At 32.6% G+C, this 72,089-nt stretch overlaps 3 protein-coding genes and 1 pseudogene across 3 annotated transcripts; 1 reads left to right on the forward strand and 3 right to left on the reverse strand.

The window, feature by feature from the left end:
• Positions 1-7,804: 7,804 nt before the first annotated feature.
• Positions 7,805-15,495, forward strand: LOC120085640 (transcription factor bHLH155-like). The gene is given in 15 exon segments (XM_039041739.1): positions 7,805-8,914; positions 9,485-9,655; positions 9,966-10,050; positions 10,186-10,227; positions 10,822-10,881; positions 12,157-12,270; positions 12,462-12,494; positions 12,623-12,991; positions 12,994-13,089; positions 13,091-13,166; positions 13,169-13,650; positions 13,755-13,856; positions 14,355-14,495; positions 14,666-14,791; positions 14,996-15,495. Coding segments are annotated over 15 exon segments (2,076 nt in total). The 5' UTR covers positions 7,805-8,816; the 3' UTR covers positions 15,077-15,495.
• A 62-nt stretch (positions 15,496-15,557) lies between these two features.
• Positions 15,558-33,157, reverse strand: LOC120084648 (annotated as a pseudogene).
• A 1,405-nt stretch (positions 33,158-34,562) lies between these two features.
• LOC120084650 lies at positions 34,563-35,033 on the reverse strand. The gene has a single exon (XM_039040459.1). The coding sequence runs from the start codon at positions 35,031-35,033 to the stop codon at positions 34,563-34,565; it is 471 nt and encodes a 156-aa protein (XP_038896387.1).
• A 2,414-nt stretch (positions 35,034-37,447) lies between these two features.
• Positions 37,448-38,332, reverse strand: LOC120084651. The gene has a single exon (XM_039040461.1). It carries the CDS (start codon positions 38,330-38,332, stop codon positions 37,448-37,450), a length of 885 nt encoding a protein of 294 aa, XP_038896389.1.
• Positions 38,333-72,089: the final 33,757 nt, after the last annotated feature.

Here is a 72,089-nt window from a genome sequence, read left to right on the forward strand (position 1 = left end):
GCTATAAATAAAAATAAGTAAGAATAACAGACATAAAATTAAACCTTCTATGGTAATAATCCCTAATTAGGTTTTTTTTCCCTCTTATCTTCAATTTAATTCCTTATATTTTAAGATTTTCAATTATAAACTCTTGTGTTGTCAATTGTTTCTTGTTTATTTGCATTCTAATTTTCCTAATTGTTGGAGGCTTAGATATTTGATTGCTCTACATGTGTTGTTACTTTGAAATTGTGTGTTTGGCACGCCTTTTAAAATTATCTAATAGATTATCAAATTTTCAATTTTATGTCTATTAGTTTCTTGAACTTAAGAGTCTAGCAATCAAGCCTCAGACTTACAATTTTGTCTAATATATAAGTCTTCGACTTTTCAATTGTGTGTGAGATATCTCATGAACTTTATCCACATCATTTAAAACATTTTTTTTTTTAAAAAAAAGAACCATATCAAAGAAATTCATGAAATCTATTGGACGCAAAATTCAATTTTATGTCTGATATATTTATTAAATTTTTTCATAAAATGTTTTGAATATGTCATGAAGCCATTAGACATAGAATTGAAAGTTCACACGAACCTCTTTGATACATTTTGAAAATTCAGAAACCTATAGGGTGTGTTTGGGGAGCTGGAATGTAATCAGGATAATTAGGAATCACATGAGTGTTGAAAAGTGTGAGTAATTGAAGACAGGAGGAAAATAAGATCGTGAAGCATGAAAACAATGAGAAAGAGAGTTAGACTGAAAATTGTCAGTACAAAATGAGTTTTGGATTACAATCAGACAAAAAACGCTCAATCCAAACATGGATTTTTTTTATTACATTACATTACAATCTCATCCTATTATGGGCCACCAAACACGCCCATATATTAGACAAAAGAAAAAAATAAAAGTTTAAGATAACTTATTAAATACTTTTTATAGTGTTTATTGACATATAAGACACAAACATGATAGTTCGTAGACTAAATTTTTAATGACCTTAAATCAACTCATTCTAACTAAAAAAAGAAAAAAAAAAAGATTATAATATAGCACATATATATTTAGTCCACATATCTTTATGTAATATCCAAATCCAATTGACATCTCAAACAAAATATTGACCATGGTCAAAATTGAGGAATAATTTAGCTATTAGATCATGCTACATAAGAAATAATTAATCCATCACTTTTTCTAAATATAAAAACAAGAAATAATCCATTAGAAAAGAGAATAGCATGATTAATGCAAAATTATATTGTTAAGGACTTAGGTAAACTCACTAAAATCACTTTGGACAAATTGAATCTTTTTTTAGTAATAAAGCAAACATTTTTTAGGCGCAATTGATTGTATTAGATTTTCATCACTGATCTTTGTTATCATTTCGTTTCTTTGTTTCTTTGTTCTATATATAAATATATAATCTTTGTTGTTGTGATGTCTGTATTTATTTCATTTTGAACTTCAAATTTATAATTGTTTTGTTTTAGTATCTTTTGTTTTTTTCCCAAAAGGGTAAGAGTGATTGATGTTTTTAATTTTCATTAATTTTTTCATATAACTTTGGATATAAATTTAAAATCACTCGCCTCCTTTTTTTATAACTATTTCGTTTTAGTTTTCTAAAATTTGAACATATTTTTTTTACATTTTCTTACTACGATTTGTATGTTATATAAGTATGAGAGTAGAATACTTAACCAAATCTCTAAGATGAAAACAAGCTTTTGAAATTTTTTTTTTTTTTAGTTTTCAAAATTTGATTTGATTTTTGAAAATATGAGTAAAAGATAGATAACAAAACAAGAAACTTAGAGATGATACGGATGTTTGTAAGCTTAATTTTCAAAAACTAAAAACAAAAAGTAATGATTATCAAACGGACTTTAGGTAAGATACTATATACAATTTATCAGATAGATGTTAGTGCTACATTATCTTCCATTGTTAATGTTTAGGTCTAGTCTCATAACTATTTTTATTCTTTTAGTTTTTTTTTTTAAGAATTTATTTGTTTTCTTACAACTTCTTTACATGGTTTTTTAAAATTTTTTTTCCCTCAAACTAAAAATTTAAATCTATAACCAAATTAAATAAATATTTAGAAACACTTTTTTTTTTTAATTTTCAAAAGTGGGGTTGCTTTTCTAAAACAATCATAAAAGTAGATTAAAAAAACCAGAATCTATAAATTTAACATTTTAAAAACTAAAAATCAAATAGTTATTAAACGAAATTTATATATTACGTTGTTTATTGATAAAAAAAATTAATGATAACTAAAAAATGGATCCTCAATATCCGTTTTAGATTGACATTATAATTAAATGTTTGAAATTTAGAGCCTAAACTAGAATAAAATATGAAAATATATAAATTAAACAACATTAAAAAAAATGAGGGATTTTAAAAAAATAGGAAAATAAGGAAAATTATTTATAAAAAAATAGAAAAATTTAATCATTTTAGATTTTTATAGTTTCTATCACTCATAAACAAACCTATTAATGATAGACTTCTATCAGTTGTCTATCTATTAATGATAGACTTTTATCAGTTTCTATCTTTGACTATCATTGCTTTTTTTTGTTATTTCTGTAAATAATTTGACATTTTTTCTATCCGTGAAAAAATTTTCTTAAAAAATCTGTTTGATTCAATGACTATTTGATTTTCAATATTTTTTTAAAAAAATTAAGTTTATGAATACTACTTCCAACCATAAATTTTCTAGTTTTAAACAAATATTGTTTAAAGATAATAAAGTGATTTTTTTATAAGAAATATGAAACCAAAATTGGAAATTTGGGAAGAGACTAACATAAATTTTAGAAACAGAAAACAAAAAACAAAAAAACTCATTTTAATTATTTCATGTTTAAAAGATCCTTTAACTTATTTAAAATTTTAATTTTTTTATAAACTTACCAAGCATAAAATCAAAGGATTATATAATAGATACAAAATTGAGAGTTTAAAGATTTATTAAATATCTTTACGTGCAAAAACTACTATTAATGTAGAAGTTTTTGTATTGTAAGAAACCTTTTGATAGTTAATGTGTATGACCATATGAAGATTTACATGTTATGAATGAACCCACTACCTTGAAAGCAAGAACGACACGACCTCGATGTTAAATCGTAAGAAGTTAGTTGCTCTCCAAGGTTTACACAACACTGAATCTCTGACGTGTACTCATCGGAGAATGAATTGAAATCAATTGAAAAATTGCTCAAATACGACTAACAAGAAACAGTAAGGATATGAAAATAGGGTCTTTTCTTGACACACTGGTGAAAGATTTATAAAAATTAATTTTAGTAAAAACGTTTAACGATAAAAAATACCCAAAGTCATTCTCAACATAATATTATAGCTTTCACATTATCTCAATCTTTATAGCCCGAAAATTTGATTGTAACACTTTTTATTTTTCATGACCAATTTGTGTATTTTGTAATAAACCACCAACAACAATGGAGTCGTTTAGTTGCAACAGTTTTGTAAGTTTCAACGTTTGATAGACTAAATTAAAAATTTGAATGCATGGTTTATTAGAGAAATTATTTCAAAAAAATATTTACAAAATATATCAAAATTTCTATCAGTGTCTATCGTCTATCAATGTCACAATAAACACTGATAGGAGTCTATTAATATCTATAATTGATAGTTCTAAAATATAACAAATATTTTGATTCATTTTTCTATTTTTGAAAACAACACTTATAATTAACTACTCTATAGTTCAAAACTCATGAACTATACATATATATACATAAATTAAAAAAATATATATAATGTTCACTTTTTCCCTTTTGCCTTTCTTAATAAAGGCATTCCTTTTCAACATTGTTTTGTTTTCTTCTTAATTATTCATAACCAAAGTAGATTTTCCTCTTTTCCTTATTATAATCACTTTCCCCTCAAATAGGCACCAACAAAATTTATATAAAAAAAAATATATGAAAGAGACAAAAAAAAAAGAGAAAAAGAGAGAGGAAAAAAAAATGATTGGAAATCAATGGCAATAATCCCAAAAGATCACCCCACTGTTAAAACACACATCATGGGATTCCCAAAATGATGTCTTGTTGGTGTGGTACAGGAAACATTGTTCAAATAAGTATGTTATTAGAACATTGAAGAAAAATATTTTTAAAAAAAAACCCTCAAAAGAAGAAAAAAAAAAAAAAAAAGCAAAAATCCCTTTAATTTCATACAAAATTTGATTATCTAATTCTCACACATTAACTTTAGAGCACTTTCATGATCAAATGACACTCATTATGGTATGTGCATGGCTTCTATGCTATGCTCCTAAATTTTAGTAATTTAAAGGTTATTAAAATAAATCAATTAATTAACACAAAGTTATTATTATTTTTTTAATTGTGGTTGAATTAGAATGTTTATACCTAATTGATGTGGATATATATATTCATTATCTAAATAAATTAAGCTTTAGGTTAGGTTTCTTGGAGCTTTTAAAATAATTACTTACGGGTTGTGATAATATTTAGTAAATTTTAACTTTAAGTTATGAAAGAGCTAATTATGATATTTCTAAATTAGTATCAGAATGGTGTGGTTTAGTTTTATGGACCAAAGTAAACTTATTATTTCAATTATTTTTATACTGATATTTAGTTATTTTCTGCTTTTAATATTTTCCATGTAAATATTTGCATAGTTAGCCCATTTCTAGAAACAAACAAAAGTTTTTGAAAAATATTGTTTTTAGTTTTTAAAATTTGACTTCAATTTTAGAAATAATCCTAAAATATAAACCACATGAGTTAAAAAATCAATGTGTGGTAATGATGTTTTATAGACTTAATTTTTCAAAAATTAAAACAAAAAACTAAGACTCTTTTTGGAAATAATTTGGTTTTGAAAATTGTGCTTGTTTTCTCATAGTTTCTTATTCATGGTTTTCACAGGTAAACATTTGAATTTTCAGGCAATTAACAAAACAAAATTTCGAAAACTGATTTTTTTTTTCTAATTTTCTAATTTTAATTTTGATTTTGAAAACACCTAAAATTTATACAAGAAAGTACATAAAACTAAGAGATGAAAGTAGTGTTTATAAGCTTAATTTTCAAAAAATAAAAAAAATTACATTATCAAACGAGCATAAACAATTTATTTTACCAAACAATGTAGGCAGTTAAAATTATCTCATAATTACTTTTTAAGCTTCGGTGGATAGAATTTTGTTTTTATAGTTAGCAAAGTGTTCATATTATGTTGTTGAGTTTGAGCATTTGTTTCTTGAGACATCCACGTATATGAAATTGAAAGATTCGAACCTAGTTAATAGTTTTCTTGCTACTCTAACATCTCGTCATAAATTTGTTATGAATATCTTTTTAATTTTTTTTATTTAGATTTAGATATTATGTTTTGAGTTTGAGCATTTGTTTTACTTATTTAATTTTGTATGTTTGAAAAAATTTATATTTAAATTTTTAGGATTTATTGATTAACTCAAAACACTACTAATTCAAGTATCTAGTAAAGTTTTATTAGATAGAATTAGAAGTTGAGGTTAAAATTTACAAGAAGACAAAACAAAATTTTCCTAAACATTCCATACTTAGTGTGGATTAACATTTCTTCTTATTATTATTATTGATTTTAACTATAGAAAAATTGAAAAAAATATTATTAAAATGGTTGAAAATATTTTCAAATATGACAAAAATTTTGCAGTCTATTGGTGATAGATACTGATAAACATCCATCAATGTCTTTTAGTGATAGATCATAGTGATTTATCAGTGTTTATTTGAGGTTAAAATTTACAAGAAGACAAAACAAAATTTTCCTAAACCATTCCATACTTAGTGTGGATTGGCTTTTTTTCTACTTATTATTATTGATTTTAACTATAAAAAAATTGTTAAAACTGTTGAAAATATTTTCAAATATAACAAATATTTTGCAGTCTATCAGTGATAGATATTGATAGACATCCATCAGAGTCTCTTAGTGATAGATGATAGTGATTTATTAGTGTTTATCATTGATAAATAGTGAGATTTTACTGTATTTATAAATATTTCAGTTCACTTTGTTATATTTGAAAACAACTAAAAAAATGATTTGAACACAACATGATAATGATCAAAATCTTAGTTTTATATAGCATAAAATTTGTTTTTTCCTCTGTTAAATATCTCACTTTTAGTCTTAAAAAAAACATTATGATAAATACAAACTCTCACATTCAAGATATTCACAACAATAACCATAAGAAAAAAGAGTAATATATAATCATTTAAAAAAAAATACAAAAGATGAAGTCCTTTAGAAAGAGAGAGAGAAAGAAAATGAATAAGGGAAGCAATGGGGTGTAATTGTGACAACTTTTATAACAATAAAATCATGGTTGAAAAGGACCTCAAAGGAGGGAAAGGTTTATGCCAAACATTCATGTGCCCTTTGTCCAACAAAAGGGCAAGCATTAGGAGAATAATGGCAAAATTTTTCTAAAAAAGAAAAAGGATCAAGGGAGCATTTTCCTTCCTTAGACATCATGTTGTTTGCCATTTTTTTGACACTTACCCACAAAGTGAATGTACCCAAAAATGAAAAAAAAAAAAAAAAAAACCTCTTCCTTATCTTGGCCACATTTTTTCTATGAGGTTAAATTAATAGTTTTTTTTTTTTTTTTTTTNCAAAGTGAATGTACCCAAAAATGAAAAAAAAAAAAAAAAAAAACCTCTTCCTTATCTTGGCCACATTTTTTCTATGAGGTTAAATTAATAGTTTTTTTTTTTTTTTTTTTTTTTAAAGTATCATATTCCAACTCACAAATCGTTTCGTCCTTAACACATCTATATATCGATTGAACTACGCTCGATTTGGCATTAGATTAATAATTTTTTCCTCTCAACTTTGAGGTTGTTTCTAATAAATTTATAGTATGACATGTATACCAAAAGTTTGAGGTAGAATTTCAAGATCTACTAAAAAATCGTCTTGTTCAACTAAGGGAGAAATTATGGATAATTAATTTTACTAATTATTAAGGATTGGTTGTGTAGGTTTTTGAATCAAGATCGAGCGGTTCATTAGGGGTAACCATCTTATAGCGACCTCATTCAATATTTCTTCTTATAGACACACCTTTAAAATTTGAGAAGCGAAAAATATAATTTGACGTCTCAGTATATATTTCTAAACCCCATCTATATATATAATTACTAATTTGAAATAATTAGATGTTTCAACTATTACTTTCTCTAAAGTTGAATGTCCAATTTTACACCTTCATATTTGATGAACTCAATAGAGAAAAAAGAAAAGAAGTTTACCTTCTATTTTGATCTTTTTGGATTGTTCCATTTTAGTCTCTACTTTCATTTTATTTGTAACAATTAATGGCATAACTTTAAATATGTGTATTGATATGTTAATATGAACATGGTTTTAAGCTAAATAAATTAGAGACAAACATTAGACAAATCGAATTAAGGTAGAAAAATAATACAATAACGACTAAAAGGATTGAATTTTTCAAAAAGTTTAAAAATAAAAACCGATAGATTCAAAATATAAGAACTTAGATGAAACAAATTTGAAAATTTTGACTATAAAATTACACCAACAATTTCCATTTCCGTTTTTGCCCTCCATTGCCATAGATATTAAGAAAATGCCCCCCACTAAAAAGGAATCATCAGCTAACATACGCCGGAAGAATAAAACTGGTGAAAACAGCGACTGAGCGGCTCCCAGTTCGCCGGCAATGCTAAAATGAGCCGTCCGATTGTATTAAAGAAGTTGGCTTTGAAGTTTTCCACCATCCGTTGTTTGTTGGGAATGTTTTTTCTGTTCTGTTCTGTTATTTTGCCCTCACAAATTGAGAAAAAGTGAACAAAATTCAACAGATACCTCAGAGCTCTCTCTTTTTCAACTTTTTTCCCTCTCTCTCTCTCTCTAGACTACTACTTCTTCCCAGTGTTGTGTGAAGAGGAGCAAAGTTAAGGGATCTCTGTGTGAAATTTTGAAGCCAAAATAAGAAAAAGAAAGAGACAATGCAAGGAAATGTAGATCAGGGCGTTGAATTTCTCTGTGATTCTCGTTGTTTCTTGCAGTCAAAAAGCTTCAAAATTGTTTCTCTCTGTAAAGGAGCTTGTTGAAATCCATCCCTTTTTCTCTTTTTTTCGCTTTTTGGGTTCTTGGGTTTTGTTTTTGAGCCTTGGAAACACTTCTTCTTACGACCCTTTTGTTGTTTGATTGTTTTCTTTTTGTTTTTATGACGATTTTATAAGTTTATCCATGTCGTCCGACATAAGCTAGGGTTTAATTTCACCCTTGTTCGAGTGATCTGTGGTGGGTTTGAGAGGAAAAGAGCTCTTTCTGGAGTGTTTGTTTGAGATTCTTCTTTACTTCTGCTGTTGTTTTTCTTTATGGATTGTTATACTTATACCAACTCTAATGGAGATCACTGTGTTAGAAGCTATGGTTTTGGTGATGGAATTTTGATTATATCATCTTATTTGTGTTGAATTTGTTGAAGAATTCGCGTATTTGAGTTGGGGGGTTTTTGGGGGTTGTTTGAGTTTAGGGGGATGGGAACTGATCGTCTGCTATTACCAACAGTTGGACCGCCAATAAAACGGCGAGCAGGGTTGAGGAGAAAGCAGGCTGGTAGAGGCTCATATAGGGGAAGCTAGGAAAATTGGGGATTTTCATTTTTCAAGCTGTTTAGAGTTTGGGGGTTTTTCAAGGTGGTTTTAGGAGCAAGCCCTATTTTGTAGGGTATTCATTTTAGGGGGCGTTAGACAAAATTCTTCAGTGAGAGATGGGTACTACTGACTTGCACCAAATACTCGAAAGCTTTTGTTGTAATTCGGAATGGAAGTATGCTGTCTTTTGGAAACTTAAACATCGAGCTCGGATGTAAGTCATTTTTCTTGTTTATTTTGTTGTGAAAGTTGGGGATTTGAATGATGAACTCTTTTGCCCTTTCTGCTTTACAAAGAAGATTTTAGGATGAAGGGAAAGAAAATATTTGTTTTGTTAATTCTGATTCCTGGATGGTTAAGACATTATTATAACTTCAACCAAAAGTTCAAAAGTTCAAATCTCTATGATCTCCCCCTCACGTAACATTGAATGACAAAAGAAAGGGGGAAACTTGATGGTTATTCAATTCAAGGATGACTAGGATTTCTCAGTAAAATTTTTTCAGTATGCTTTTCATTTTGTGGTTTAATTGCATTGGAGTATCCTGTCATTTCCTTTTCTTTATTTTCTCGATCAATGGAAGTTTGTATAATATTATTTGCTGTTATTGTGATTCTTGGATGGCTATTTCTAGTGCTTATTAGTCAGTAGATGATAGCTACATGCTGTCCAGCAATTCCCTTCCCTGGTTTTGATCTTTCTATTGGTATGCTGTTCCAGTCCAGGGCTTGTAATTGATATAAATCTTTGATCTGTTACCTTTTAAATTAATGTTGAATTCAGGGTGCTGACATGGGAGGATGGCTACTATGACAATTCTGAACAACATGAACCTCCAGAGGGCAAGTTTTACAGAAAAACGCTTGAGACGTTTCACGATGGACATTATTCACATGACCCTCTTGGATTAGCTGTTGCAAAGATGTCCTATCATGTATATTCTCTAGGAGAAGGGTAAATGTCTTATCATTTGACATATATTTATTTTATGACTAGGTCTAGCCAATTTTGGTTTAAACACCTTAGTCTTGGATATAATTCTATCATTTATCCTTAGTTCAAGTTTTCTTGAAGAGGAAAAGGAAACATAACGGACCATAACTTTCATTAATTAAATTGAAATTTTTTACTGCTATGACTTCAATCAGCCTGCTCTCGTATTATGGTTTAAAATTTGAGACTGTTGATTAAATCAGTTTCTCTGGGAATCTTTATAAATTTTTAATTGGCTTCACTTTGATGTAATTATAATTTTCTTTTGCAGGATTGTTGGACAAGTAGCAGTTACTGGAAAGCATCAATGGATTACTGCAGACGAGCAAACAATAAATTTCTCTTCAATACTTGAGGTGCTATACTTTCCTGTTCTGCAATAATTTAAGTTAATGACGTTTATCTTATCATTTCAGGTATATAATTAAATGCTTGTTTTTCGACTATTTGGGGTTGCGTTTCATTACTCATTTCCTGATTTTTTTTAATAGTACTGTGATGGTTGGCAAACACAATTTTCAGCTGGCATTAAGGTATGGCAGCCTTTCTTTTTGCTTTCTCACTCTCCCTCCCTCCCTCTCTCTCTCTCTCTCTCTCTCTCTCTAACACACACACATAGATGCATACACCCAGAAAACTAGGAAAAAATTATCACTTGATTGCCCACATATCTAGTGACTTGAGGGTGTAGTTACTGTTGTGCTATGGCACTTTGTAGGTCTTTTGAATCAAGAAAACATTTAGTTTTTCTCATTATCACATTTATCAATCTGAATCAGTATTTTTTTTTCACTTAATATCTGGTTTATTTTATCAGCAATAATGTATGGAGTCTGGATACTACATTCTAAATGCTTTATTTTTGATCTGATAAAGCTTTGAAAATCTACTTTGCCTAGTTTTTAAGCCAAAGAAAATCTACCTTGCCTAATTTGGTCAAAGGATAAAAAAATCTACTTCGAATAAACTAGGATGGGTTTGGTCATGGATTCAACTGTTCAGGTGCTGTTTTGATAAGAAGTCTGAGAAGAAATCCGGCTTATTCAAGCTTTCTTACTGTTAATCTCTTTTTTTTTTATATATATTTTTCTAACTGATTACTTTATTATTATTTATATGCTTTGTAGACTATTGTTGTAGTAGCAGTTGTTCCGCATGGGGTTTTACAGCTTGGATCTTTAGATAAAGTAAGAGCATCTTCCTTGCGGTAGATTGTGAAAGTTTGTGAATTATGATCCTTGCTGAACATCAACTTTTTGTTTTGGGATGCCGTATACATAATTGTTTTCAATACTAACTGTTTCTGAACTTGTTACATGTAATACTATTATAATAATAGGCCTCTCTGATATTATAATTTATTTTAATTTCTTGTAGCCTGACATTCCCTACAATTTGTTTTGTATTTGACTGTTAGGTTAGTAGCTTTGGTACCCATGTATTAAAAAATTGGTTTAAAACCTTTATGTTTTTCTATTTGTGAATTGGAACAGCAAAGATAGTCTGGGACCTATATTTTATTTCCATTGTTCGTATTTTTGAATGTTAATATCTATTATTTCAGTAACTTTTACCCGTGCTTTGAATAATGGGGTTAAAAATACACGTGATTTTTCTAGTTGTAAATTGGAGCAGCACTGGAGACCTCATTTTGTTTCATCACATTTTAGTACTTTCATTAAGTTGACAAATGAAGTATACTTGATAAATCTAAGGAGACTACTTATAGACAATTTTTTTGATAATGTTCTCTTGATTGCTTTTTCTTGGTGTAAAGCGAATTCCCTTTTTTCCTCTTATACACTTTCCTCTCTTTTGTCCAATTGGAGAAGTTTATTGTAACTCCTTTGGATTTGGGATCTCTCTTTCCCCCTCTTTTGTAATTTCACTCATCAATGTAATTGTTTCTTGTCTTAAAAAAATGTTGACAAATGAAGTATACTCGTGATGCTTTGGGTTTTTTGATGGGTGTCCTTTTGTTCTTCATCTTCACTAATGATTTTCTTTTTTATTCTGTTGACCTCAATTTATAAAGTTGTGTGCTTTTTAGATATTTTCAAATTTTAGGTTTATCTTCGATGCTCTGTATTGCTGATGGATTCTTCCTAGATCAGTCAACCTGTGCATTCTATTTGGGCTTCTTATATTAGAATTTTTTTTCTGTAATATTTTCCAGTTTTGATCTCATGTAACTGGAATACCAATTTCTAGCTCACTTTCTAGATTTAGGTTAGGATGGAGGATGGGCTCCTGTTACCCATTCACCCTTTTGTAACTACTACAGTTGTTTATAAAACTGCTTTATCTGAAAACAATTACTCAATCTACTTGGAGAGAGTACTTGGTTTAACTTGCATGGATCAGTGCAGAGATATTCCATAAATATTCTGTTCATTCCTTAGATATAAATGTTATCTAACTTTTGTTTATTGCATCCATTTTCATTTTATTATTGGAATTAGGTAACTGAGGATGTCAATCTTGTGGCTCGCATCAGAAATGTTTTTCTAACTCTCCAGGAGTCATCAGCAGGGCATATTAAGCCAATGCAGTCATGTAAAAGCTCAGGATACGTGGTAATTGTCTTTCTGTGTCTCTTATCTTTTCTCTCTTTTTTCTGTTGTTTAGACAATTAAAGAATTTGACGGCATATCAAAAAGATTGACATCCTAAAAAAAAAGGCAATTAAAGAATTTGTCTGTGTTGGTTTGATATGATAGGGTATGTACTAGTTACACTAATCATATCAAAATTTCCTTTTCTGTAGGCAGACATTCCATCTAGAAGCTTAGCAACACAGGTGAGTGAGTCCTGGTTGTTTTAACAACTTAGATACTTTTGAAAATTAGGCAGTATGGATATTTATTACCTAAATTTTCCTTCCTGTGATAAAACATGGGATTTTTCTTAAATCTACTTCCTGTACAGAAAAGTGAAGATGAAAATGTGAGCAAGAATGTGGGGATAGAGTTGTCAGGATCTGAGGGCATTGAATCTCTAAAAACAAAGCCAGATGCTATCAATGTGGAGAGTTTTAAATCACAAGTGAGATTGCTTGATGACAGGATATGTGGAGGGGAGCCTAGTGGGTGCAAAGATACGGCAGTTGGTTTGGAACAAAAAATCAGTGTACGACTGCAAAATTCTGCCATGGATATGGTTAATATATGTGGTAATTTACTTCCACCTGAAAAGATAATGACAAATGATGCATACTTCCCTATGAATCCTCATGCCTCTTCTGTATTTGTTGGAATTAATCACAATGGGACGTTTAGCCGAACCAATCCTACAGAAAATGTAACTTATCAATTTGTATTTGGACATCAGAAACTATTGATATGTATCCGTCAAACACATCATTGAAGTTCCCTGCTGGTTATGAGCTGCATGAAAGTACTTGGTCCTGCTTTTCTGAAAGATGCTCTTCTTATCTGACTGGCAAAAGAGTATGTTTTTGGTGGTAAAGCTTTTAGTTATCTGAGGGAATGAAGTGGCTAGCTCAGTTGACATCTGATTCACCGACAGAGCGTCTTCTAGAAGCTGTAGTCGCTGATGTTTGTCACAGTGGTTCTGATATTAAAAGTGACACATCTCTGTGCAAGTCTGGACAGTCTCTGTTAACGACTGAAAGAATTCCCGAACCTTCCACAAATGTTACAACATCTGCTTGTTCAGAAGGTTACTCTATGGGTCAAAGTCAAACATCTTTTATTGGAGAGGACATGCAGAACTCTTTAAGCTCATCAGGATTATGTGGAGTGATGTCACCAAAAGGGTTCTCATCGACTTATTCTGGCACTGGCAGTGAGCATTTGGATAAGTCTTTGGAACCGGCAAAGAATAGTAAAAGAAGGGCTAGACCTGGTGAGAGTTCTAGGCCTAGGCCAAGGGACAGACAATTGATCCAGGACCGAATCAAAGAACTTCGAGAGCTAGTACCAAATGGAGCAAAAGTAACTTCTGAGAAGCCATTCATCCATTTTTCCTTTTGGATGGAAATAAAATGTTCCATTACTTTTCGGCTTCATCCACTAAAAGTTTCTTGCTTGTATCACAGTGTAGTATTGATTCATTGCTGGAGCGCACAATCAAGCACATGTTATTCTTGCAAGGCATTACCAAGCATGCTGACAAGCTAACTAAATGCGCCAACATGAAGGTAAGTGGCTTACCTTCATGGCTTAGAAACCTAAGTGTAACAGGAAAGCTATTTATCATTTTTACATGATTAGAAAGCCTGTTCCATTTTATACCTTTTCCATTATCATGTCAAGTTTGCTTGAGCAGAAGCCAGTGGCATGCCTATAATATTATCCAAAGAATTATGATGAGTAATAACTATTATAAAAAATAACTCTTAGGGGGTGTTTGGGGCGCTACGTTGAGTTATGAAATATGGAGTTAATATATTGGAGTTAGTAAGTTCATGTTTGGGGTGCAGAGTTTGAAAATAGAGTTCCTCGATAAATATGCAAAAGAGAGAAAGAGGGGAAGATGGAGTTTTAACTTCAATAGTGAATACTATTGAAAGTGGTGGAGTGGAGTTGAGTTATTTAAACCCGGCTTATGAAGTCGGTGGGCTGAACGTTCTTAAGTAAGATTTTTATGTATTAATCTTAACACCTTTTCCCTCTTCTTATATGTTATGTACTTATAGTTGCATCAGAAGGAAAATGGCATGTTGGGAACCTCGAATACTGATCAGGGATCAAGCTGGGCTGTTGAGGTGGGTGGTCAACTTAAAGTTTGTTCGATAATTGTGGAGAATCTCAACAAGAATGGACAGATTCTTGTAGAGGTATGATTTATGAAAATTCATCTTTTATTTATTGGAGCAATATATTAGTCATTTTCTCTGCGTAAACAAATTATGTTTTATTGTCTATTTTGTTTCTTCAATTTAATTCATTCATGTGATTCAGTTCTCCTCTGTTTAACATAGTGACAAAGTGATACACCTCTATGCAGATGTTGTGTGAAGAATGCAGCCACTTTTTGGAGATAGCAGAGGCTATTAGAAGCTTGGGACTGACAATACTAAAAGGCATAACAGAAGCTCACGGCGAGAAGACATGGATTTGTTTTGTGGTTGAGGTATAAATAAACCAAAATCAGAATTCTTAATGTTGGTTGTGAAGAGCTAAAATTTTCCTCTCTTTAAAATACCACTTCTGCTAATGCAATCCACCATAATTACCAGCACAAGATTTATTCAATTTGTAGAGTAGTGTGAAGGCCAATGTCATGTTCATTATACTTGTCAATCATTGTTTGATATCTGATTTTGAACTATTGTAGGGGGAGAATAACAGAAACATACACAGAATGGATATCTTATGGTCCCTTGTTCAAATACTGCAGCGCAGTAATACAATGTGATAGCTTCAACTGCTGAACTTTTTGCAACTATTTGTGTAGATTCCTTCTGTAAAATAGTGTGAGTTGCTTGTTGTGACTATTGATTCATCTGTCTCCTGCTTTATGGAGTGCTACACTTTTCTCAGAGATTCACCCTTCCCCATACAACAAAAGATGAAGAAGGATAAAGAAAAAGAAAAAAGAAAAAGAAAATTCCATGAAGGGTGGTTTAAAAGCAAACCAAGTTGGGTTACTCTGACAGCAAACCAAGTTTCTGTGAAGAGCATTATTGTTTCGAAGTGTGAAAAACTATTTTTGTTTTTGGGTGTGTTTTCTATCTAGCAAGTATTGTCATTTGTTTGAAAAAAGCTTTCTAGTTGATAGAGTGCATCTCGTGTATTTTTATAACCCAATTTTAATAGTATAAGTTCATTGAACAATACAATTGTTTCTTCTTTTCCCTACATTGCAGTCAACACTCCCCACTCCCACAACACCCCCCCCCCCCAAAAAAAAAAGAAAAAAAAAAGAAAAAAAAGCTAATAGTTCCATGTTATTGTTGTCTTAAGTGGACTTTCCTCTGGTAAAAATGGGGTTGTCGTCATATTTTAAAATGTGTTAGGGCTGAATGACCATCTAACCCCTTCAGTATATAGTGGCTAAGATATTCATTGATATTAGTGGGTTGAAACTCTTTTGCTGGTCCTTAAGGTGTAAGTCTACTTTTTGCACTTGGATAAAAGAAGCATGCTGCTGATACTCTCTTCCCATTGCTCCTTGCCAACACCCTATGCTCTACAGTCTTGATCTTGTCATTGGTGGATCAAGGTTATGTCATTTTGTATTTATTTATTTCTTTCATTTTAGTTTCTGAACTATTGATTATCTAGTTGAATAGTAACGAAAAGCTGATATGACATCAAGTGAAAGTTTGATGTGACACTTTAATGTGCATCCAATGATTAGAAGTGGGTGTTACATGATGTTAACGTCAAGTTAGCTCTTCGTCATTATTCAACTTAATAACCAACATGGACGACTAAACTGATGTGCACTTATGTAGATATGGATAGAATGTGTGCATACCTGTAGAAGGTCGCGGACGTTGGCGAGTAACGCTCCAGGGAGAGGAGGAACATGGGCCCATTGATTTTGATGGAGGACTTGGAGGCCACCAGTGTTGTCCTGGAGGAGAATTTTCAAAGCAGAGGGGTCTGAGTGCTTGGTTGTGCCCAAAGTGAGCTCTCGTTGAGGACAAGCTGGGTAATAGTGACACACAAGAGTTTCAGATTTCATGCATTCTAATCTTGCTAGGTAATCTGTACTGAGCCCCAGTGCCTCTGATAGCAACTCTGATATCTCATCTCTTAGCTCTCTCATGTGTTCCATTTATTCACTCACTCTCTGTCAAAGATAAAAAATATATATATGTATAGATTTAAAAGAAAGTTAATTGCAATGGGTAGCATTTTTAGGACTAATAATTAAGTTTATAGTAGCATTTTTAAAGAATTGCAAATATAGCAAAATCTACCAATGATACTCCTAATAACGATAATTGTTGTGTAATTGTTTTAAATGACAACTGTTGAAAATATTTTTAAATATAATAAAATGTCATTGTTTATCATTGGTAGACAGTGATTGTTATATTTGTAAATAAGTTGACTCATTTTACTATACATGAAAATAGTCCTTATCATTGATGTCCAAGAGTTAGATCTAAATTTTGCTATATTTACAAATTCTTTTACATTGTGTTATATCTACTAATATTCTAAGTTGGTTGTTATATTTGCAACTGTTTCCATTGATAAAAACTCTACTGTCTAGGTCTCTAGTCATATATGTTGCCAATATTTATATGTTCTATTACGATAGAATTTGTAACTTACTATCTTCTCGAGTCACGTGTGACTTGCGTTGGAGTCATTTTTGCTTTTAGAATGAGTTTGAGATGACTTTTGAAAACGTGGTTAAGTTTTAAATATCTTAAAAGATTTTGAAAGATGCTTTTTTACTAGATCAAGGTGTACTTTCCTATCAAATAATAAACTCGGATCTTTAATCATTTAAAAGTTCAGTTTCGATTACGAGTTAAATCATGTGAAACGTGAGAAAGTTTCATTTCATGAATGGACAATATCTATTGAAATAAATTAAAAGAAAAAAAAAAAGTCCAAACTCAGTTTGTTGTCCATATTTTTTTGAAAATAAATTTCAACGTTTAGCATTGAAATTAAAATTTTTAGGACAATAATTTAATAACACAAACATCAAAGAAAAAAAAAACCATTAGATTAACCAAAAGGATAAATATAATATAGGAAAAAAAAAACTGTTTTGGGTCTTTTTCTATTTGATTTCTATGTTTTAAAAAGTTACACTTTTAGTTCTTAAATTTTGAGTTTGGTTTTAGTTTAGTTTATAGGTTTAAAAATTGTTGTAATTTTATCTTTGATATTTGAGTTTTGTTTTAATCTAGTCTCTTGATTTCAAGATTTACATTTTTAGTCTTGATTTTCTTTATCATATAATGACTTTTTATCTTTAGTTTAATATCTACTAATTAATTCAAAAGAATTATAATTATTTAAGTTTCATTATTTTCCATCTATATTAAAATTAATTTTAAATTTTTACTTCATAATTATTTAAAATTTAATGATAGGTATTAATTCCAGAGAATGAGTATATGATGAAAAATCAAGGTTAAAAGTAAATATTTTGAAACTCATGGACTATTAAAACAAAAATCAAATCATTTTTAAATGTATAGATAAAATTGAAATTAAACTCAAAATTAAGAGATTGAACGGGCGTTTGAGGGTGCTAAGTTTGTTCTTATAATTTATGGATTATAAAAATTCCATAAGTTATAAGAGTCTGTATTTGCGGAAATAGTAAACACGATCGATAGAATTAGTGGAAAACAGTAAATACTATAACAAAAAGGAAAAAGAATTTTGAAATAATATTTATTATATTATTATAGATATCATAAAAATAGATGCCTAATGTTTAGTCTTCTAAAAGCATGTTGTCCATGTGCTTGTAATGATTCATGCTTGGTGTTCATATAAGTCCAAATCCTACTTGCTACTTTTAGTGGCATTTGGTGGATCTTAATATTATGCATATGGTTGAGAATAAAAAGAAAATTTAATATATTTCCTATATTTCCTATTTCCATAAAATCATATTTTCTATTTCTATTATTCCTATTTCCATAAAATTATAATTTTAGTTATTTTAAAATTAGTTATTTATAAGTTAGTTATATATTTATTATTATTATTATTATTATTATATAATAATAACAACTTAAACTAATATATATATATATTCTCCATATCCGTTGTGCTCCATTATGCTCCTCAATTTCACTACACGTTATCAGTACGAGCTCTTATTGCTGAAGGTAGAACGGTTTTTTCCTCTTTATTATAATTAATAAATTAAATGTTATTTGCACATTTAATACATATTAAATTTCTAATATAAATAAAATATTTTGTGATAGTGTTGCCATGGAAAATTTTATAAAATTAGAATTCACAGCCCTTAACATTAATGGTAACAATTATTTGTCATGGGTGCTCGATGCCGAAATTCACCTAGATGCTATGAACTTGAGAGAAACAATTAAAGAAGAAAATACGACATCCAGCCAGGACAAAGCAAAAGCTATGATTTTTCTTCGTCATCATCTCCACGAGGGATTAAAAATGGAGTACTTACAATAAAAGATTCCCTCATATCTTGTGAAAAAATTTGAAAGAAAGGTATGATCATAAAAAAAAAATTATTCTTCCTAAAACCCATTATGAGTGAATGCATTTGAGACTACAAGATTTTAAATCAGTAAGTGATTACAATTCCACATTATTTAAAATTAGTTCAAAATTGTTATTGGAGAAAAAATTACTGACGCTGATATGTTAGAGAAGACATTTTTTACATTTTATGTCTCGAATATGTTCCTGCAACAACAATATTGAGAAAAAGGTTTTAAATAGTATTCTAAATTAATTTCATGTCTTCTCGTAGCCAAACAAAATAACGAGTTATTGATGAAAAATTATGAATCTTGACTAACTGGGACGACACCATTCCCTGAAGTGAATGCTATGAATTTTAATAATAATCGTAGTCGAGGTCGTGATCGCGATCGGAGTCATGTCTGTAGCAAAGGAAGAAATAATTATTATTTTCGTGGTGGACGTTTTAATCATTCAAATTTCAAAAGAACTACACAAAATGATGATCACAAAGGAAAAGTTCCACAAGATAAAGTTAAAAAAGTGTTGAAAATAAATGCTTCCGATGTGGAATGACTGGGTATTAGTCACACGTCAAAACACTTAAGTTAACCTCAATCAAGCCTTCTTGAAGGAAAAAGAGAAAAATGTGGAAGTAAATTTTGTAGGATAATGATATATTTGACCCATCTCATATGAAAAATTTGGATGTGGCGGACTTCTTTGAATCTCCTGAAGAGAAGATTGACGCAGTTGATGGAACATCAAGTGTTTCTTTTGATTTTAAGAATATCTAGATTTAATGTTGTTGTTTTCTTTTATCTATATTCATATTTTTTTTTGTAGTAACTTTTGGATATTTTAAGTATTGCTTTTCTTATTGTAATTATTTTCTTTTAATGAAGAAACATAGATCATTTTTATTTGTTGGGTGTTTCAAAAATGAGAAAAGAAGATCTATGTCTGACAGACAGTGCAATTACACATAAAATATTTATAAATACAAAATACTTTTCCAAATTGACAATGCTCAAAGCAAAAGTAAATACAATATCAGGTTCTGTAAATTGGATCAAAGGTTTTAGAAAAGTAAATACTATTTTGCCTAAAGGAACAAAATTTACAATTAAATTGACAATACATTGTTCTGTAGTCAATCAAAGAGAATCTTCTAAGTTTTAAAGATATACGTTGCAATGATTATCATATTCAGACTGATAGCAAAAATAATGTGGAATATCTATATTTATCTTTACTGTCTCAAATGGAAAACGTATATTAGAAAAATTGTCTGCTTTATTTCTGGATTGTATTATACTTATATACGAGTAATTGAAATATATGCAACAATAAATGTGTAGTTCATGAATCCAGACATATTTACAATTTGACATGACCGATTGGGTTATCTAGGATCTATAATGATGAGGACAATTATTGAGAATTCAAATGGACACCTACTGAAGAATCATAAGGTTCTTCAATTTAATGAATTATCATGTGATTATTGCTCTCAAGGCAAATTAATAATTAGACCATCACTAGCTAAAGTGGGGACTTAATCATCTTCATTTTTAGAACGAATTCATGGTGATATATGTGGACCTATTAACCCACCAAGTGGACCATTTAGATATTTTATGGTATTAATAGATGCATCAAGTAGATGGTCATACATGTACTTATTATCAAGTCGAAATCTTGCATTTGTAAGATTACTTGCTCAAGATTATACAATTAAGACCATTCGTCTTGATAATGCTAGTGAATTTACATCGTAAGCTTTTGATAATTCTTGTATGTCAATTGAGATAAGTGTTGAACATTCTGTAGCTCATGTTCATACACAAAATGGTTTAGTAGAATCATTTATAAAACATTTGCAATTAATTGCAAGACCATTACTTATGAGAGCTAAGCTTCCTTCATCTGTATGAGACATGCTATTTTGCATGCAGCGTCACTTGTACGCATTAGGCCAGTAGCTTATCATAAGTACTCGCCATTACAGTTAGCTTATGGTCGTGAACCAAATATTTCCCATCTGAGAATTTTTGGATGTGCCGTATATGTTCCAATTGCTCCACCACAACAGATTAAGATGAGTCCTCAAAGGAGGTTAGGTATATATGTTGCATATGATTTCTCATCAATTATTAAATATCTTGAACCCCTGACGAGGATGTATTTACTGCACAATTTGCTGATTGTTATTTTAATGAGAAAAAATTTCCAACATTAGGGGGAAGGAATTAACAAATTGGAAAAAGAAATTACATGGAATGCATCGTTATTGTCTCATTTAGATCCTCATACAGATCAATGTGTACTTGAAGTTCAGAAAATAATTCATTTGCAAAATATAGCAAATCAATTATCAGATGCATTTATAGATGCAAAGAAAGTAACTAAGTCACATATACTAGCTGCAAATGTTCACTAAAAAAATTTATATCCCAATACAATAAGTTGTCACTAATGATATGGAACATGCCAGAAGTGTGGTAGACTATAGGGTTCTAAAGATAAAAATCCTCGAAAATGAAAAATCATTAATAGTGACTAGTGAGAAAGGTGAAATACTTGAAGATAATAATGAGATTTTAATGAACTATGTCATAACAGGAAAAAGATAGAATCAAACTAATGTAATTATTGATAACATTTTTGCGTATAATGTTGCTTTTGATATTATATCTGAAAATGAGGATCTTGAACCAAAATCTGTTGAAGAATGTCGACATAGAAAAGATTGGCTTCAGTGGAAAAAAGCAATCAAGGCAGAATTAAACTCACTTTCAAAACGACTTGTTTTTGGACCAGTAGTCAAAACACCAGAATATGTCAAACCTGTGGGATACAAATAGGTATTTGTGAGCAAAAGAAATGAAAATAATAAGGCCACAAGATACAAAGCAAAATTAGTTACACAAGGTTTTTCACATAAACCTGGTATTGATTATGAGAAGACATATTCTCTAGTGGTGGATGTAATTACACTAAGATATTTAATTGACTTGACTATGTATGAAATTTTGGATATGCATCTTATGGATGTAATCACAAAATATTTATATGGATCTCTTGATAATGATATTTATATGTAAATCTCAGAAAGATTTAAGGTACATGAAACATATACATTAAATTCCTGGGAATGGTATTCAATAAAGTTACAGAGCTCACTATATGGATTAAAACAATTAGGACAAATGTGATACAGTCACCTGAGTGGATATTTATTGAAAGAAAGATATCAAAATAATCCAATATGTCCGTGTGTTTTATAAAAAAATTACAATCAGGATTTATTATTATAACTGTATATGTTGATGACTTGAATATAATTGGAACTCCCGAAGAGTTTTCAAAAGCAATAGAATATCTTAAGAAAGAATTTGAGATGAAAGATCTCGGAAAAACAAAATTTGGCCTTGGTTTATAAATTGAGAATTTAGCCGATGAAATATTTATTCATCAATAACTTATATAGGAAAAATTTTGAAAAGATTTTATATGGACAAAATACATCCATTAAATATTCCAATGGAAGTCCATTCATTGGATATAAAGAAAGATATATTTCGACCTCGAGAAGATAATGAAGAACTTCTTGGTTTTGAAGTATCATATCTTAGTGCAATTGGTGAACTTATGTATCTTGCTAATAATATAAGACCAAATATTGCATTTTTAGTAAATTTATTAGTTAGATATAGTTCTTCTCCTACAAAAAGACATTGGAACAAAATTAAACATACACTTCATTATCTCCGAGGAACAATCGATATGAGTTTGTTTTAGTCAAATAAATCAAAATTTGATTTAGTTGGTTATGCAGATTTTGGATATCTATCTGATCCACACAAAACTATATCTCAAACAGGTTATCTGTTTACATGTGGAGGAACTGCTATATAATGGCAATTGGTAAAGCATACCATAATAGTTACTTCCTCAAATCATACTGAAATTCTTGCAACTCACGAGGCTAGTCGAGAATGTGTGTGGCTAAGGTTAATGACTCAACACATTCATGAAACGTGTAGCTTGTCTTCTAATAAAAATCTTCCAACAATATTATACGAAGGCAACATAGTTTGCATAGCCCAAATCAAAGGAGAATATATTAAAGAAGATAAAATAAAGCATATTTCACCGAAGCTTTTCTACACTCATGATCTTGAAGAAGATGACGACATCACTGTACAACAAATTTGTTCGAAGGATAACCTGACAGACTTATTTACAAAGGCATTAGCAATTGCAACTTTTGAAAAATTGGTGCACAACATTGAAATACGGTGACTTAGAGATTTTAAGTGATGTTTTTATGAGGGGGAGTAAATATATTTTATTCTTTTAGGAGTATGTATTATATGAAATATGTACTATTTTTTCTCACTAAGGTTTTTTTCCATTGGATTTTTCCTAGTAAGATTTTAACGAGATATATTTCATATATTTATATATGGACATCTAAAGGGGAGTATTATAAATATCATAAAAATAGATCTAAATGTCATGTGCCATTTTTCATGTTGTCCATATACGTTGTAATAATTCATGTTTGGTGTTCATGTAAGTCTACATTCTATCTGTCACTTTGCCTAGTGAGAATAAAAAGAAAATTTAATATATTTCCTATTTCTGTAAAATCATATTTTTTATTTCTATTATTTTTATTTTCATAAAATTATAATTTTAATTATTTATAAGTTTAGCTATATTTTATTATTTTATTATTATTATATTTTTATATATTATATTTTCTCCATATCTGTTGTGTTCCATTGTGCTCCTCAATTTCATATTTAACTATAAGTTGTAAATAATTATAAATAACACTATTATATTTAGAATCTTAAATATGGAGCGGGTTCCATCGACTTCAGGGTCAGATAATCCTAAAACTCAAGAACACAAATGTATTTTCACACGATATAAATACATATTATCGATACACAAATATAAGGGATCGAATAACTTTGACCGACATGTTAATATTTTGCATTTTTTAGTTTGGCATTTTCTAAGAAACCAATTTTCAACCGATAGTGATTTTTGGAGGATTTTAGATTTTTTTTTTTAAACTTCTAAAAACTATAATAATAATAATAATAATAATAATAAAAGAGTTCTTTAATGTTTTCTTTAACATTAAAGAAGGAGCTGTTGGGGAATTTGAGGGACGTTGGAACGAGGGGAGAATTGAGGGTGAAACAAGAATAATGAAGTGTGAGAATGGTGGAAAAGAGAGTTAGTTGAAAACAATAGAAAGAAGATGGATTTGATATTATAAATCGAGTCCAAAATGTTCAATTCAAACATGGGCTTGAAATTAATATTCATTATAAGCCCATTCCATTCCATCCTCCCAAACATGTTCCTTAAGAGCCGTTCGTTTTTTGAAAATGTAGATAACCGGAATCTTAGATGTCCGAAATTATAGATGTCCGAATGTTTAGATTAACATGCTTGTTTTGTAGGAATATTTTTGTAGATATCTGAGAATATTTTGATAACCGTGTTTGTTTCGTAGAATTTCTACTTGAGAATGTCTTAAATTTACATAAAGTTCCAAAAATACATTTACCACTATTTATTACTTTATAATTAATTTGATATAATTTAAACTTATATAACATATTTATTTTTATCAATTTGAATTTCTTTTAAAATTAATACAATTTATATTATTTTTGTATGTTATTTTCTCAACAAGATAATACACCATAATTTAAGATTTCTTTTTATAAAATAAATACCAATTTAAATTTAAATTTAAATATATTGCTAAAAAATAATAAGAATTATGATATAACTAAAAATATATGATGTACATGGTTGACACTATTTATTTTAATTATATAACGCAAATGAAGATTAATATATATATGTAAATAAAATAAAAGGAAGGAAAAAAAATGTAAAATGGGGATGCCCTCAACTCGAGAATATGAAAAACTCATGTTTTAGGAGGGTATCCAAAACTCTCCAGATGCCATCCGTCCGAGCATCGAGAATCTTCAGATGTCAGGGCATCTCATAATACTGCAAAACAAACACTAATTTAGATGTCCACTTCATGAGAATCTAGGATGACTGCGAAACAAACGGCCCCTTAATATAAAGTTATTATATTATGATAAACTTAGGTATTATCTATAGTTTATTATAATATTTTGTAGTCTTAGTAAGATTGGTGAAAGGTTGAATATTTTAATATATAATTAATATTGAGATAGAAGATAAATCTTTTATAGACATAAATATAATTTAATGGTTGAGATATCTATATGTTTTTTGAGGATCGAAATTTCAAATTAAAAAAAAAAAACTTACTTATATTAGTGTCCTCTTTTTATTGCATAATGTTGTTTGTATTTATATACATAACAAGTTGTTAGATAAAGGTTAAATATTTAAAAGATCAAGAGTCATTTGGTAAGATCTTAATCTTTTAAGTGATTATTGTACATTTAGTTTTTAATGTTTTAAAACTCTTAATTATATTCTCTTATGTATACTTTTTTTATTCAGTTAGTGGTTCCTATTATAAAGTTTGTTAAAATGGGTAAATAATTGTTGATATTATGAATGTTATAATAATAAATAGATGGCCATTGCTTAGTGGCCTAAAAATCATGTATCATCCTTCATATTGACTATGTGCCTTGTAGTTATTCATGCTTGGTGTCTATGTAAGTCCACATCTCACTTGCCACTTTGCCAGTGACATTTGGTGGAGCTTAAGATCACACACCCATTGGTAAGAAATCCACTTCAAATTCCACTAAATTTTTTATTATCCAATTTTATAATTTTAGTTATTTTTATTTTAAATTATATTTTATTATTATTATTATATTATATTTTCTTCATATCTGTGTTCCGGTTGTGATCCTTAATTTCAGAACACGTTAGCAGCATGAGCTCCTGTCATTTTTCCCACCAAAGGTAGGTCCTAAAAGTATGTCAGTTTTTCCCTTTTCGTTATAATTAATAAATTTAATATTATTTTGCATATTTAATATCTATTAAATTTCTAACATAAGTAACATATTTTATGATAGTGCTGTCATGACAAATCTCACAAAATTAGAATTTATTTTATGATAGTGCTGCCATGACAAATCTCACAAAATTAGAATTTTTCGCCCTTGATATTAACGACAATAATTATTTGTCATGGGTACTTGATGCCGAAATCTACGTGGATGATATGAATCTTGGAGAGACTATTAAAGAAGGAAATACGACATCCAGTTAGAACAAAGTAAAAACAATGATTTTCCTTCGTCATCATATCCACGAGGGATTGAAAATAAAGTATTTTCAATAAAAGATCCTCATATCTTGTGGAAAAATTTGAAAGAGAGGTATGATTATCAAAAAACAGTTATTCTTCCTAAAGCTCGTTATGAGTGGATGCACTTGAGGCTACAAGATTTCAAATCAGTAAGTGATTGCAAATCAGTTTGAAATTGTTATTATGCGGAGAGAAAATGATTGATTCTAATATATTAGAGAAGACATTTTTTACATTTCATTTCTCAAATATGCTCCTGCAGCAGCAATATCGAGAGAAAGGTTTTAAACAGTATTCTAAATTAATTTCATATCTTAGGTTTTAAACAGTATTCTAAATTAATTTCATATCTTCTCATGGCCGAAAAAAATAACGAGTTATTGATGAAAAATTATGAATCTCGACCAACCGAAACGACATCATTTCCTGAAGTGAATGCTGTGAATTTTAATAATAATCATGGTCGAGGTCATGATCACGGTCGAGGTCGTGATCGTGACAGAGGAAGAAATAATTATTATTTTCGTGGTGGTCGTTCTAATCATTTAAATTTCAAAAGAACCATACAAAATGATGATCACAAAGGAAAAGCTCCACAAGATAAAGTTCAAAGAATGTTGAAAATAAATGCTTCCGATGCTGAATGACTAAACATTGGTCACGTACCTACCGTACATCAAAACACTTAGTTGACCTCTATCAAACCTCCCTGAAGGAAAAAGAGAAAAATGTGGAAGCAAATTTTTCATACTAGGATAATGGCATATTTGACCCATCCCATATGACAAATTTGGATGTGGTGGACTTCTTTGAATCTCTTGAAGAGAAGATTGACACAATTGGTGGAATATCAAGTGTTTCTTTTGACTTTGAGAATATCTAGACTTAATATTGTTGTTTTTCTTTTATCTATCTTCATGTTTTTTTAGTAACTTTTGTATATTTTAAGTGTTGTTTTTCTTATTGTAATTATTATCTTTTAATAAAGAAACATGGATAATTTTTATATGTTGGGTGACTAAAGCATGAGTAAAGAAGATCTATGTCTGGTAGACAGTGTAACTACACATACAATACTTATAAATAAAAAATACTTTTCCAAATTGATAATACTGAAAGCAAAAGTAAATATAATCTCAGGTTTTGGAAAAGCAAATATTATTTTGCCTAGAGGAACAAAATTTATAATTAATAATGCATTGTTCTCTAGTCAATCAAATAGAAATCTTCTAAGTTTTAAAGATATATGTTGCAATGGTTATCATATTGAGACTGATAGTAAGAATAATGTGGAATATTTATATATCATATCTATTGTCTCAAATGAAAAACGTATATTAGAAGAGTTGTCTGCTTTATCTTCTAGATTGTATTATACTCTTATACGAGTAATTGAAACATATACAACAATGAACCTGAAGTTCAAGAATCTAGACTTATTTACAATTTGGCATGACCAATTGGTTCATCAAGGATCTATAATGATGAGGAGATTTATTGAGAATTCAAATGGACACCCCTTGAAGAGCCAGAAGATTCTTCAATCTAATGCATTATCATGTGATGCTTGCTCTCAAGGAAAATTGATAATTAGACCATCACCAGCTAAAGTAGGGACTGAATCACCTGAATTTTTAGAACGAATTCATGATGATATATGTGGACTTATTAACCACCAAGTGGACCATTTAGATATTTTATGGTATAAATAGATGCATCCAATAGATGGTCACATGTGTGTTTATTATCAAGTCAAAATCTTGCATTTGCAAGATTACTTGCACGGAGGAGTTGTAATGTGGTGAAGCACTAAGTAGGGGTGCATCGCAGACTCCACTATGGAGGCAGAGTACGTAGCGGCTTGCGAAGCTGCTAAGAAGGTCGTCTGGCTCAGGAAGTTCTTGACAAACCTAGAAGTTGTTCCAGATATGTCTAGACCCATTACCCTCTATTGTGATATAGTGAGCAGTGGCGAACTCCAAGGAGCCAAGGAGTCACCGGCGGGGTAAACACATAGAGTGGAAGTATCATCTGATCCGCGAGATAGTGCATCAAGAGGACATGATCGTCACGCAGATCGCTTCGGAGCACAATGTTGCTGACCCGTTTACAAGGCTCTCACGACTACAGTGTTTGAGGGTCACTTACAGAGCATGGGTCTATAGGATCGCCCGTGGTTGAACTAGGGCAAGTGGGAGATTTTATTGTACTAGGCTTTTATGTGCCCTAGTTTATTGTTTTATACTCAGTTTTTTTGTACACCCACTTCGCTTTAGGACAAGTGGGAGATTGTTGGGTTGATGCCCTAAAATCTTGTGTCCTGTAGTTTGTAAACAATATATATGAACACATGTGATTGTTAATATATGATATTTACTTCACATCTTGTTGTTTTTTCTCATTTACGTGTTTTATTTGCTTTACCTTAACAAATAAACATAAATCCCTGATTATTCTGATATGACTCAAGCATGTATATGGGACATTTACAAGTGGATCATGTCTTGAGTGATAACCAAAATGGTCTGTAGTATATGGATATAGGAGGGAAACCTTATCCTGGTAATGCTATGAATGCGGCCTGCTTTGTGGAATGGTCACAAGTGTTGTGACTTAACACAGATGGTTTGATTCTGATCATTCGTGTTGGGGACATGCGAGTGGGGGTGTTCTATACAAAGAGTTTGTATAAGACCTGACCACGAAGTGTCAATGTCTCGTTATATAACACTGTTCATGACAGAGACTTCACTTCACTAGGATGACCATAGGTTACATAACCTCAATCCTAAGTGAGTTGGGAACTCCTGCCATTGAGGGCGGTCCTTTGATTTGTATGGGTGCGAGTGGCCATGTCGCCGATTCAAACTTACCATTTTGGGGATACGTCTGATTTGGGAGTTAGGAACTCAACTACACAAGATGGAATTCACTCCTTCCCTGAGGTAGAGGTAAGTAGATAGATGGCTCCTTTAAGGGCTGATTCAGGGGCTTGAATGATGTGGCGCCACATACCTTCTCTTGGCCTGAGAGGTGTTCACACATAGTTGGACTATATTGTATTGTTCATTAGAGGAATCAGTGATACTTAAGGAGTGAGATGTAACTACAGGGAAAAAACGGTAAATTGGCCCAGCTGTATTTACGAGCATCTGTGAAAGGTCATCGTACTCATGATTGGTCATATCCAATAGACACAGAAATATATCTGTGGTAAAAAGAATTCAGCTGTTGGTCTTTAGTGGAATCACTGACTGTTAACGGATGGTGAATCTCGTGGCTAAATAGTTTAGTTAGCTATTCACATACCACTGGAGCTTCGAGCCACAGGTTCATTAGGTCACCTGGGTAGCTTGGATAAAGTCGAGAACCAGTGTTTAGGTTAATTTGAAATGTTCAAATTGACAAGAGGAAGTTCAATTATATATGATATAATTGAACTGGTTAATTATATGTGATATAACTGGCTAAATGTATGAGATACATTATTTTGGAGGAAATTAGATATAAATATAATTTATATCAAGTAGAAGAAAAATACTATAGTAGATTTATGATATCAAACTATAGGATATACATATATGTTCGCTTGCTATCGTGAGATGCTTTAGGAGTATATAAAGTGAAATAGATTGGAAGAATAAAGCCTAAGTGCTACATTCTGCCTTGATGCGTTTAAATGAATGCAATGCGTTGGGGCGTTAGTATTATGCACAGAAGGCACACAACCCCTTATAATAACGTTCAAGTTTTCCTAGATTAAACCCAAGTATAAATCTAATCTAGGTTCCTGGCAAGTCTAGGGTCGATCACAGGGATTCAGTTTCACTAACACAGATCATGCATTGTACTTACAGTAGGAGGTTTTTCCTAAATGAATGTGAAAGATGTATTATTTACACTAACATTCTATGATTGTGCAAGATAATACAAAAAAGTTGAGTGGAAAATGAAGGATCATGTGAAAATGGAATTTAAGTAGGTGGACGCGCCGGTTAAAGATAGTTGCACACAACTGATGTAATGTGGATGAAATGGGATGGGTTGCTTATCTTTCTGTTCATGCGTTAGACATCATTCAATACTTTTCAATGCGAATAACATAGACGCCTATCTCTAGGGTGCATGCGTCCAACTTAGAATGCAAGAAACACCAATAAGTCTATCTCTAGCTGTACTAGGCGTTCTACTTAATGTGGCTTAGCTATTCTTTCGAACAACTAAGTAAAGAAGCTTTCACCAAGTTGTCAAGTTGGTTTAGGCGTTGGAACAGAATTATGCATGAAGTACTAATGCTTTCAACATAAACAGAGGATAAACAATAGCAAAAGTGATGATCAAATATATGAATTTTATAAAGGATCAATGAGTCCTTACAAAGAACTATATTCAATCAAAATGAAATGGAAATGATATTAAGAGAGAAACTGAGTCAAGCCAAAGAATACAATGTCTTGTAGTTCTTTGGCTCAATCTTGTTGTGTACAATCACTTTAAAGAGTCGAGGATAGAGTATCTTTCTCAAGAATAACTTTTTCCACTCCTGGCCGGCGGTGGTGGTGGTTCTCAGCTCCTTCGATCGTCTTACACCTCGGCATGGCTTGTACAAACTAAAACTAAGTCTACAAATTTACAGAGAGTATAGAGCTTCTCATTCTCCGAACTCCTAATTCTGGAGGGTCTTCAAGTATTTATAGGCGTTGGTCTCGTCCACTTGGAGAATGGGCTGCATTTAAGTCCATGCCCTGGTCATCATTAAACTCCATGTCCTGGTTGGCCGCCTGACCTCTGGAAGCTTTTCAGATGCCGTCTGCTGCTGGAAGCTTTTCAGACGCCGTCTATTGCAGGTGCCTATGCTTGCAAGTGGTGATGTGAGACAATTAGCCTGGACAATGAATCTTCTATGCGTTGAATTTCCTCCGACGCATGGCTTTAGCGTGTTTCCTACGACACTTGTCTAATGTGTTATTGTCAGTTCTTACGTTGAAATCCTGCAAAGTAGTGCATTAGTGCCACGATTTTTAGTGATAAACTTCTTTTACATGAAATTGCTATTGTTTAAGTAAATCCATGCGTTTCTATTAAAAATGAGGAGAGTTTATCATTAAAAACCCTAATTGTTCTAACTTAAGAGCAAAGATAATTGCATTTTTACAAGTTATCAACCACCCCCAAATTTGAACAATGCTTGTCCTCAAGCATTCTAAAATAATTCTTTGCTATCTCCTCTGCCTTAGATGTGCAAATTTCACCTCTCATCATATTAGTCTCAAAGCTGAAATAAGAGTTGAGAAAATATAACTTAGATTGACGCTTTTCTTAAAAGGACTAATATCTAGTTTCCGATGCGGCAAGCTTCTCATCGCAACTCCTTTCATTTCTCAAAACATTTCAATCTTTTCTAAACCAGCAATGCGTTAGGTGCTATTTCTTTTGAAAAAACAAATGCTGGATAAAAAGAAAACGATTGTGTACTTGTACCCATGCGTTGCTCCCGCTATCTCACTTTCGTTTTGGCTTGCTCCCATGGGTGTCATGCGAGCATCCAACTACGGGTGAGAACCCTTTACAACTAAACTCATATCTAATATTCATTCCTTTTTCAAAGTATAGTTTTTTTTTTCCAGACTAGATAGAGGAGTTTTATGGGATGCATTGGTCTAGGATACTTAACTTCGTTTTGGCTTACCCTCACGGGTGTCATGCGGGCATCTAACTACGGCTAAGTGCTTGTTCCAATTAAGCTCATGTCATTTGAAATTTCTTTCTTTTGAAGTAATGACAGAGGAGCTACGTTCAAAATTCTTCTTATTTTGTTTCCCTTTTTCTTTAAGATGTATACATTGATGCGTCTACGCTCGGATTTCCTTCATCCCCAAATTTGAAGATGAGCTATATCCTTATTGCCAAAAGAGCAAAGTTTTAAAAGGCTTTGATAAATTGAAAGGAGTGTAAGACTTCAAGCTTGCATGCGTTAAAAAGTAAACTTAATCTTCTTAAGAGAAGTTCAAGCCTTGTTTATTTTCCTAACGCCTATCTTATGCTTATGAGTTCAAATAGTTGATATCATTGAGGTGAGGTTAAGCACAAGACTTAGAAAACAATCAAAGTACAAAAATAAAGTAGGCTAAGGACAAACGCAAGGATCAAAGTGATAATAACTTCTCATTCATTTTTTTTCATATTTTAACATAGATTGCATAAACACAACAAAAAGATGCAAAAGGACAATTAAACCAAAATTACAAAATAATTTTAACCCAACAGCCCAAGGTTCTACTGTGCTGGCGCATTATCTCTGCATTCTTCTTCGGGGTTCTCATCCATGAAGCGCAAGGGATTTCTGAGATGGGCTAGTAATGAAGGCAAGGCAAACATACCCACCAAGACCTGATTGATATACTGCATTGTGTAGACAAATTGGTCTTGCATGCGTCTTGTTTGTTGCCTCAAGTAATCCCTTAATACCCAGTTTTGTTGTTAAAGATCTTCAATTGATGTGGCCAACGGTCGGAGTTGATCACTGATGAATGTTTTCAACTCCTCCAAGTCTATACTGCGTTGGGTACTGGTTCTTCTCATCCAACTGGGTCTTCAAATGCGACTGCGTTACTGGACCCTAACCCAGTTGGCTCAAAGATCACTGAAGGTGGCACAAAATTTTGGATTGGACTTTGTTAGGGCAAAGGAATGGAATGAGGGAGGTCCTGATCTATGAATATGGGTTCTTGATGCGTCTTCTCAGGACTCCCTTCTAGCTGGGCTATTGGTGAGTCATGGAAAAGTTCAAGTGCAGGTTCGCTTCTTCAGCCAAAGCTTCTGGCTTAACTTCACATTCTTCATTCTCTGAAGCTTCATCGTTGTGTTCAACTATCATGACGCGTCTTTTTTTGGGGGTGCATTTTGTTGGTCGATTCTACGTGCCACTTCTTTGGCAGGTAAGGCTGGTTGATGCTTTGATCCTCGAAGGAGACGCCTTACTACCTTTATGTCTATCAGACCATCGACTTCTTCATATTCATCCCCCATAGGGATGCCTCCGCGTTCGCATAACGCGCAGATCAGCCACGGAAAATATTGTTGCCCTCGAGGCTTGTTCTTGATGGCCTTGATCTGGTCCCGTATAATCCTCCCATTATCTAATGGGATGCATCACCTTATGCAGTAAGTGGCCAGGATGCATTATCTGGATAACGTTTCATCATGCGTTGTAGGTATGATGTTGCATTTGATTAAATAATACCATATGTTAGCATCTGGGTTCAGATTCCTGGAAGCAAGCATTTTTTATCCATTCCTTGATGTCTGCCACTTACTTCTAAGTTTGGCCACTGTCTTCAATGCATCTTCCTATTGACCAGGTAGAAAGGGGTTCATGCGTTGCACCCACCAAGGTTATGTTCGGGATAAATGGTGGTGGGGCAGGCTTGGTATAAGGTTTGGATGTGGCCATAAATGACAGACACGTCTTGGTCTTGGCTGGTGTCTTTACCCTTGTTTTAGGGGCAGACTTGGGTTTTTGTGGGGTTTTAGCCCTAGGTCGAGAAGTTTTGGCCAGAGGGTTTAAAGGTTTCTTGGACTCTTGGCCAAAGCTTTCATGGAGGTGGAAGGAGGTGTAGGGGCAGACTTGGGTTTTTGTGGGGTTTTAGCCTTAGGCCAAGAAGTTTTGGCCAGAGGGTTTACAGGTTTCTTGGAGCTCTTGGCCAAAGCTTTCATGGAGGTGGAAGGAGGTGTAGGGGTAGCCAGACGCTGAGCAGAGGTAGCGCCGCCATAAGAGGCTTTCGATTGGGTAGAGACGAAGGTTGATTTCTTAGGGCTAGGTGGTGGTGAACTTGAAAATGAAGAGGAAGAGAAGGAACTTACCAGTGAATCGTTGCCTAGGTTGTAGCTTTGGTTCTGAGAATCTGAGCCGGACGACATTGTTCACCGAAGATACTGAGTGAGAGAGGAAAAATGGAGGTATGGTGGATCTGAGGTTCTAGGATTTCTGAAGAAATGGAGGTTCGTAGGCACGGTGAAGGAGAAGAAGAAACGGTTTGGTTCAAGTGAGGTTTTTGTAGGGGGAGAGAATGATCATGGCTGACGTCAAGCGCCGCCTAACGTCTACAATTAATGCAAACTGGAAGGGTCGCCTCGTTTAGCTAAAACATTAGAGTGTTTTATGTTTTCAAGACGCGTCCCTTCAACTGCCCCCTGCGTTGGACTTGTGTCTAACGTGTCCAATGTTTCAGTTTTATTTTACACAACTTTTCTAAAAGAAAAACAATCAAATTTCCAAATTTTGTAAAGACAAAACAATCAACTTAAAACCTTCAAATAACTAAACTAACAAATTCAAACATAACTTAAAATACAGAATGCAAAAGAAAAAGGTTGAGAGAGGCGTCCCTGGAAGATGTGGCGTTACAACTGCAGAGATGCCTCGACGTGAGCTTCAACTTGTCTCGTGTAGTGCAAGAGATGACTTTTGGCATTCCACTTCGTCTTCAAAGTATGACTTAACCCTTTGGCCATTTACCTTGAACGCATCAGTGCCATCTTCTCGCATTAATTCCACAGTACCATAGGGAAAGATCGTTTTAATTATGAAGGGCCCGGACCATCTAGATTTCAATTTTCCTAGAAACAAACGCAAGTGTGAGTTGAACAATAAAACTTTCTGGCCATCAACAAGTACCTTTTTGCTGATGCGTTGGTCGTGCCGACACTTTGTCTTTTCCTTATAGATCTTGTTGTTTTCATATGCGTTCATTCGCCATTCTTCGAGCTCGTTGAGCTGAAGCTTGCGTTGAATGCCCGCCGCATCCAGATTCATATTCAACTTCTTTACTGCCCAAAATGTCTTATGCTTCAACTCTACAGGAAGATGACATGCTTTACCAAATACAAGTGAGTAAGAAGACATACCTATAGGCGTTTTGAATGTAGTCCTGTAGGCTCAGAGTGCTTTATCCAGCCTCTGCGCCCAATCTTTCCGCATTGTGCTGACGAATTTTTCCAGAATTGATTTGATTTCTCGATTTGAAATTTCTGCCTGACCGTTTGTCTGAGGGTGGTAGGCGGTAGCAATCTTGTGCTTGACATTATATTTTGCAAGTAATTTTGAAACGATGCAATTGATAAAATGCGTACCTTCATTGCTTATCAGAGCTCTCGGCGTTCCATAGCGTGTGCAAATATTCCTGATAAGAAATTTAGGTACAGTAGACACGTCATTTCTGGCATAGGCTTCTGCCTCTACACACTTAGATACATAGTCTACAGCCAACAGGATATATTGCTGGCCACAAGACAGAGGGAACGGGCCCATAAAATCTATGTCCCAGACATCAAACAACTCTACTTTAAGAATATTATTCAAGGGCATTGCATTTCTTGAAGAAATATTCCCTATGCGTTGGCAGGGGTCACAATTTTGAATAAACTCTCGTGCATCCTTAAAAAGGGTGAGCCAAAAGTAATCGCATTGAAGGACTTTCCCCGTGGTCCTTTGCCCACTAAAATGCCGACCATAAGGAGAATTATGACACTTGGATAGGATGCATTGTGTCTCCTCTCCTGAGACGCATCGACGCAGTATAGAGTTTGGGCCTTGTTTGTATAGAAATGGTTCGTCCCAGAAATAAAATTTACTGTCATGGACTAGCCGTTTCTTCTGCTGGGAATTGAAGTTTTCAGGAAACTGCTTGGTGGTCAAGTAATTAACTATATCAGCATACCAAGGTTCCTTGCCTTCAATTCTAAACAGACTCTCATCAGGGAATGCGTCCTTGATGTTGTTTTCCTGGACTTGCATTTCTTGATTTCAAACCTGAACAGGTGGTCAGCCACCTGATTTTCTGTTCCCTTTTTGTCTTGGATGTCAATGTCAAATTCCTGTAGTAGTAGAACCCATCTTATCAGTCTCGGCTTTGCGTCTTTCTTGCTCATCAGGAACTTGATGGCTGAGTGGTCGGTGTATATGGTGGCTGATGCACCAACTAAGTAAGAATGAAATTTTTCATTACTGAATACTACAACCAACATCTCTTTCTCAGTAGTTGTATAGTGTTCTTGAGAGTTGTTTAATGTTTTGGACGCGTAGGAGATGGGATGTATCAAGTTTCCCCTCTTCTGCCCTAACAGAGTTCCCACTGTGACATTACTCGCGTCACACATAAGAATGAAATACTGCGTCCAGTCTGGTGCTATTAACACTGGGGCTATTGTCAACGCATACTTCAAGGTTTCGAACGCGTCAGTGCAGTCTTCGTTAAAAACATAGGGCCGGTTCACCTCCAATAATGCGCTTAGAGGTCGCATAATCTGAGAAAAGCTTCTGACGAACCGTCTATAGAAGCCGACATGTCCTAGAAAACTTCTTAGCGTTTTGACATTTGTTGGTCGTGGAAGTTTTGCTATTACATCAATCTTGGCTCCATCCACTTCCAAGCCAGTCTTGGATAATTTATGCCCCAAAACAATTCCTTCTGTCACCATGAAGTGACATTTTTCCCAATTCAGTACTAAATTTTTTTCCTCGCACCGAGCAAGGACGGCTTCTAAGTTATCCAGCCATGACTGGATTGAGTCTTCAAAGACTGAAAAGTCATCCATGAAGACTTCCACGATCCTCTCTAAGAAATTAGAGAAAATGGCCATTATACAGCATTGAAATGTCCCTGGTGCGTTGCATAGCCCAAAGGGCATGCGTCTGAATGCGAAAGTGCCAAAAGGACAAGTGAACGTGGTATTTTCTTGATCTTCCAGATCTATTAAAATCTGGTTGTAATCAGAATAACCATCAAGAAAACAATAGAACTCTTTACCTGCAAGTCTATCAAGCATCTGATCGATGAAAGGAAGAGGAAAGTGGTCATTTTTAGTTGCTACGTTGAGTTTTCGATAATCCATACAAATTCCCCAGCCTGTGACAGTTCTTGAAGGAATGAGTTCATTGTTACTGTTTACTATCACGATTGTTCCCCCTTTTTTGGGAACGCATTGAACTGGACTAACCCAACTGCTGTCGAATATCGGATAAATAACTCCCGCGTCCAGCCATTTCAAAATCTTCTTTTTGACCACTTCTTTCATAATGGGGTTAAGCCTTCTTTGAGGCTCGATTAACCCCGTCTTCCCTTCCTCCAGCCTAATTTTGTGCATATAATAGGATGGACTTATTCCACGAATATCTACAAATGTTCACCCTATTGCGTGTTTATGTTTCTTCAACATCTACAAGAGTGAATCTTCATTAGGCTTTGTGAGATTAGCGAAAATGATAACAGACAATATATTATTAGTTCCAAGAAAAGCGTATTTTAACAGGTAACTGTTTTAATTCGAGTTCAGGTGTTGTTCAAGTGAAGGACGCATTGGTTTTGTCTGCCGTTCACTCAGACTTGGCGGCTCGGATTCCTTCAGGGTTCCCTCCAACGCGAAAACTTCACATACTCGAGTCTCTTCTTCAGTCAATTCAATATTGTTTAGCTGAAAATCATCACTGTCTGGGAATTTTAATGCGTTGAGCACATTAAATTTCACCTCTTCATTATCCACACACATGGTTAGCTCATCTTTATGCACATCAATAAGAACTTTCCCAGTGGCCAAGAAAGGGCGTCCAAGGATGATTAAAACCTCCCTATCTGCTTCATAATCCAGAATAATGAAGTCTGCTGGGAATATGAGATTGTCAACCTTCACCAAAACATCTTCAATCTTCCCTTCCGGGTATTTAATTGTCCTTTCAGCGAGTTGAAGGGCGACAGAAGTAGGTTGTGCCTTGCCAATCTTCAAATTCTTAAAAACTGAAAAGGGCATGAGATTGATGCTCGCTCCTAGGTTGCACAACGCATGACCCACATCTAATCCTCTAATTGAACAAGGAACTGTGGAGCTCCCTGGGTCCTTCTGCTTCTGTGGTAGCTTGTTGCTTACTAACGTGTTGCATTCCTGCGTTAGTGCTATTACTTCTTTCTCACTGACTTTTCTCTTTTTCGTCAAAATGTCCTTAAAAAATTTCATGTATGTTGCCATCTGCTCCAAAGCTTCTATGAGTGGTATGTTGATATGCAGCTGCTTTAGAAGCTCGAGAAAGCTCTTGAACTGATGTTCATTATTCTTCTTCATCAGACGCCTGAGGAATGGTGCGTTCAGAGGCACCTCCTGCTTTCCCACGTTAGACGTGCTGGTTTCTGAATGGCTTGTATTTTCTGGCATTCTCTCTTCCTGATCCGTTGAACATGTAATGCATTCTTTCGAAGGACTATTGTTTCTTGGATTTATCTTTCTTTCTGCAAGGGCTCTTCCACTCCGCAACGTCACTGCATGACATTACTCTTTCCCGTTATTATTCCCAGGTGTCTCTGTACTGCTAGGTAGAACGCCTGGCTGCCTGCTTTTCAACTCGCTTGCAATCTGCCCCACCTGGATTTCCAGGTTTCTGATTGATGACGCCTGGCTCTTCAGTATTGTGTCGTTCTGGGCTATGTATTCCTTCAATAGGTTTCCAGTGGAGTTCCAGAACTCGATGCGTGGCCACCTCTATTGAAGGGCTGTTGATGTTGTTGATGCGTTTGTTGAAAAACAGGCGGCGGTTTATTCCTTTGCTGATGGCTCTCGCCTGGGTGGTGCTCTTGCTGATTTCCTTCTATCCAAGAAAAATGCAGATGGTTTCTCCATCCAGGGTTATAAGTATTAGAAAATGGGTTATTCTTGATGAAACATACTGATTGAGGGTTTTGAGGATGCTCAGCATATGAGTGAAAATCTCCGCATCTTACACAGGTTACTATGGGTTGCCCAAACTCCTCCACTTGATTCACCTTCTATTGGTTTGGTGCGTTACCTACCGTTATGTTCTATAGAAGGCTGGTCATGGTAGCCACATGAGCGGAGAGCGTGGCTATCGTGTTGGCATCAACAGAGTTAATGTTCTGAGATCTTCTTCTCTTGTCATTTCTTCCATCGTATGTGTCATCTACCCACTTCATGTTATGTTTGGCAATGCGGTCTAATATTTCTTTAGATTCAGTATAGGATTTGTCCATCAGTCTTCCGGCTGCTACTGCATCTGCTGCCATCTGTGATGCCCTATTTAGTCTGCCATAAAATGTCTCCATCTGAATAGCTAAAGGTAGTCCATGGTTCGGGCAGTTCTTGACCAAGCCCTTGAAACACTCCCATGCAGCGCTCAAGGTCTCAGTGTCTTCCTGTTCAAAGTTCATGATTTCCCAACGCCTCCTCGCATTAGTGGTAGGTGGGAAATATTTTTGCATAAACATTTCCATCAACTTTTCCCATGTGGTGATTTCCCCAGGCTCTAATGAACTCACCCGTTGCTTTGCGTCGTCTTCCAAAGAATAGGGAAACAAGGAGAGCCTGATTGCCTCTGGTGTGATTCCAAGAATCACAAAGGAATTGCACGTTTCCAGGAAACGCTTCATATGGACATGAGGATCTTCGCCACGGCTACCCCCAAATTGCCCAGCAGTCTGAAGCATTTGGAGTATAATAGATTTCATTTCAAACCTAGTTCCATCAGGCGTCTGATATATAATTCCTGGAGAGAAATCATATAGCACAGGGGACGCATATTCTCTCATAGGACGCGTGCTGTTGTTTGCCATCAGGATTGGGTTCTGTGCAACGGGAGCCAGTTGCTGAGCTAGTTGCTGATTTTGTTGTTCTTCCGCCATTGCTCTTTCCCTTTCTTGCTGTCTGAGTAACTGTTGCCTCAACCTTCGACGACGATTGGATCGATTCCTGTGCCAGAAGGTCCGTTCAATCTCGGGGTCATATCTGAACTCAGAAGTGTTCTCCCTATTCATACACGTTCACAAGCCTAGGTGTAGCTTTTAATACTTCCTTTAATTGAAGTGTCCCTACAACAAATACAAACGGAATTTCTGGTTAGTTCTTGTTGCTGAATCCCCGGCAACGGTGCCAAAAACTTGTTCGCTTGCTACCATGAGATGCTATAAGAGTATATAAAGTGAAACAGATTGAAGAATAAAGTCTAAGTGCTGCGTTTTACCTTAATGCATTTAAATGAATGCAACGCATTGGGGCGTTAGTATTATGCACATAAGGCACATAACCCCTTATAATAACGTTCAAGTTTTCATATATTAAACCCAAGTATAAATCTAATCTAGATTCCTGGCAAGTTCAGGGTCGATCACAGGGATTCAGTTTCATTAACACAGATCATGCGTTGTACTTGCAGTAGGAGGTTTTTCCTAAATGAATGTGAAAGATGTATTATTTACACTAACATTCTATGCCTGTGCAAGATAATACAAAAAAGTTGAGTGGAAAATGAAGGAACATGTGAAAATGGAATTTAAGTAGGTGGACGCGCCGGTTAAAGATAGTTGCACACAACTGATGTAATGTGGATGAAATGGTATGGGTTGCTTATCTTTCTGTTCATGCGTTAGACATCATTCAATACTTTTCAATGCGAATAACATAGACGCCTATCTTTAGGGTGCATGCGTCCAACTTAGAATGCAAGAAACACCAGTAAGTCTATCTCTAGCTGTACTAGGCGTTCTACTTAATGTGGCTTAGCTATTCTTTTGAACAACTAAGTAAAGAAGCTTTCACCAAGTTGTCAAGTTGGTTTAGGCGTTGGAACAGAATTATGCATGAAGTAATAATGCTTTCAACATAAACAGAGGATAAACAATAGCAAAAGTGATGGTCAAATATATGAATTTTATAAAGGATCAATGAGTCTTTACAAAGAACTATATTCAATCAAAATGAAATGGAAATGATATTAAGAGAGAAACTGAGTCAAGCCAAAGAATACAATGTCTTGTAGTTCTTTGGCTCAATCTTGTTGTGTACGATCAGTTTAAAGAGTCGAGGATAGAGTATCTTTCTCAAGAATAACTTTCTCTACTCCTGGCCGGCGGTGGTGGTGGTTCTCAACTCCTTCGATCGTCTTACATTTCGGCACGACTTGTACAAACTAAAACTAAGTCTACAAATTTACAGAGAGTATGGAGCTTCTCATTCTCCGAACTCCTAATTCTGGAGGGTCTTCACGTATTTATAGGCGTTGGTCTCGTCCACTTGGAGGATGGGCTGCATTTAAGTCCATGCCCTGGTCATCATTAAACTCCATGTCCTGGTTGGCCGCCTGACCTCTAGAAGCTTTTCAGGTGCCGCTTGCTGCTGGAAGCTTTTCAGACACTGCCTATTGCAGGTGCCCATGCTTGCAAGTGGTGATGTGACACAATCAGCCTGGAGCAATGAATCTTCTATGCATTGAATTTTCTCCGACGCATGGCTTTAACGCGTTTCCTGCGGCACTTGTCTAATGCGTTATTGTCAGTTATTTCGTTGAAATCCTGCAAAGTAGTGTGTTAGCGCTGCGATTTTTAGTGATAAACTTCTTTTACATGAAATTGCTATTGTTTAAGTAAATCCATGCGTTTCTATTAAAAATGAGGAGAGTTTATCATTAAAAATCCTAATTGTTCTAACTTAATAGCAAAGATAACTTGTATTTTTACAAGTTATCAATATAATATGATTATATTTATTAATAAAATTAATTGATTAATTATTTAATAATTAACCAATTAATTCATGTTTGAACGTGGGATCGTGGGGCCACGAAGGTTAAGGTAATTCAGTCGTGCATTTTGAAGTGAATTCAGTCGTGCATTTTGATATCGCGCGCCCAAAAGAATTCGTGAAAGAGCGATCGCGAGAGCCTATACGATAGAATCTCATTCGTCTAAACGATTGTCTAATTCACGCGTTCTCAAAACGATCGTATACCACATTCCTAAACGATCGTCCAGTTTTTCCTAAATGATCGTGTAGCTCTACTATACGATAAACGTCTCCGCTATAGGATAACAGAGTACTTCTCGCGTGTGCTTATCTTCTACACGAAATCATCTCCTCCGTCCTCTACCAAACTCACCAGAGCCCACTCTTTGGGTTTTTGACGTCGAGGATACCCGGGTTTCCCTTGTGGTGGTGCGATCTTTGTCGTGTACGTTCGATTGTGCAGTAACAGTTGAGAGACTCACCGGGTGCTAGTAGATCGGTGGGAGTTTTATGCTGCTGTGGGTTCACTCATACGAAGATAATCTTCCTCTGGTATGAACCCTTATGTTTTATTATATTTTCAACATACTGTTGATGAGTTTAATATGCATAACTATTAGTATAGAATGTATATCGTTTATGTTTTAGTCACTGTGAAATCGGTGCGATCTAAGCCCGCTTATGGAACTCTCGGTATGAGATCCTTCACCTTGCATAGTGGATATTTCCAACTTTTGGAAATCTCCACTTTGAGTTTTGATTTTCAAAAATGGTTTTTCAAAGAATGATTTCCAAAATCAATTTCTAAATTAAACTTATTTTATTTAATTTATTAGTTTTATAAAATTAATTCAATTAATTAATTTTTAAAATAAAACTAATTAATTAAACCTTTTAATTAATTTTATTAATTTAATATCTCATAAAAAACAATTCCATCATAATGAAATTAATATTAAACAATTAATATTTAAATCATATTTTAATCATTAATCGTTTTTCCAATTTCGTTTAATTTTGATAAAATTAGATATTTAAATTGTATTGAATATAATAAATAGAAACCCTAAATGAATTGAACATTTCAAATTCTAAACCCTAATTTCAAATTCTATCAAGATTACTCAATTTACTAATCCAAATTACGAGCTAGCAGAGGGACCTTATGGACCTATGGATCATGAGCTCAAACGACTTGTAATTAATTTGTTAAACTCTTTAAACCGAATTAACCACTATTCGTTATTTATCAAGACATTCCACTATAGCTCGATAGTTGTAATCTCTTCACTGTAGATATATTTCTGTCCATTTTAACTATAATCGGTAAGTCAATCCTTCATAGCTTGTTCGTATTTACAACTGGGTCAAAGATTACCGTTTTACTCCTGTAAATACATCTTGCTCCTTAAGCTCCCACTGATCCTCCATTGAACAATTGATTTATAGTCCAACTTATAAATCATAACCCTCTCTTCCATGAGAGGGCGGGGCTCCGTTGTTCAAGACAAGGCATCAACACTTAAGAGAACAACCCATCTGCTAACCCTAAATCGGGTAGGAGTGGATTCCATATTGCAAAGTCATGTCCCCAGCTATCTATCCAGTCTTATCCCCAAAATGGGAGGCTTTTTAAGCAGTGTTGTTAGAATGCTCTCACCTATGTAGATCAAATAATAATTCCAAATAAACAAGAGTTCATAGCTCAGGATTAAGATTGAGTTACCCTAGGTCATTGAGTTTGAGACAATCAGTTTTAATAGTAAACGATTGTTATAAAGAAAAGTGACTATTTCGAGGTCTGGTCTTATGTAAACTCATTCCATAGGATGTTCTCACTCACATATCTCTACATAAATGATTTTTCGATAACATCATTTGCATCAGTATACAAAATGGGTCGCATCCAATAGTGTCATCAAGATGAGGTACCCAATCTCATCCGTATACTTATAGACTATTTTGGCTACATACTGTAGGAGTATATCAGAATTCAGTGGAAGCAACAAGGATCAATAAGCATTCTAATTCATTAATTTTGGCTGTAAATAAAGCATACTCATATAATAATAAGAGGGTTTCAAGTAATACCTTTATAGAACCTCTTTAATCTTGAATTCAGCTGCAAATCTTCTCAAAATCTCGTTGTGAACCATCTCAAGATCTTCCCTACTATTCTCTTGGAGTTTTAGATTGAGTTGTGGAACTCAAAATAAGCTTGAATGAAGGTAATTTTGAAAAGAACAAACTTGAATTTTTCAACAAAAACTCAACTGATGCATGTCTCATTTCCACTTCAATCTTCTCTATTTATTGCAGGACTATCATGCAATGGAGAAGGCAACATGAGGTGTAGCTCATGCTTGGTGAATTGAAGCAAGAGTCAAGTGAGTTTAGTGTGAACAACTTGATGAAGGTGAGTGGAGAAATCCCATATTTCTCATTTTGTGTTTTTTCCAATTTTGATTTCAATTTTTTGTTTTATAAATTGATTTCCAAAATCAATTTAGTTTTCAAAATTAAAAGTTTATTAATTTTACAAAATTAATTTCATAAATTAATTTTCTAATAAAATTAATAATAAATAATTTCTCCAGTTCCATTTAATTCCAAAATTAAACACGTAATTATATCACATATAATTACCAATTCCCTAAATTCTAATTTGAACGTTTCAAATATAACTTATCACTCTACTCTAAAGCTAATCCCTTTACAAGCTAGTTGGGGGACTTTGTGGACCTAAGATCAGGGCTCCAACGATCCGAGATTAAGTGGTCAAACTCTTTACACTGAATTAACCCTCATTCGTTACTAATGGGTCACTCACTAAAGTCCATACTTGCACTCCCCTCACTTTAAATATATTATGTCCACTTGATATAACCATGATTGTAAGTTAACCTTTCACAGGTCGTTCGTAATAACGGCTGGTCAAATGTCTGTTTTACCCTTGAGATTACCTCTTGTTCCTTAAGTCCCACTGATCATCTAATGAACAATTGGTTTTTGATCCAATCAACAAACCAAGTCCCTCTTGGGCCAATGAGAAGGGTGAGGCCCCTTGTTCAAAGACCTGGAGTCAGCACTTAAGGGAAACAACCTCTCTACTATCCCTGAAAGCAAGTAGAAGTGAATTCCATCTTGCACTCTATGTCCCCAGCTATCTACCTGGTCTTACCCCTGAAATAGATTTATTGAGCCGACGCTGTTGAGCCAACCCTTACCTATGAAAATCTAAGGGTAATTCCGAATAAATAGAAGTTCATAGTTAGCTCAGGATCAAGGTCAAGTTACCTAGGTCATCATTTTGAAATAGTCAATCTTAAATAGTAAACAACGTTATAAAGTAAGAGTGACTGATTTCGTGGTCCGATCTTGTACAAATCCATTGCATAGGACGCCCCCAATCCTCATGTCATAACATGTACGAATTAGAATCACAATGTATGTAGCACTTTATAACTCTTTGTAACAACTACAGAGTGGGTCACATCCAATAGTGTTACCAGAATAAAGCACCCAACCTCATTCATATACTATAGATCATTTTGACTATTTACTTGATCCTAATCCACTTTTATGTCTCCACATAAAGTTCAAGTACTCATGTAATAGTCATGGATATTTTAGTTTATTAGATTTATTTCTAAAACGAAATAAGCAATACATATTTTCAGTAACAACTTATTGAATTTTCAGAATAAGTTTTATTATTTATAAACCACAAGTTTTAGGACATAAAACCCAACAAAATCCTACTTGGACTAAAACTTCAGTGGTAACTTATATATCAAAATATATAAAATTGGGTCTCTGAGTTTTATAGAGAAATACAATAAACTAGGGCATCATATACTCATGGTTTATGATACGGTATCCCATGCCCGATTTTCTCCCACTTGTCGTAGGTTATTAACCTGGTTAACCTAGTCGTACTAGATCATTCTCAAACACTTTAGTTGAGAGAATCTTTGTAAACATGTTAGTGTACAATAGACTTTTTATTAAACTATATGAGGAATGCATCTTATTCTCAATAATGACTAGGAAGTCATACTTTTCTCCCACTACATCGAGGTACTCTCAACTCTTCGAGTATGATGCATCTTACCTATCTAAATAACTCTTGTTAACTGTGTTAAATCAATAACTCTTTATTGATTTATGCAAGTTTTTATGGAAACAAATAATACAAAGTGATCTGGAACAATATTCCAATGATGTTGAGAAACCAATTTAAGGTAACTGGATTTCATGTTCTATCAAATAGATCTAGAAATCTTTAAACTTTCTATACTTTGATCCAATCGAAATATTTTGGTTTTATTTTACCTAACAAGTTTTGTACACTTTGAACGTTTCAAGTATTCTAAAATTATCATTTAGGTTAAATAACTATTTGCCTTAATCGATTTCTAGCCGTTTAAAATATCTGAATATTTACAAATAGTTTTTAACTAGGTTTGTTCTTTAACATAAGTTGCTATATGATAGAACAAACATAATTTTTGAAAATGAACATTTCAATTACAACAAAATACAATTTGTTCTTTACATGATAACAAAAGCAGATTAGATTATCATCAAACAACAACATCTCTCACTAGTCAATCTGAGGACAACTATCAATCTTCAGGAACTAGTTTGCTTGTTTTTCTTTATCTGTTCTCTTCTTAGCAAGGTATTTAAGGCAGTTTCTCTTCCAGTGCCCTTCTTCATTGCAATAGAAACACATTCCTTTGTCTGTAGTGTTAGTCTTGCCTTTTTTCCCAACGGGTTTTTTCTCCCCTTTCCCTTTGCTCTTCGTAATAAGAATACTCTTAGTCTGTGAAGAGGAAGCAACATCAAGCTTTTTGGAGGATGTTCCTCTTTTGAGCAATAGTAACGTATACTTCCTGTTCCAGACCTTTAGCTCTCACTATTGTCTGGTAAGCCTGTAGCTCATTCAGAAGAGTAGTCAAATTGTATGCCTTAGGGAGAAGGACGGTTGTCCGAACATCCCTCATAGAGATTCCATAATCTCTTTGGCAGTACCTACATCCTCACGTTTCTTTGCCAAGACATCAGATATGCTGACAACGATATAGGCACAGGCTTTGTCATTCGCCCTGATCCATCTATCGTACGCATTCTGAACAATTCGGTTTGCGTTAGAGCTTGGAATGGGAGGACAATCATCTGTTAAGACGAACCGTAAATTGTCTATCACCAGTACAATATTCAGATTTGATTTTCAAGTTGCATAATTATCTCCAATCAGTTTATCAGATGCCAACAATTGTACAAATGAACTTGTCATTCTAAAAAATATAAATAAATTTTATAAGTGAATTTTTTTTTAAACCCAATCAAATTTTAGTAAAGTAATAATATACTCAAGATTATTTTTGCAACGATATTATAGCAAGACATTCTTGACTAAATACTATTGCAAGATTATTTTTCATTTGTGCCAAAATTATCCCTAATAACGTTTAAAAAATAAAGAAACTCAATAGATGGAAGTTGTGTTTTTAAGTTTACTTTTAGAAAATGGAAAAAAAATCAAATGGTTATTGAAAGATTTTTCAAGTTAGGGCTTAAAGTTATAAGTTTTCTTAAAAGATAACAAAACATTTGAAGGAAAAAAAAAAAGAAAACTGTTCTTTCTTGTTGGCGCAAAATCAACGTGAATCGATGGAACACAATTTTTTTTTTCCCGTATAAAGTTGGGTCATATATATTTAATGAAATTCAATTTGTGCTCCTCTTCAATATTATTCCATCAAATAAAAAACATTTTTTTTTTAAAAAAAACAATATGTCTGAACGCTTTGAAATTCAAACCAAGAAATTATGTGTTTATTTTATGTCAGTTATGAATAAAAAATATATATATTTAACTAAATTTATGGTTTGACTAAAAAAAAGTATTTTTAAAAATTCATTTTTATTTATACACTTTTGATAAAATTTATTAAAATACATTCGAAAAACTATTTTGAGTTGTTGCGAACCACTCCAAATTTCTTTGGAAATAATTTATATTTTTAAATTAAATACTTGAAAATGCAATCCGAACACACCTACATGACCACATTTAGCATAAATATTTAAACACACTTGTCATCTATCAACTAGAAAAATAGTTTCTTAGAAAAGTTATTAAATGAATAGTTTGATAGTTCAAAGGTAGAATGACTTCCAAAGTTTAGTAGATACATATATATTTTTTTTCCTGAAAAATATTTTATGTCCCCTTTACAAAAAAAATTAAAAAACCCTCAATTTTTACATTTAATATACTTGATTAATTTATTCTTTGGGGTGTGATGTAATATAGTTTAGTAGATAAAACAATATTATTATCTAAAAGTTGATATTATATTTCTCAATTTGAAAATTAATATTTTCTTAAAAGATAATATTTAGAAATATGTGCCAAATTGAATATAGTTCTATTGGCATACGACTGTACTAGATACTACAAAGTTTGTAGTTTGAATCTCTTTATCCCAATTTTACTTTAAAAAAAATTAGAAATAATTCGCCCTTAATTAATCAAGTATAATAGCCACTTTCATTTTTCATCTTCTTGTTTTTGTTGTTTTTTTTTTCTTTACTTATTAATTAGGAAGAATTATATATGTGATAACTTTTATTGCTACTTTGATAGGATCTGGGCTTGAGAAACATAATTTCATTTAAATGATTTAAAGTTTATTTTAAATAAAATTAATTAAAAATAAATTTAAATTATTAAAATCTAAATTGATTTACTATAAAAATTTAAGATTTAAATTCATACAATTATTTATATAAATTTTAATTGATACAATCTTCAAAGAATATAAAATGACTTTTTTTTCTTATCGTAATTTTAGGAGTCATATAACAATCCCTTTCCACTTTCCTCCTCTCACATAATAATCTAGGGTTATTAATAATAATATAAATTAGAGTAATAATAGTAAAAAAAACGTCTTAATGTTAAAAACTTTTCCTCCATCCTCTCTAATTCAATTAGCTTATTAATTCTACCAATAAAACTATTGATATTCTTTTGATATTGATATTGCCAACAAGAGTGTAACTCAATTGACATAGTGTTCATACTATCAACCTCGTGGTTTGAGATTCAATTTCCTCACTCCACACTTTAATTACAATACATTTACATAATAATAATAATAATAATAATAATAATAATAATAATAATAATATTGATATTATAAAACTCTTTCAACCATGTTTCTTGAGACAAATTTAGGTTTTTAATTCTAGAAAAATTGGGATTATATATATTTAAATGCTAGGATTATATATGTAACAACTAAGTATGTGCATAAATTACAAGCAATTTATTTATTTATTTTTTTATTTTGTAAGACCTATTAGAGAAGACTAATTTTAGATTTAATATATAAGGTTAAAAGTTAGTTCATAGATATCCTTGAATAATTGAGAAATAAAATCTTAATTAAACAAATATCTAAACAAGTAAATATCTAAGAAATAAATAAAGATGACATAGAAAGATTTTTAAGAAGAAAAATCTAGTAAGTTTCTAAAGCAAAATAAATTATTATTGACTATGTCGGTTAAGTAAAGAAATAAATTAAAGGAAATAAAAAAATATGTATACTAATGCATACATGTATGTCGGTTAAAGTAGATAATAGTAAGTAAATAAAATAATAATAATAATAATAATAATAAATAATATATAAAAATTTTAAGATAATAATGATATATTTAAAAAATGAGAAAGAAAGAGAAAAATATAAAAATAGATAAACATTAAAAAAAAAAAAGAAAAAGAGAGAAGATAAACCAATAATAATAATAATAAAAATAAATATAAAAGAAGATAAACATAAAAAAAAAAAAAAAAAACATCGGTTTGAGTAAATATTAAAAAAATAAATAAAAATGAAAAAATGAAAAAATATAATAATAAAAGGAAGAGAAAGAGAGAAAGTCGGTTTAAAAAAAAAGGAAAAAAGAAAAAAATAAACACAAAAAGAAAGTCAGTTTGAGTGAATTTAAAAAGAAGACTTTGAAGTTTTGCTATTACCAAGTAAATTGTTTTCTTTCCTGTCTATTTTTAAACACTTCAACTTAATTATTAAGTTATATATATATATATAATCTTCTTTCCACTTATTTTTTTTATAATTCAATTAATATATATGGATATTTATGATATAACCTTAAGTAATTAAGTAGACAAATCCATTTTCTCTTTAATTGTTTTACTTGACACATTTATCAATACTTGAATTTACAACTATGTTAAAATCTTTAGTAATGCAGGAGACAAACTTACTTTAAGTTGAATAATATTATGCAGTAACATATGTGCATAACTTTAGTAAATTATGATACTGTTGTTTCTAATTAAAAACAATATTTAGTGATAAACTAACTTTTAAATTATAAGGTACCTATTTTAATTAATATTATCTTTTTACCAAACCTTCAACTTTCACTATTATTAATGTTGGGTTATTGTTGGAAAATATATTTTTCTCATAACTAATTATATTTCACTATTTAAGTATATTAGCTCTATTAAAATTTATAAAGAGAATTACAATACTTTTTTTCAAATTAAATTGTTATATACCTTACTCATATTACTAGTCCTAATGCTAGTGTTTTATAAATAATTCAATTTATAGGATCAAACTATAAGCAATAATTAGGAATAAAAGGATCACAATCAATATAAGTAGTTTATCTCACCCTCTTTTTAAGTGTTTTTTTTACGGTAGTGTACCTTTTGTTATGTTGCATTATTATGTTATTATTATGTTGCATTACATGTTTAAAACACATTTCTCAACAAGGGACCCCATGCATTATGTTTGTTCACGATGATGTAAAGATCAAGTTTTAATTAGGTATAGGTTATGCTTCCAGGGCTAGCAGGGCATGTATGGTTACATCCCTCTAGGCCCAATTCTATGTCAAGTTTATGCTAGGGACTAGTAGGGTATGTATGGTTGCACACCTCTAGTCCAATCTTACATTTATGCAAATGGTTGATGTTGGATGTGTCTCTGGCCCTACTGGTTGCATGACCCGCTAATCATTAGATGGGTTAGTTTCCTCCTAAGTCCTCATCTTCCTACCAGGGCGCAGGAATTTACGTTGGAAGCATAACCGACCACCTTATGTTATTATATATTTTCGGTCCCAATCATATGTTTTCATGACATGTTGCATGTGATTGTGCATTTGGTCACTACCTTAAGTGAGAACTATATTATATACTCATTTTATTTTACAGACTTTGTAGGTAAGGACCCAGCGTAGGTGGTAGGACTGGGCGTCGCTCAAAGAGCCAAACATCAAACTCGCTATTATGGCCATCCATATATGCATTTTGTATCACTACGCTAATGTTTTATGGATCCTGGTGTTTTGCAAAATAAACTTTTTATACAGTTTTCTACCTATTAATAAAATTTTAGATATGTTCTTTTGAAATTTTTACCAAAACTCATCTCATGATAGAAAAGTCTAAGTATGCATGTCGTAGCGGTCGGACCTTAATATGTAAGGATCTGGTCATTACAATATATATTTCAATGCATGCCTTCTTATATTATAATTATGACCAACATTTAACGTGTAGAAATAAAAATTGTATGTGGAGTCAAATTATTTGTAGAGTTCATAAAAATGTGTTCAGAGTGCTGGGTTGGATTAGGGTAGTTGGTGCAATTTTTTGTTACCTAAAAAAACTCTAATTTTGTACTGATTATTTTTGTTTTTAATTTAAATTTTCTTTTTCAAAGCTGATATTTTTTTTAAAAAATTAAGTGTATTATTTTAGACAAATTAATTGAAAAAATAAACTGATTGTTATTTGGAATAATCTGTACAAATATTTCAAACTTTATTTTTGTTAATATATTTATTTAGATATTTATTTAATGATTTTTATTATAATTTTGAATTTAATATTATTTAATTTGAATAATACATTTGAAATTTTATTAATACATAAGTTAGGTTTTAGGTTTAATACTAAAAGGGGAAAAGAAAATTTGGTGAGGTCGGGCGGCAAAAGAAAAAATGAGAGGGTTGTAAAAACCATATCCCGACTCCCCATCATTCTCCAGACGAAATTTTAAAAATCCGTCGGGAGAGCCTCAAAATTTTTTTTTTTTACTATTTTTCTTCTCCCGATGCCTCCATTCATAGGGTCAGGATAAGCGCTTTTTCCAACGAATCAACCATATTGTTGGGAGAGATCTACAATTGTTTTTCTTGAACTTTTTCTAAGGCCAATGATATAGGAAACAATGTCGGCAATACTTATTTCTCCCGGTGACATTGGAAATGCTGTCGGGAGAGCCTCTTTTTTGTGACATTGTATCTAACAAATATTTGAATTGATTGGGGTCATAGAGAATAAATTAAATTAAAATTTTCAAATTTTCAAAATTTCAAATATACACAGGACCTAATGGATATAAAATCAAAAGGTATAAAATTTATTAGTGACAAAATTGAACATGCATCTATTCACTAATTTTTAGAGTTCAAGGATAGTATAAATATAAATCTAAAAGTCAAAGACTAAATTTATAATTTTATATGAGTTCGTATCCGTACATAAATTTTTCAAACCACCACTAACCATGGTGTTCCTTTTTTTTTTTAGTACAACACCACCGAACTATAGAGATTTGAACATCTGATTCTCTCAACACATATCTAAACTATCTGAATTCACTCAATAGGTTCTTACAATGTTCTACATATAGCCTATGCACTTGAGATATATATTTTTTTTTTCATAAATCGATAGACTTACAACATATTTTCATAGTTGCGAAATTTATAACTGGAAAATAATGCACGAAATAAAAGATACTTTATACTTTGAAATTTGAATGTGGAGGGTTAAATTTTTAATTTAAATTAGCTAATTTATACTGGAAAATTTTAAATTAGCTAGAAGATTTTACTAATTTAAATTGAACAATTAAGATATTTGAAAACTTTTGATTCTTCCTAAGAAGATTACACAATGGTCTAAGTTGAAGTATTAGGAGTAGAATCTCTTCACAAATTTTATTTATCATAAAAAATTAAAAGGATGATTTTAGATTTAGCTTAGCCTTCCAAATCCAATCCATGTTTGAAAGAAGTGATTTGCTACCTTTTAGAAGTACTTCCAATGTGAGGCCCATTGTTTAACCGACAATCCCATGCATGGATTTGCCTTATACCCAAACCCAACCTCTCCCCTTATATATTATAAGTAACATAAATTTTAAAATTCCTTTTTTTTTTTTTTTTTATTTTTTTTTAAGGAAAAGGAAAATTGGACTAGATGACACGTTTTAAGTTTTGATTTTGAAAATTAACAAAAGTAGAAATAATTTTATTAAAAGAGAGTAAATAGCAAGGATAGTGAGAGTAAAATCGAAAGTAAGAATGTACCGTGACGAAAGTAAGAGCAAAAGTCGAGAGTCTAGCACATGTGCAAAATAAAATCATTTCGATAATTTTTATTTGGTGATGATGCAAACAAAAAGTTAAAAACACTACAATATTCATCCTACTTTTAATTTTTATACAATACGTCTTACTCTTACCAAGTATGTATTTTGGGAACATTTCTCATTACTTATGAAAAAATAAAGTGAATTTAACAAAAAAAATATATAAAAATGTCATAAACACGAGGGTGTAACATGATTATTGACAAATAGAATAACTTAATCTCAAACAATAACAATGGAGATAGTGAAACATAGAGATTGATGACCAAGTTTGGTGCAATATCACCTACTTTTGGGGGATTATGTGCCTGATGGAAAGAAGGTTCACTATATAAAGAGTTGATAAATTACAATGAAGTACTTATCGACAAGGCTCTCTCTTTAGAGACCCACTTACAACTTACTCTTCAGTTTCTACTTAGGCTCCCTCTAAGTTTTAGCTCCCCTTAATTCCATAATAACGCTTCTCCAAGCTTTTACGAGGTCCCCCTCAATACAATGTACTTGAGCTCTCCCTAAGTGTGAGATCCCCTCAACTTCATAAGTAAGTTTCTCAAGCTTTGATTGAGCTCCCCTCAATACAACATCAAAATAAAAACTAATCCTGAGTTCTAAAAGATTGCTAAAACCCAAAATCTCAATGAGAAAATACAAAGGTTTTAATAACAATAGATGAAAGTTGAGGCTTACACAAACCCTAAAGCTCAACCTTCCATGGTTGAGCAATACTTGAATCCATAGTTTCTTCATCATACTCTAATAGTAGGAGTCTTTTGTCTCTAGTTATTAACGGAGTTCAATTATAAATCCTTTAGTCGTGCAATATTGATCCTTCGGCTTAATATAAAAAATAAGATTGGATTCGTTGATGGTACTCTTCCTCAACCAACTAGAGGCTTGAAGAATCATGGCTTGATTTTCAGTAACATGGTTGAGCTGGTAATTTTTGCCCTAAGATATGTCATTGATCGGTTATTAAGTTACTCACCTATCCTCCTGGATATCGACTTTTGACAAGTCAAGTTTCAACAAAATCGATGTTGCTTCAAATGGATCTTTTTTTATCAAGGTTGATTCACCTTAGGGGTTGTTTGGGGCCTCGTAATGGAATATATTTGTAATGTAATGTAATCTAAAGTCCATGTTTAGATTTCAACATTTTGGGTCAATTTGTAATATCAAACTCATTCCGTTCTCTCATAGTTTTTAACCTAACCCTCCAACGTTTTCATGCTCTTTGTACAATTAGACACGGTCAAAGGGTAGATTAAACAAAGACTAATATGAAGATTCAACCTTTAGTTGGTTTTTGGTGTCCACTGGCATTAGATACGGTTGGCAAAATTTTCCGTAGGGACCCCGCCCCAATCGGGGCAGGGAATCCTCAGTTTGACCAAGGATGGGGTCAATATCTAAATACCAAATTTTAAATAAAATCAAGTTTTAATTAAAAAAGTGAGGAATCCCCACACCATCAGGACGAGGGACGCCTCCCGCCCGAACCTCTAACCTCGAGATCAATAACAAGCATTATGCCAGTTGAACTACGCTCATGTTGGATCAGATGACAATGAGAAAAATAACTCATGTATTATCTTATAAAAATTGTGAGGCTTCTCCAACTATTCAATATAGTTCAACATGCATTCTCAAGATGACGTCTCAATGAGAATCGCCATTTTTGGATCAGATCTTTTTTGTTTTTTTTTTGGATTTTTGCTGAATAACCATTTGAAATTCATGTGCTCTAATACTAATTGAAAGATTGATGGAGAGACTGTGCTTCACATTCTTTTTTTAACCAAAAACAATTAGATTTAGACTTATTGAACTAGAATGGGTATAATCCTTGACCTAGAAGGAGAAGAAAGATCTATTTTATCTTGCATGCATATTTTCTTTTAACTTAACTTTTCCACTTTCTTTGCTTTATTAATTTCTTTACTTTTTGGGTTCAGTAATTGAAGGTCTAAAAAGTTGACAGAAAAATGTAAAATTAAAACCAATTTTGTTATCGGAAAATTTGGACATAAAAAAATAGGTCAAACATCATGAAAAGACCAAAGAAATAAATCCATGCTCAAATGGATTAGGAATTGAATAATTTCAGGTGATCTAATCAATTCAACCCTAACTTATGTAAGATAAAGAAAGATTTATGTCATCCAATCCTATGAGAAAAAGGTAAACTTTCGGTTATTTTTTCTATAAATACATTATTATAACTCCATATAAACTATCTTTAAACTTAAACTTAAATTTCATTTGAAGCTTAAACTTTTGACTTCATCTCCATTCTATAATGCTCTATCTCTAATTTTGATATTGGAGTTGTTTAGTAAGTCTTCTTGTCTCTAAAGTGTAAATTTAGAGTAATTATCACATGAAAAGTCAAGTACATTTTCTGTTTAAATTTTGGGATCAACAAGTTCTATTAAAAGCCAATTATTTACTTAAATACTTATATAAAACATTTTATTTTGTAAAAAAGAAATAAGAAACTCAACTAGTACACCAATAAAAATTAATCATTTAAAAATTGTACTATTTATTAAGCATGCACATGCAATAATGGGATAATAACTCAATTATTGTTTTCGAACATCTAATAATTTTTGTAAGCCAATATAAATATTTGTTCATATAAAAATGTCGACAGAATAAGGGATGAGTTGACTACGAAAACAGTATTTTTTAAAAAAAAAAAATTATTATTATTATTATTATTAATTAGTACTATATATCTTAATGATATTTCGAGAAAATGTCGCGTGTCTGCAAATTGCTGTTCTAATTGAATTAAATTGACCGTTGAATTCCATTATTTAATGAAAAGATATTTTTATATTTTCTGTAATTTTATTTACTTTTGGATCGTGGTTAGATTAATATCCGTTCTTAGAAAATGTAAAAAGATGAAATAAATAAAAGTTAATTAATCTATTATCTATCATGATGATCTTTATTATATTATATTATATTGTACCAATTTCTCAATTGATAAGAGTATATCTGGATTGACTTTCTAAATATTTAGAAATATCTTTTAATTGAAAAAAAAATTCTTAAGCACTAAGAAAGTCAATCCTAACATACCTTAAATATTTAAGTTTTAACTTCATGATTGTACAATAAAACCCTAATATTGTATAAAACACTAAATACCAAGATAGAACTACATGATTTTCACAATAACATTAATTAGAATAACACACCTTGATCCATGATAATGGTCTTATAAGGAATTGTGTTTCTCTCTATTGGCTTTACTTTAGAACTTAATTAGGTCTCTTGATGAGGAGCAAAATTACTTAATGAAGCAGAGAAATGACCAATCCCTTAGGGTTTTATTTTTTATACAGACACCTCCCATCAGGATGTTTAATTAGGAAATTATCTTTTATTTAATTTAGGAATTATCTTTTACTTAATTGTCCCAATAGAATAATAGGTCGAAAAGATATAATAGTTATAAAATCGATATAATAATTGTAAAATCGGTACCGAACTCAAAATATCCAAATGTAGACAATCAGCAAATAAATTGAAACGGTAAAAAACAGAACGGAGACACAACAATATATAGTGGTTCGATCAAATTAAATACACCCACTTTGAGCGCCATGCAAGATCCTCCAAACCACCCACTATACCGCCGGCTAACACCCATTGTACCGAGAGACCCACGCGCACAATATCGTCTCTAATACCGAGACCAACCCGCCGAAAACTGCCCCTGAAAACGAAGCCCAAACTCGCCGGACAAACCCCTCTGAATCGGAGACACATGCGAAAGAAACGCCCCACTGCAGACAAAACCGAAAAACACCTTTCTTAACGGAGATCTATGTGCTGAAACACCTACAAATCAGAGAACCCACGCCGCCAGAAAAAAACGCCTCTGACCAGCAACCACCGCGGCTACACCAAACGGTTGCAGATCAAGATACCCACGCCAGACAAACCTATCACGTCGCCCGTCGCTCTCTTTCGCTTTCTTTCACTCTGCAGAATTTTCTCTAGTGGTGTGTATATCATGTGGCTGCCCATTTTCCTTTTGTTAAGGTGGTTCACGTTGGGGTGCCCTTATTGAAAAAGATTGAATTAATTTGAAAAATGTCATTGGCCCTTATTTAGAAGATTGTCATTGCGCCTTTAATTCCACAATTTTGCTAGTAAAAGTCCACTGAAATTACTTGTTATTTTCTACAATAGTTAATGCACATGAGTCACATTAATGATAATATTAGATTTAAATAAAATCTAACATTCTCCCACTTGATCCATTTGACATTATTTGGTACAATAAGTTCATAAACATAATGCAGAGAAGATAAACTTTTTTGTTTTTTTTTTTTTTTTTATCTTCATATCATGATATTATTGTCAAGTCACATAAACGACTAAGGATCAGGGCGATCATACATCATTGCATTAACATACTCCCTTCCATGTATCACAGAACTAGTTCTTCATCTAATCTGATCTACAATAAAGGTAGTTATAATGGTCCAACTATTGGATTTGGTGTCCTAAATCTCTTATATCTTGTAATTTGTAAAAACAAACAATATATTTAATAAAATAAGAGATATTTTATTAACATTTAGATTCATTATTTCAGTAAACTAAGATCCAAGGATATTTCACGTAACTTAAAACATGTATGTGGTGAGATAAAAGTGAATCATGTTTAAGTAATAACCTAAATGGTCTGGAGTAGATGTATAAGTCTGGATACCTTATCCTGGTGACACTATGAGTACGACCCACTTTGTAGTTGTTACAATTGTTGTAAAGTGCTACAAATGATCTGATCCTGATCGTTCATGTGATGACATGTGAGCAAGGGGTATTCTATACAAAGAGTTTATATAAGATCAGACCACGAAATGAATAATCTCTCTATATAATACACTTACTATAAGAGCTTTAATTTTCACTAAGATGACCATAGGTGACTTGACCTTAATCCTAAGTGAGTTGTGAACTCCTATTTATCAGGGCAATTCTTTGACCTGTAAGGGTGAGAATGACTATGTTAACAATCTCAACAAGCCTGCCATTTTGGGGATTTGTTCGAGTAAGGAGCTAAAAACGCAACTACACAAGATGTGATTCACTCCTTTTCGACTTTAAGAAAAGTAGATAAATTGCTCCCTTAATTGCTGATTTCTGGTCTTGAACAATGAGGCCTCAACCTCTTACTGGGACGAGAGGTGTCAGTTTATAGTTGGACTATAAACTGTTTGTTCATTAGAGGAATCAGTGGTACTTAAGGAGTTAGATGTAACTACAAAGGTAAAACGGTAATTTTATCCAGCTGTAGTTATGAACAGTTTTTTATGGGCCAGCTCACTGTTGATTGGTTATATCCGTGGAAACAAAAATATATCTGTAGTGTGAAAAGTACAGCAATCGATCTTTAGTGGAGTGACCAGTAGTTCATTACAGCATTAAGGTTGGAAAAGGCAATACTTGGAGAAGGGTTAACCCTTCTCCATATAAATATATCCTTATAGCCCATTTAAGACAAGGATTTTTATTGCACAAAAGAAAAACCCTAGCCTCCACTAAAATTTCTCTCTACCCTTTCAACAAATTCTCTCTACCTCTTCCTCTTCCAAGTATTAGAGACCACACTTATAACCCTTGGAATCCTAGAGAATAACAAGGTTATTCTTACGGTGGTATCCTTGATCGTTGAGGAGGTGTTCATGAGACAAGCAAGAGGAATTTACGAGAATAACGAGATTCAACAAAGGTGAGGCCTTTCTATCCCTTTTTCTTCTTCTTTTATAGTATGCTAAATATGATGTTTATCCTCTATTCTTTTTATATGGATTGTTGTGTTTTTTTTTTTTTTTCTATTTAATGGAAAGAAAAATGCAAGGCGATCTCATGCTTCCGCGGGAATTCAGTTCCCTCTAATCGGTATCAAAGCCAATACTTACGTTTAGTTTTTCGTATTTTTGTAACAAAAATTAGTGTAAAAAGGTGGGTTTTAAATCTGCACTTTCAATGTGAGGTTTGCAATATTGGATAGTTACATTTTTGACACTTAACTTTAAATTTTAATGCGATTAAAATGTAAGGGCCCGTTTTTTTAGGCATTTAAATTATGCTATCGAGTTTGTAAGTCTGTGTCAATCGAGGAGTATGAGTTGTTAAAGAGATTGATGAAAAATGGAGATTTTCAGTCCAAGTTCAAGAAAAATGCTACAAAGAGGAGGTTTCTAGACTGCAACATCACGATGTTGCTATCGAAGTGTTGCGACACTACAAGGTGAGGTGAGGCGCGAGGTTAGGCAGACAATATCTGTAGCGTTGCGATGCTACCCCCCAGTGTTGCAATACTTTGAGCTTCACAAACGCATGTGAGGAGTCCGACGGTCGTCAGTTCGAGTCCCCTCTTCAGTGTTTGCAGCAAATTTTCTTTGTTTTTTTTTTGTAATTTCATTTATTTTTGTTAATTAAATTATAAATTAGTTATATTTATTTAATTAGTTTTTAGGGTACTAAATTTTGGTCCAATATTTACCGTTTAATTTATTATGCATTTGACGTATGTATAAATTAATAGATGAATTTATATTGCATAATGTATATCATATAGATTTAAAATCCCACCTTAGGATAAACATTTTCATGCATCATATTTAATATAAGTGTTATATTATTTATAATTGCACTATTTTATTAGCATGCTCATGCATCATAATATAAATATTATATTATTTTGATATATGTTTTTATTAAGCATGTTCATGTATCTTATAATGTTATAAATGTTATAATGTATGGTGGAATGATGAATATGTATGCTTAATTTTCATGGATGACAAATACAAGTGTTATATTTTGCAATGAAAATGAACTTTGAATTTAGCATGACACTACTTAGATAAATATAGTTGTTATATTTGATCAATATCATTAGATGAAAATTATATGTTTTAATATGGCATTAAAATATAATTGTTATATATTTAATGGAATATATTAAAATCTATACTAAAGTGTTGCATGCAAACATAGGTCCAACTTAATTTTAAATGGTTTAAAATTAATTTGTTGAAAGGTTTTCTAATGATATTAGAAATAGGTTAACCTTTTAATTTGTTTTAATAGGATTAAAACAAATTCCGTAAAAGATTAAATTTATAAACAAATTTCCTACAAGGGAACTTTGTCTTGGAAATGTTCTATCTAGGCTGAGGTATTTAAGCTGACGGAACCAGAACACCTCTACTTGGGAACCGACTTGGAAGGTGAACTGGACAAATATTTTATAAGCATGCAATAAATGATTGAATTTATTAAAGAGCTCAACAAATGAAATAACATATTGTTAAAATATTCAACATAAATGTTATATTGAGAAAATCAACAAAGGACTTAGTTAAAATTGTTGGGGTTGATGCTATAAATCTCGTAGGGTCCTGTAGTTTGTAAACATGTATATGAACAAATATTTGTGATGTAATAATATGAGATATTTTCTTCACTGTTGTCTATGAAATATGAGATATTTTACTTGCATTAACTACAAACCAATAAAATAAGATCCCTGGTTATCGTTGTACCTTAAGCATGTATGTGGAGACATACAAGTAGATCATACCTTAAGTGATAACCTAAATGGTCTGTAATATATGGATAATTGAGGGAAATCTTATCCTGGTGACACTACGGATACGACTCGCTTTGTAGATGTTAAAAGTATTGTAAAGTGCTACAGATAGTCTGATCCTGATCATTCATGTGGAAATATGCGAGTGGAGGTATCCTATACAAAGGATGTTGGGCGATAGAGTACGGGTGGAGGTTCTTCCGCTGCATCTGAGTTCCAAAGCTTGAAGAGGGTCTTCAACTGGTATGAGTACTATTTCCCTTGTTTTTTATTGTTTGAAGCATGCCTTTAATTAGTGTATATTGCATAACTATTTGTTTGAATGTATGTGTTGTATTTCGGTCACGATGAAATAAGAAATATCCGAATGCACTCATGGATGCTCTTCGTTAAGAGATCCTTCAGATTGCACCTTGTTTACTAAACGATCGAGTACCCACTGTCTATACAATATACTAAACCTTTCTCCCACTTACTTGATCGTTTAACTCGATCGTATACATCCTTCTTTCCTCCACCAAATTAACACAAAGCCTACACCTCCTGGATTCTCACGCCGAGAATACAAAGGTAATCGAGTGCTAGTGTTGAGGCTCGTCGTTCGAGGATCAGACAATTCTTGATTACACTGGGTGTTCGTTGCATTCGTGATTGTTTAGAATTTGCTGAGACTCTTGACCAGTGTAGATTGAGGGAACACATGAAGAAGAGTGCTTCAAAGGTATGTCTCTCGATGTCTTTTGTATTTAAGTTAAGAAAGCATGCTATAATTTTCTCTGAGATGCATAACTGTGGTTGTTTGTTTGTAAATGTTTTATTCTTTCACAATAAACTTGGAAAGATCTTGCTTCCGTTCATTAGTTGTCTTTATTTAGAGTTCCTTCAAAAATTAATTAGCCAAATTTTTCTAAGTTAATGAACTCATTTTTGCAAAACACTTACTGGGAGAAAAAAGATGTATGTGATATGTCATTTTTCCATCCATGTTCTCTAAGATCAGAAGGTGAGATTCATGTTTGGCCTTGTGGTGCCTTGGGTGTACCCTCCCTTAGGAATGTATTTGAATGGGGCAATATCAAGGTGAATGGAGAAATGTTTATAGTAAGTAGGAGAATGACATGCTCGGCCTCATGGAATGTCATTTGGAATGTCATTTCTATGCTCAGCCTCATGGTGCCTTGGGAACGTCCCCTTAAAGAAGGTGTTTGCATGGTAAAGGGACATAACAAACTCCAGAAATGAATAAGATTGTTATAATTAATTACACCAGTTATGTTCTTCCCTAAGGCAGATTGATTGGGGCAGGGTTATAGGGTTGAAAATGAAGGGTCGCACTTATAAGAAAACATTAAGGCAGTTAATGGTTTCTGGATCAAATCAATGATAATAAAATATTATAGGCATAAAAGTTATTCTGGTGTAATATTTGATTGAGAATGTCTCAGATAGATGAAGGAGTAACTGCTCGCTACGAGATGACTTTTATTCTAAATCACTAAAGTATCATTACAAAATAAAATGATGTTGGGTTCATTACTTTTTTTTGCTAAACTAACTCGATTAAAATGAATTTTTGCATAAGTGTCTAAAATAAGTTATTTGTTTTCTAGCAGCAAAATGACTAACATAATTATCTCTTTGCTTACCGCTGATAAACTAAATGGCAATAACTATGCGACATGGAAAAATACGATTAATACCATTTTGGTCAGCGACGACCTAAAATTTGTCGTAGTGGAGGAATGTCCTCAGAGATCTTGGCAAGCTTATATGAAGTTCTGGGCAAAAAGCACGAGCCTATGGTCTCTGCCCGAGAGATCATAGAGTCACTGCGTGGGATGTTTGGCCAACCAGCCACACATCTCAGGCATGATGCTCTAAAGAATATCTTTAACGCATACCTGAATGAGGGATCATTCGTTAGGGAGCATGTCCTTAACATGATGGTCCACTTCAATGTGAATAAGATGAATGGGGCTGTCATAGATGAGGCCAGCCAAATTAGCTTTATTTTGAAACTCTTTCAAAGAATTACCTTCAGTTCCGCAGCAACGCGGTTATGAATGAGATTGAATACAATCTTACTGCCCTTCTAAATGAGTTACAGACTTTGCCAGTTCCTCAAAAAACTTCCATAGGGGTTCTACCTTTAGGACTAAGGTTCTACCTCTGGGACCAAGTCTGCACCTTCTCCCTCCAACCCCAAGAAGTGGAGAAGAAACAGAAACGTGGTAAGGGAAAGAATAAAGTTAATCCACTTGTTGCTACCCAGAAAGGTAAGAAGGTCAATGCTATAAAGGGAACCTATTTCCATTGCAATAAAGTAGGCACTGGAATGAAACTACACAACTTACTTGGCCGAAAAGAAGAAGGAAAAGGAAGGTAAATATGATTTACTTGTTCTAGAAACATGTTTAGTGGAGCATGATAATAATGCCTGGACACTTGATTCCGGAGCCAGTAATAATGTTTGTACCTCTTTGTAGGAAAATAGTTCCTGGAAGCAGCTTAAGGCTGGGGAAATGACTCTTCAAGTAGGAACGGGCGAGAATGTCTCGACAGTTGTAGTAGAGAGCATTAAGTTATTTTTTTTAATTCTAAGTTCATATTGTTAGACAATGTTTACTTTTTTCCTAATTTCAAAAGAAACTTAATTTCAATTTCTTGTTTGTTGGAATACTGTTATAATATATCGTTTATTCGTGATAAAACATTTGTCTTGAAAAATGGTGTTCATATATGTTTTGCAACAAATGAAAATAACTTATCTGTATTAAGGCCGTAGGTATCTAAAATGCTCCATAATGTTGAAATGTTTAACATTGCAACTACCCAAACTAAAAGAAGGAAAGTTTCTCCAAAAGAAAACACTCATCTTTGGCACATAAGAATTGGTCATATTAATCTCAATAGAAGTGAGAGTTTGATTAAGAAAGGAATTTCAAACGAGTAAGAAGAAAGTTCTTTACCAGTATGTGAATCTTTTCTAGAAGGGAAAATGATAAAATGACCTTTTACTAGAAAAGGTTATAGAGCCAAAGAACCCTTGGAGCTTATACATTCAACCTTTGTGGACCAATGAATGTTAAAGCAATGGGAGGTTTTGAATACTTCGTCAATTTTACTGACAATTATTCTAGATATGTGTATGTTATACACTTGAAATGTTCGAGGAGTATAAGGTTGAAGTTGAAAATTTATTAGGTAAAAGGATAAAAACACTTCGATCAGATCGATGTTGAAAGTACATGGATATAGGATTCCAGAATCAGATCGATGTTGAAAGTACATGGATAAAAACCCTTTGATCAGATCGATTAGATTGATCTCAATTCTCAGTGCCTAGTAGCCTTCAACAAAATAGTGTATCAGAAAGGAGAAATAGAACCTTATTAGACATAATTTGGTTCATTATGAGTTATGCTTCTCTACCAATCTCGTTTTGGGGTTATGCAGTGGAGACTGCAACATACCTTTTGAACCAAGTGCCATCAAAGAGTGTTTCTGAAATGCTTTTTGAATTATGGAGAGGTCGTAAAACTAGTTAACAACATCTCAGGATTTGGGAATATCCAGTACATATGCTTGTGGAAAATCCGAAGAATTTGGAACCACATTAAAAATTGTGCCTCTTTATAGGCTACTCCAAAGAAATGAGAGGTGGCCTCTTTTACGATCCAAAAGAGAATATAGTGTTTGTATCGAAAAATGCTACTTTTTTGGAGGAAGATCAAATTAGAGAGCATAAATCAAAAAGTAAAATGGTATTAAGTGAACTCACTAAAAAAAATACTGAAACTTCAACAAGAATTTTTGAAGAGGCAATACCTCAACAAGAGTTGTTGATATTGTTTCATCGAGTCAAACACATCCTACTCAAGAGTTGAGGGAGCCTCAACGTAGTAGAAGGGTTGGAACCTAACTCATTCACTATTTGGGTTTAACTGAAACTCAAAGTATCATATAAGATGATAAGGTTGAGGATCCATTGACCTACAAGCAGGCAATGGTTGATGTGGATAAGGATGAATGGATTAAAACTACGAATCAAAAAATGGAGTCTATATACTCCAGTTCTATCTAGGAGCTTGTAGATCACTTGATGGAGTAAAACCTATAGGTTGTAAGTGGACCTACAAGAGGAAAAGAGGTGTAGATGGAAAGGTGCAAACCTTTAAGGCTAGATTATTAGCAAAGGATTATATCCAGGTTGAGGGGGTGGACTATAAGGAAACCTTTTCGTCCGTTGCTATGATAAAATCTATCTGGATTCTTTTGTCCATCGCCATATATTATGACTATGAAATATGAAAAATGGATGTCAAGACTTCCTTTTGGAATGGTAATCTTGAGGAGATAATCTACATGTCTCAGCCATAAGGATTCATTGAACAAGGCCAAGAGCATAAAGTTTGTAAGCTAAATTTGTCCATATATGGATTGAAACAAGCATCTCAATCTTGGAATATAGTATTTGACGCTGCAGTCAAATCTATGGTATCAATCAAAATGTTGATGAACCTTGTGTTTATAAGAAGATCATTAACGGTTGAGTAGTATTGTTGGTGTTATATGTGGATGGTATCCTACTCACTGAAAATGATGTCGGTTTCCTCACCAAAATTAAGGAATGGTTGACTACTCAATTTCAAATGAAAGAGGTGGGTGAGACACAACTTTTTCTAGGGCTTTAAATCATTAGGGATTATAAAAACAAATGTCTAATCTTGTCTCAAGCATTGTATATTGATAAAATGCTTGTTAAATATATGATGTAGAATTCCAAGAAAGGTTTACTACCTTTTAGGCATGGTATTATGTTTTCTAAGGAATAATGTCTTAAGACACCTCAAGAAGTTGAGGAAATGAGACAGATTCTTTATGCATCTGCGGTAGGTAACTTTATGTATACCATGTTGTTTACTAGGCTCGACATCCGCCATGCAGTTGAAATGGTCAGGAGATATCAATCTAATCCGGGATTTGATCACTGGATAACGATTATAGTTATTCTAAAGTATCTTAGGAGAACGAGAAACTATATGCTTGTGTATGGTGTTAAGGATTTGATCCTTAGAGGATACACTGACTCTGATTTTCAGAGTGATAAGGATTCTAAGAAATTAACATCAGGATCAGTGTTCACTTTGAATGGAGGAGCTATAGTATGACACAACATTAAGTAAGGATGTATTGTAGATTCCACGATGGAGGCAGAATATGTAGCTGCTTGTGAAGTTGCTAAAGAAGCTATATGACTCAATAATTTTCTAACGGATTTAGATGTCATTCCAAATATGAACTTGCCCATTACCTTTTATTGTGATAATAGTGGTGCAGTGGAAAATTTTAAGGAGCCTCAAAGTCACAACGAGTAAAATATATTGAGCATAAATATCACCTTATTAGGGAGATTGTGCAAATGGGAGATGTGATCGTCACACAGATTGCCTTGAAGCACAACGTTGTTGATCTATTTACAAAGGCTTTCATGGTTAAAACTTTTTAGGGCCATCTGGAAAGAATGGGTCTACGAGATATGAGTCATATAATCTAGGGTAAGTCGGAGATGTTGTTGGGTATATTCTATGCCATAGTTTATTGTATCGTATTTGATACTATACATCCCACTCGCTTTAGAACAAGTGGAAGATTGTTGGATTTGGTGTCCTAAATCTCATGTATCTTGTAGTTTGTAAATACAAATCATATATTTAATAAAATAAGAGGTATTTTATTAACATTTAGACTGCATTAATTCAATTCAATAAACTAAGATCCAAGCTTATTTCATGTAACTTAAAATATATATGTGGTTAACATATAGGTGGATCATGTTTAAGTAATGACCTAAATGGTTTGTAATAGATGGATAAGGCTGGGTACCTTATCCTGGTGACACTATAAGAACGGTCTGCTTTATAGTTGTTACAATTGTTGTAAACTGCTACAAATGATCTAATCCTAATCATTCACGTGGATACATATGAGTGGGGTTATTATATACGAAGAGTTTATATAAGACCAGACCACGAAATGAATAGTCTCTCTATATAACACCTTTAGACCAGACAAAATGGTAATTTGACCCAGCTGTAGTATGAATAATTTGTGATGAGTTGACTCACTGTTGATTGGTTATATCCGTGGCACAGAAATATATATGTAGTCCAAAAAGTGCAGCTATCGGTCTTTAGTGGAGTGACTGATAGTTAATGAATATTGATTAATTTAATTAAAGAGTTTAATTAATTAATCTCATATCGTTGGAGCTTCTAATCTGTAGCTCCATAAGGTCCCCTTGTTAGCTCGCTAAATGATGGTAATAAGGAATGATTTGAATTATTCAAATCAATTGAGAAAATTTTATATTAATCAAATTAATATATAATGGTTAATTATAGATGTGATCTATAATCCAAATTGTAAGAGAGAAATATTTGAATGAGATTTAAATATTAAATTCGTGTGAATTAGATTCATGAAGAATTAATTAATTACAATATTAGAGAGGTGGATATATATAAATATGTGGTGTTTATATGTTAATTAATTAAGTATATATTAAATAGCATTTAACATATGGTTATTTAATTAATTAGCATTAAGGGTGGAAAAAAAATACTTGGACTTCTCCATATAAATATATCGTTATAGCCCATTTAGGCCAATGATTTTTATTGTGCAAAAGAAAAACCCTAGTCTCAAACAAAATTCCTCTGTAATCTCTCAACAAATTCTCTCTACCCCTTCCTCTTCCAAGTGTTAGAGACCACACTTCTAACCCTTAGAGTCCTAAAGAATAACAAGGTTATTCTTATGGTGGTGTCCTTGATTGTTGAGGAGATGTTCGTGAGACAAAAAAGAGGAATTTACGAGAAGAATGAGATTCAACAAAGGTGAGGTCTCTCTATTCCTTTTCTTCTTCTTCAATAGCATGGATATAATGTTTATTCTTTACTCTTTTTGTGTGAATTGCTGTGTTTTTGTTTCTATTTAATGGAAAAACAAAATGTAAGGTGATCTCACGCTTCCTCGGGAATTCAATTCCCTTCACCAACAATAAGTGTCTTTATCAAAGACAATGTCCTGTTTAATTTATGTAATTCATTTATGTATATACAAATCATAAGAAACAAGATCATAAGAGAAAATCAGAAATAATAAGTAAATGTGCTCAGTGTCAAATAACATAATCATAATATCAATAATAGTATCTACTAATGGCCATACGTTTGACATGTTCATTAATATTATTGATGGCCATCCTTTAGTTAGTGAATCTACAATAATAAGGTGAGTACTAATGTATTCAATTGACACTTTTTTATTTATGAACTTCTTCTTTAATGACAAAGTATTTTAGTTCCATTTATTTAGCACCTTTTGAATACTTGTCATTTTTTTAAAAAGAAGGTTGTTGCAAAGTTATCACAATAAATTTTCAGTGGCTTGGCAATACTGTTTACAATTCCAGGTCTTGAAATAAAGTTTGTAATTATAAAGCATTACTGTAGCCTCAAAGCATGCTAAAAATTCAACTTTCATAGTAGATGCATTGATGATAAACTGCTCGCACTTTTTCCATGAAATTGCTCTTCCACATAATAGGAACAAATAGTCAAATGTAGATTTTCATGTATCCACATACCTACGAAATTTGAATATGAATATCTAATCACCTTAAGATGATCAAATTTTTTGTAAGTAAGCATATAATCCTTTGTTCCTTGCAAATACCTTAACATTTTCTTTGCATCTTTCCAAAGATTCATTTTTGGATTACTTTGATACTTGTCCAACATACCGACAACAAACATGATGGCTAGTCTGTGCATATATATTAAGCTCTCGATAATAAAAGCATAAGGAATGATTTCCATTTGATTTCTTCCAATTCATCCTTCGGATATTACATGAGAGGCTTAACTTATCTTCCTTCTGAATTAGAACTATTCTTGAAGAGCATTTATCCATTTTAAATCTCATTAAAACTTTATTAATATATGTTTTTTTAGACAACCCTAACCACCCATGTGCTCAATCACAAAATATTTCAATTCCAATCATATATGATGCCTCTCATATCTTTCATTTCAAAGTTCTTAGAAAGAAATTCTTTGGTTGGTTATAATAAACAAAAATCAATAGTAGCTAGCAAGATGTCATAAACATACAAAACTAGAATTATAAACTTACTCCCACTAATATTTAGATACATACATCGATCAATGACGTTTTCTTTAAATCTATAAAATGTGATATTATCATTAAACATAAGATACTATTATTGGAAAGCTTGTTTGAGTTTGTATATTGGTCTTGAAGACCCATTTACACCCAACTCTTTTACTTCCTTTAGGCAATTCCACAAGGTCCTAAACCTAATTGTAATCCATTGATTTTAACTCTTCTTTCATGGCATCTAATCATTTGGCAGAATTATCACTTTTAGTGGCTTCTAAAAATGAAAATGGTGTAGGAAACACTGAAGGTCATTGAGAAGAAACGAGATCGGAGCCAAATCCCAAATTTTACCGAAACCATAATTTTACAGAAGAAATAGAAATTATGCATCAAATTTAAAAAAAGCATGCTTAAAGAAATTGAGAAAAGAATATTATGAACTCACCCTTGAAGGTCTGTCTTCTTCATGTATCATCTTCTCCAAAATGTCACGAACAACAACGTACTCGAAACCTAATTTATCCTAAAATAGCTACCACCAATTGGTTTCCCCTGTATTCTCTGGGATGAGAATCCAAGAGTTTTGTGGGCATTATCTTTTTGGAAGAAGAGGGAAATTAAGAAAGATGACAAAAGATATTTGGAGGAGAAAGCCAATTACAGAACCATTCTGTAAAAAAAATAAAAAATAAAAAAAATAAGAAAATAAAGATCTCTTGTGAAAAACAAAAGTAAAGAAGAAGTAAGAAGGATCTCCCAACCGCCCACAGAATACTTGAGTTGAGAGAGAATAGGGGAGGAAAGTTATTTTTTTCCCTCAATTTCAAAATTAAAATTAAAAATAAATTTAATTTTAATATATNTATGTATAACTATATATTATATCATATAAAATTCTCTCAACAATGACATTTAATATAAATCCCATTTATATTAAAATTAATTATATGAATCTAATTCATATATTTCCTCTCAAATAAACTTTATATTATAATGTATCAAATACATTATACTAATTATATCATATATAATTAACTTAAAATAATTATATCACATATAATTAATTCTCTCAATTAATTTAAACAATTAAAATTAATAAAAAAGTTGATTCTCATAAAATCCTTGTGAGCTATAGAGAGGACCTTATGGATTTGTAGATTGAAGCTCTGATGGTACTTGAATAACTAATTAAACTTATTTAATTACAAGAGAGTCTCTTACTTATCTCACCTTAAGGCAGGAAAGAATAGGCAAGATAATGTGTATTAACCTATCGGGAACTCCACTAAAGACCGATTGTTACACTCTTCACATTATAGATATATTTTTGTGTCCATTGGATAAGACTAGTCAACCGGGTGATGACCCTTCACAAATTGCCCGTAAGTACAATAATCCAAAATTACCATTTTGTCTCTATAGTTATATTTAACTCCTTAAGTACCATTGATCCCTCTAATGAACAATAAATCATAGTCTAACTATAACTAAACCCTTCTTGAGCAAGGAGAGGTCGTGGCGCCACATTGTTCAAGTCCCAGAATCAGTCCTTAAGAGAGCAATTTATCTACTAACCCTTACCTCGGGGAAGAAAGGAATTTTGTCTTGTGTAGTTGTGTTCCCAACTTCCCAATAAGATGAATCCCTAAAATGGTAGATTTATTGAGTCGGCGATCTGGTCACTCTCACCCATACAACCCAAAGGACCTCCTTCATGGGCAGGAGTTCACAACTCAATCAGGATTCAAGTCATGTCACCTATGGTCATCCTAGTGAAATGTAAGTCTCTGTTATGAACAACATTATATAATGAGACTAGTATGCCTTTATATACATGTTTAAGCTACAAAAGATAACCTTGGATGTTAGTTTATTGGTTTGTGGGTTTAATGCTACTAAATTTCAAATAAAACATATCATATTTTATTAAATAAATAAAATGTTTGTACAATGCAATTACAAACTACAACACCCTACGAGATTTAGGGCATCAACCTCAACAATCTCCCACTTGACCTAAAGCTAGTGGAGTGTACAATGTAAATGTCAAACTAACATACAAGTGAAGGAACTCTTATTCAAGAGTACCTACGAGCGAAAGCAGATCTTTCCAATTCATTGTTACATAATTACCGCATATACATTCAAACATACTTTCATATTGCTAAAGAGATCAAGAAATCATACCAGTTAAAGATTTCTTCTTCACAACGAGTCTGAAGCCCAACCGTCTACCTTGAACAATCACCACTCGGACATAAGGAAATGGAGAAGACAACACCACTTAGAGCCCTCAGTATTCTTGGAGTGAGAATCCAAAGTGTGGGCTCTGTTCAGATTTGGTAGAGGGAAGGAGGAAAAGAGACCGTACACAATGATCAAGCAAGTGAGAGATGTGGTCGTCTATTGCATAGACAAGATGCTTGATCATTTAAGTGAAGTATATGATCGTATAGGAAAAGTAAACGATCATATAAACGATCGTGTAGGAAAATGGTGAGCGATCGTCCAAACGATCGTGTAGGAAAAACTAAGCGATCGTCTATACGATCGTTTAGTAAATACTGAGAGTTAAACGATTGCTTAGGAAAAAGGTAAACGATCGTTTAGATAATAGCATGCAATAGTGTAATCGGTATGCGATCGCTTAGCAATATTGTATATGAAAGCGATCGTGCAGTCATTATCGTATAGGCACTGATGTTCTAAATGATGACACTATCTTTTCACAATGTTCGCGCACTCTTGTCTCTTGCACACCATCAGCTATTTATAGTGCACTCATCCGTTATTTAGAACAGAAGAGACGTCTTCCCATTTCCTTTATAACCGTCCAATAAATGTGATCTTATCATATTCATAACATATAATTAATATCATATATTAATTATAATATTTTTCTCTACTAGATATTAATCATATTTATATTAAATTTCCTCCAAATGAATGTATCTCATACATAAAGTTAATTATATCATATTTAATTAACTCGTTCAATTATATCATATATAATCGAACTCCCTATTGTCAATTTGAATATTTCAAATTGACCCAAAACTTGACTCTCAACTTGTAT

This window comes from Benincasa hispida, chromosome 9 (assembly GCF_009727055.1).
Source record: "Benincasa hispida cultivar B227 chromosome 9, ASM972705v1, whole genome shotgun sequence".
Taxonomy (NCBI): Eukaryota; Viridiplantae; Streptophyta; class Magnoliopsida; order Cucurbitales; family Cucurbitaceae; genus Benincasa; species Benincasa hispida.

What these genes read in the sequence shown, in the direction of transcription:
- LOC120084650 (XM_039040459.1), bottom strand. Translation starts at nt 35,033, where the DNA reads ATGTCTTCTTACTCACTTGTATTTGGTAAAGCATGTCATCTTCCTGTA.
- LOC120084651 (XM_039040461.1), bottom strand. Translation starts at nt 38,332, where the DNA reads ATGCCAGAAAATACAAGCCATTCAGAAACCAGCACGTCTAACGTGGGA.